General features: G+C 38.1%; 2 protein-coding genes and 1 long non-coding RNA gene across 4 annotated transcripts; 2 read left to right on the plus strand and 1 right to left on the minus strand.

Moving 5' to 3' along the window:
- Positions 1 to 36,948: 36,948 nt before the first annotated feature.
- LOC143575359 (uncharacterized) lies at positions 36,949 to 37,840 on the minus strand. The gene is made up of 2 exons (XR_013142743.1): positions 37,516 to 37,840; positions 36,949 to 37,439 (listed from the first exon to the last, which is right to left on the minus strand). It is a non-coding gene; the product is annotated as an uncharacterized LOC143575359 (long non-coding RNA).
- A 14,094-nt stretch (positions 37,841 to 51,934) lies between these two features.
- Positions 51,935 to 55,026, plus strand: LOC143575360 (F-box protein PP2-B10-like). The gene is made up of 4 exons (XM_077059760.1): positions 51,935 to 52,097; positions 52,207 to 52,332; positions 54,014 to 54,120; positions 54,270 to 55,026. The coding sequence occupies exons 1-4, from the start codon at positions 51,957 to 51,959 to the stop codon at positions 54,589 to 54,591; spliced, it is 696 nt and encodes a 231-aa protein (XP_076915875.1). The 5' UTR covers positions 51,935 to 51,956; the 3' UTR covers positions 54,592 to 55,026.
- A 631-nt stretch (positions 55,027 to 55,657) lies between these two features.
- Positions 55,658 to 57,844, plus strand: LOC143575362 (receptor-like protein kinase FERONIA). Of its 2 annotated transcripts, XM_077059762.1 has the most exons (3): positions 55,658 to 56,642; positions 56,850 to 57,192; positions 57,281 to 57,844. In XM_077059762.1, coding segments are annotated over exons 1-3 (1,254 nt in total). In that variant the 5' UTR covers positions 55,658 to 55,733; the 3' UTR covers positions 57,283 to 57,844. The 2 variants fall into 2 exon arrangements, with proteins under 2 accessions (XP_076915877.1, XP_076915876.1); XM_077059761.1 differs by having other exon boundaries at positions 56,850 to 57,844.
- Positions 57,845 to 68,214: the final 10,370 nt, after the last annotated feature.

Consider the following 68,214-nt stretch of genomic DNA (forward strand, 5'->3'; position numbering starts at 1 on the left):
GATATGGCAGCAGGGAAAAAGAGAAAAAGGCTGACAGGGAACAGTAAAAAGGCATGGGCGGTTCAGATAAAGGTACAGGTCAGGCATGGAAAAAGCAGATCTCAAAAGATAATGTCAGTCACTTTTTCTGTCAACCAATGGGGTTGCTGCGCCGAAAGTAACTTTTCAGACATAAAGCAGATTAGGTCAACAGCACAAAAGATAAGACAACACAAAAGCAAACGGCTAGATTTAAACAGAAGAAAACTCGAAGGGTTTAGCGCGAGAAGGCTGACACAGAAGGTCAAGAGAGCGCGAGCGCGAAGGCAGACAGAACTAACCTTAACGCGTCGCGGAAAGAACTACATTTCTAAGCGCGCCGCGGGAAGAATCACATTTCTTAGCGCGCCGCGGGAGGAACTAAAATTCCTAGCGCGCCGCGGGAAGAACTATAATTCTTCGCGCGTCGAGGGATGAACTACAATTCTTAGCGCGCTGCGAGAAGAACTACAAATCCTTAGCGCGTCGCGGGAAGAACTACCGTTCTTAGCGCGCTGCGAGAAGAATTACAATTCTTAGCGCGCTGCGAGAAGAGTTCGTCTCGCGTATCGCTGAAACAGGTGGTCTTCACGCAGGATTCCTTGTAAGGGGTCTGGCGCGTGGAGCTGCGCAGACAACCTTAGGCGGGAAGGAACAAAGGACAAGCAAAGAGTTAGAAGAAAAGGAGGGAAACAAGGCGTAAGGGCGGGACGGCGACAAGAGGGAAAAGAAGGCGGAAAGAGAGAAGGAGAGGGACGGGACGGCGGAAAGAAAGAGAGAGAAAGAGGCGGGAAGGAAAATATATATTATTATTAAAAGTAAAATATAAGTATAAATATTAAATAATAAAAGAGAGATCGGGTCAGAGAAACGGGTACCTGGGTCGGGTCGGATCAGGGCAGATGTCACAGTCTCCCCTACTTTAAGAAATTTCGTCCCGAAATTTATCTCGAAGTAGGTTGCGCAGAGAACAGGTGCGGGTACTTGATCTTCATTTGATCTTCCCTTTCCCATGTAAACTCGGCTCCGCGCTTGGACTCCCAACGAACTTTCACGATAGGGATACGACTGCGCTTGGTTTGCTTAACCTCGCGATCCATAATCTCAACAGGCTTCTCAACGAAATGCATAGATTCATCAACTTGAACTTCATCGAGTGAAATGTGAAGGTTCTCGTCAGCTAAACACTTCTTGAGATTTGATACATGGAACGTTGGATGCACATTACTGAGCGCGGGCGGCAGGTCAAGTCTGTAGGCAACTTTTCCCACACGCGCGAGAATCTTGAATGGACCAACATAACGAGGAGCAAGCTTACCCTTCTTCCCAAAGCGGACAACACCTTTCCAGGGCGACACTTTGAGGAGAACAAGATCACCAACTTGAAATTCGAGAGGCTTTCGCCTACGATCTGCGTAACTCTTCTGTCGGCTCCTGGCAGTCAGCAGATGATCACGGATCTTGGCGATTTTATCAGTTGTCTCTTGAACAAGTTCGGGTCCTGTGATTTGAGCTTCTCCCACTTCGCTCCAACAAATCGGGGAGCGGCACTTACGACCGTAAAGTGCTTCAAATGGGGCCATACCAATACTGGAATGATAGCTGTTATTATAAGAGAACTCGATCAAAGGCAGGTGCGAATCCCAATTACCTCCAAAATCAAGAACACAAGATCGGAGCATATCCTCAAGAGTTTGAATAGTTCGCTCAGACTGACCGTCAGTCTGAGGATGATATGCCGTACTCATGTCCAAGCGAGTTCCTAGCGCAGATTGGAGAGATTTCCAAAAGCGAGATATAAAACGGCCATCGCGATCGGATATGATGCTCAAAGGAGTACCATGGCGGCAGACAATTTCCTTGACATAAAGCTGCGCGAGTTGCTCAACACGGTAGTTTTCACGAATGGGCAGAAAGTGAGCAGACTTAGTCAAACGATCCACTATTACCCAAATGCTATCATGTTTGCTTGATGTCAAAGGTAACTTGGTAATAAAGTCCATCGCTATACTTTCCCATTTCCACGTAGGAATTTCTGGTTGTTCGAGCAAACCAGATGGGCGTTGGTGTTCAGCTTTCACTTTAGAACAAGTCAGACATTTAGCTACGAACACAGCAATATCCTTTTTCATACCGGGCCACCAATAAGTAATGCGCAAATCCTTGTACATCTTATCAGCGCCAGGATGAATAGAATACCGAGATTTGTGTGCTTCACTCAGGATATCAGCGCGAAGATTCTCATCAAAGGGAATCCAGATGCGATTAAGATAGCAGAGAATTCCACTCAGATTAGGGACAAAGAGTGCTTCCGCGCCACACGCTAACTCGGCGCGAAGGTTACCATTACTGATGGATGCGCGCTGCGCGTCACGAATACGCGATTCAAGGTTGCTTTGAATCGGCGCGAAGTGAAGCTGGGTGCGCGGCAAGATACAGTTAAATTGGCAGGGTTTTCGGCTGAGCACATCGGCTACCACATTAGCCTTACCAGGATGATACCGGATCTCACAATCGTAATCGCTGATGAGTTCGTTCCATCGGCGTTGCCTCATGTTAAGTTCCTTTTGATCAAAGATATGCTGAAGGCTTTTATGGTCAGTGTAGAGGATGCACTTAGTACCATAAAGGTAGTGTCTCCAGGTCTTCAAGGCAAAAACAACTGCACCAAGCTCGAGGTCGTGAGTTGTATAATTCTTTTCATGAACCTTAAGTTGCCTTGATGCGTAAGCGATAACCTTGCCTCGTTGCATAAGAACACAACCGAGACCTTGGTTGGATGCATCGCAATACACGACAAAATCATCATTACCCTCGGGTAGCGCAAGAACAGGAGCTTCACACAACACACGCTTGAGCGTTAGAAAGGCTTCTTCTTGCTTCGAGCCCCAAATATACGGTTTACCTTTGTGCGTCAGAGCTGTTAAAGGCAAAGCGATCTTTGAGAAGTTCGAAATAAATCGCCGGTAGTAACCAGCTAAGCCCAGAAAGGAACGGATCTCAGAAGGAGAGGATGGCGTAATCCAGTTCTTGATTGCTTCAATCTTGGATGGGTCGACATTTATACCCATCTTGTTAACAACATGACCAAGAAACTGTACTTCATCCGACCAAAATTCACACTTGGAGAGCTTGGCAAAGAGCTGCTCAGCTCTAAGCTTTTGCAATACCAATCGGAGATGTTGCTCATGCTCGGCCTTGGTCTTAGAATACACCAGAACATCATCGATAAACACGATCACGAATTTATCCAAGAAAGGCCTACACACCCGATTCATTAGATCCATGAAAACGGCGGGTGCGTTGGTTAGACCGAAGGACATGACCAAGAATTCAAAATGGCCATAACGAGTTCGAAAAGCAGTCTTCGGAACATCTTCATCGCGGATGCGCAACTGGTGATAGCCAGAGCGGAGATCAATCTTCGAGAAACAAGAGGCACCTTGGAGTTGATCAAAGAGGTCGTCAATACGCGGTAAGGGATACCGGTTTTTAATGGTGAGTTTGTTCAACTCGCGGTAATCAATACACATGCGAAACGATCCATCTTTCTTTTTAACGAACAACACCGGAGCACCCCAGGGCGAAGAGCTAGGGCGAATGAATCCTTTAGCAGTCAACTCTTGAAGTTGGCTTGCCAATTCTTGCATCTCAGCGGGTGCAAGACGATAAGGAGATTTAGCTACGGGGGAAGCACCAGGGACAAGATCAATACGGAACTCGACTTCACGAGCGGGAGGGATACCAGGAAGATCATCAGGAAAAACTTCAGGGAAATCACGCACAACAGGGATATCGCGAAGCTTCTTCTCTTCAACAGGTTTAACCACATGGGCTAGAAATGCAATACACTTCTTCCGCATGAGTCTTTGGGCTTCGGCGCAAGACATAAGTTTAAGACCACTGGAGGGTTTTTCGCCGTAGATGTGAAGATCACCATTTTCTCGAGGTATGCGAATCATCTTCTTGGCGCAAATAACTTCGGCGCGATTATGCGTAAGCCAGTCCATACCAATGATAACATCAAAGCTTCCAAGAGGCATAGGGATGAGGTCAATCAGAAAATCGTTTTCGTTAAGGTTAAGCGTACAATCTTTAATCACCGAGTTAATTAAAACAGTTTCACCGTTAGCCAATTCAACTGAAAAATCTTCTTTTAAATCGTTGCGCGGTCGCGCAAGCTTCTGCTCGAAGGCGCGAGAAATAAAACTTCGATCGGCGCCAGTATCAAAAAGTACAGAAGCATAAAATCCGTTAAGCAAAAATGTACCATTAACTACGTCATTATTCGCTTGCGCTTGGTGCGCGGTTATGTTAAAAGCTCGTCCACGCGTTACTTGGTTTGAAATCTGGTTCACCGGATTCGCTTGCGTAATCTGAACTTGTAGTCTTGGGCACGCGTTCCGGAAATGACTGGGATCACCGCAGTTAAAGCACGATCTGGGTCGTGGGTTTTGGTAGATTGATTGTGGGTTCTGCGGGTAGACTGGTGGTGTTGGCGCAATTGGATTGGCGGGAAGGACTCTACAGTTTTCAGCAGTGTGACCAGTACGGCCACATCGGTTACAAAGTCGACACGGGGTTTGGGTTGGGTGGTGAAATCTACAGGTTGGGCAAAAGGGATGGTTTCCTGTGTAAGGTTTCTTAGTTGGCGGGGCAGGGAGTGCTGGATTGGTTAAGGCATAGTTGTGGACTATAGGGGGAGTTGGGTAGGCTGATAGTGGGTTAGGCGTGTAAACTGGAGGTTGGTATGCGGGTTGCTGGACAATGGGCGGGTTGGTAAGCGCATAGGCCTTGCGCCTGCGCTTGAGGTTGTTACGGTTTGAGGGTTCTGGTTTGGTTTCTGCGGGTTCAGGGACAGTTTTGGTGGTTTTGGTCTTCTCAGTTCCCCGCAGGAACAGGGTTCCTGCTCTGACATGGTTGTCGCTAAGCACAGCGGCCAACTCGATGGCGTCAGAGAGGGTAACTGGGTTTCTGGCCCATACAGAATCTTGAATTTCCATGGGGAGACCCCCAAGGAATTTCTCTATGGCTCGGCGGGAAGGGGTAACAAGGTGAGGGACCAGTAAGCTTAGCTCGTGAAAGCGCGTCGCGTACTCGCGCGCTTCACCGCTGTATTGCTTCAAGTTCCAGAATTCTTCCTCCAGGCGCTTAATTTCGTTGGGAGGGCAGAATTCTCGCGTAAGAATCTCCTTGAATTCCTCCCATGTCATGCTAGAAGCAGCCTCTGCGCCACGCGCATGAGCTACTCCATTCCACCATGTAAGCGCTCTGGATTCCAGGACACTGGAAGCATATAGGGTTCGTCTTTCTGAGGGGCATTGGGTATGGAGGAAAGTGTTTTCAATCTTTTCGAGCCATTGGAGCATCACGGTGGCTCCTTCAAGACCTGTGAACTTCGGAGGGTTACCCGTATTAAAGGACTTAATGTTATAACTCGAGGTGTTGGTATTGTTTTGGCTCAAAGCTTGGGCTATTGCGGCGGCCATTTCCTGGGAACGTTGCTGTCTACGCATGCGCGAGGCTTCTCTTCTCTGAAATCGGCGAGATAGCGGAGGCATTCTATAAAAGTTTTAATTTTTGGTTAATGTCTTAGCGCAAAGTATAATCTCATAAAGCTTGGTTTCGCAGGGTTAGATACTATCAAAAGTTAAAGTAAAATAAATGACCCTAAATGCAGACTTAATAAAGGTAACAAATTCGAATCAAGAATCGACAATTCATGTATCACCATGACTTTCCGAATTCCCAATTTAAAATATACGAGCAAACGAGTATTGGAGATTGACGATTCATGTATCACCATGACTTTTCAATCTTCAATATAAAACATACAAGAAAATGAGTATTGGAGGTTGACAATTCATGTATCACCATGACTTTTCAAGTCTCCAACCTCAGAACATAATCGTAAATGGAAATTGAAAATCAACTATTCATGTATCACCATGACTTTTCGGATTTTCAAACCCAACAAACGAATATGTAAGAAAAATCAATAAAAATCGAAATTCGACAAAAATCGAAATATCGCGAAATAAAACATAAAATCATATACCGCGCAAGCGCGAGCATATTCATAAATAACGAGTAATTAACAATAAGCGCGCAAACATGAGATTTCTCTCATGCGCGAGAAGGGACTCTTAGGTATTCTAGGCCGTTACGTCTAACCACCTATCCTAAAGTCAACGAGCTCTGATACCAATCTGTAACACCCCGACCAAAGGCGGATTATACATCGGGGCGCCACATATTGTTTCATTACTCGTGACACTATTGGTGTCAATATTTATTAATACACATTTTATCGCGCACGCGCAGCGAGGAAAATAAAGAACATAAATCAAACATAAATCAATATATTATAAATTATAACATTCAAACAACATTAACTTGTCTTGATACATTTTAATTCTAGGTCCAAAAGTAAAAACGTCCTACGTGTCCACAAGCTCCAAAACAGCTACTGCAAACCTGAACATTTGTTAAAATAAACGTCAAACACTTGCGTGTTGGTGAGAAATCAAGTTTAATACAATACATAGATAACAATAAATCTGCGCGCAACATGTGTATGGTTTTCAACAAGGGTGTAATCTGATCGGGACCAACTCTAAGAGACAAGACTGCCAGTGCTCACAATTGAGCTCACAAACAAGACTAACTGTGCATGTGTAAACAAAAGAGAAAATCATAAACGAATGTTCTCCCGTGTTCATCTAATGGTACCATGAAAACTGCGGAATAGACCGACAAGACGGTTAATGATCCACACATACAAATAAACAGCCAAGTCTACGTCCTCAACACATGGGATACTGCGCGACTAAAGTTCATAAACAGTTTAAGACTCAAGTTTTGTATGAACACATGAACATCCCAAAGCATTTAAAATAAAAAGGGATTAGATACGAGATAACTCACTTGATAAACGATGCGGTGTAAGATAAAGCAAGAACCAACTTTAAACAAGCACAAGTTAACCTATAAATAAGATTATTGTTTTAATGATTTGTTTTAAGTCTTGATTATAAGTTTGCATAAGTAAATTATTATATATATATTACCGAAAATCAGGGCAGAGGAGAGGAGAAAACGGAGGCAAGAGAGGAGGCGGCAGAAGGACAATCGGCAGAGAGCAAATGAAGAGAGATAATAAGTGTTTTGTGTGTGTAGTGTTAGGAAAAATAAGATTATTATTTATAGGGAAACCCTAGGAGACATGAATCCAGAAAAAGGGGGAAAAGATTCCAAGACAAACAGAACAAGACAAAACAAAAGATAACAAAAGATATCAAAAGCAAGTAAAAGATATCAAAAGATATGGCAGCAGGGAAAAAGAGAAAAAGGCTGACAGGGAACAGTAAAAAGGCATGGGCGGTTCAGATAAAGGTACAGGTCAGGCATGGAAAAAGCAGATCTCAAAAGATAATGTCAGTCACTTTTTCTGTCAACCAATGGGGTTGCTGCGCCGAAAGTAACTTTTCAGACATAAAGCAGATTAGGTCAACAGCACAAAAGATAAGACAACACAAAAGCAAACGGCTAGATTTAAACAGAAGAAAACTCGAAGGGTTTAGCGCGAGAAGGCTGACACAGAAGGTCAAGAGAGCGCGAGCGCGAAGGCAGACAGAACTAACCTTAACGCGTCGCGGAAAGAACTACATTTCTAAGCGCGCCGCGGGAAGAATCACATTTCTTAGCGCGCCGCGGGAGGAACTAAAATTCCTAGCGCGCCGCGGGAAGAACTATAATTCTTCGCGCGTCGAGGGATGAACTACAATTCTTAGCGCGCTGCGAGAAGAACTACAAATCCTTAGCGCGTCGCGGGAAGAACTACCGTTCTTAGCGCGCTGCGAGAAGAATTACAATTCTTAGCGCGCTGCGAGAAGAGTTCGTCTCGCGTATCGCTGAAACAGGTGGTCTTCACGCAGGATTCCTTGTAAGGGGTCTGGCGCGTGGAGCTGCGCAGACAACCTTAGGCGGGAAGGAACAAAGGACAAGCAAAGAGTTAGAAGAAAAGGAGGGAAACAAGGCGTAAGGGCGGGACGGCGACAAGAGGGAAAAGAAGGCGGAAAGAGAGAAGGAGAGGGACGGGACGGCGGAAAGAAAGAGAGAGAAAGAGGCGGGAAGGAAAATATATATTATTATTAAAAGTAAAATATAAGTATAAATATTAAATAATAAAAGAGAGATCGGGTCAGAGAAACGGGTACCTGGGTCGGGTCGGATCAGGGCAGATGTCACATGCACGGTCTTGTCCCCAGTTTATTTATGGGCTTGTCCCCAGCTTAATGGGTATAATCCCAGTTAACATTATGAATTATTTGCAACAAATTTTCTAAGTTCATTGTGAAGATCAAAATTCTAAGGATCCAAAATCTTAAAGTTATTCCTTCAAGGATCACTGAAGGTTCAGTACTTATGGTAACTTAGGTCTACCTAGACCTTCTGGTATGATCTCTATTAATAAATTTATATTGTCGCAGTTGCGATAATTTTAAACGTTTTAAGGGATACTCCTTTAAGGATATTCTATTATAAAAACTTTTGTCAGTTTTCAAGGATACTTTATCCTACGAGTTGTTCTTTGTGGATAATTTAAGAATATTCTATCTTAAATATTTTTCATAAGGATCTTATATCCTAAAATCTTTGACTAAAAATTATTTTCCCCAAACTTTCAATAAAGCTAAAGTTATATCAAACAGACTTTGAAATAAATAATAAGCAAATAGTTAAAGGTTTTATATTATTAAGCATAAGTCACCTGGACTTACCAAAATCTTTAACCCGGATTTCACCATGCAAAAAATGGACCATCCACTCGGGTTAAACAGGTGTTACTAATTGTTCTTAAGTGAAGGAAAATAAACATCAGAGGCACCAAAGGTTTCATCCCCACAAACAGAGGATCCATCCACCTTCGGTACCTCTGGAAATTGTCTTGAGGATCAGTGATCCTTAAACTTATTTATTATTGTTCATTACAGACCAAAATATCCTTAAAAAACATCAACACAAATAAAAAGTGGGCTCGGGCCTTGTCTTCATTATCCTTCATCGCCCACCTAAGCTGCATCTTCACCCTCTGCATCACCTTCTCCATCACCCGCTTCAGCCACCTCCTTGACACACTAGTCCCAGCCTCATTCTTTTCAGCCATCTCTTCATCGTCTTCGCCACCAAGAGCATCCAGAGCAGTCTTCCATTTTTTCACATCCCAGGTCGTCTTGTCAAAAGTAGGATCACCGGCCTCATTCGCCATCTTGATTCGTGCTTGAAATACCGACCTTGCCGCCCACATCTTGGCTTCATCCATAGCCTGCTTCACTGCCTCTTGCTGCTGGGCTTCCACTAGAGACAGCTGATCCTCCAACTGTTTTTTGTCTTTGGAGAGTTGAATCATGGCTTTGTCATTGACAACCACGGCTTTCCCTAGCCCTGACAGCTTCTTACTCATTTGGCTGATGATCTTTTCATAGTGTTCTTTGAAAGCATTCATAGCCTGTATAGGACAAAGAAGTCAAGGTTAGAAGAATATTGGTTCCAAAAATTCCAAGTATCAGGATACAGGATACTTACAGAGAGGACTGTGTCATAATGGGTCTCAGGATCGGAGGACCTTTTCCTTTTTGAAACAGCGGACTTAGCCCTGGTTGTTGCAGTCTTGGGCTCAGAACTGGTGGCTGCTTTTGAAGCTTCTTTCTTGATGTCAGGAGAGGTGACCATACAATCAATGTCTTCTAGGGAGAACTTGTTAGCTGATTTCTGGGATTTCTTGGCGCCTACAAAAGAAAAGTTAACAGATAAGTATTCTCTCTAATTTATTTATCATAAAATTATAATAAACTTACTTGACATGCTGGAACCCGAGGAGATTTCACAGAAAGCTTCAACAAAACGAGCTTGAAAGGTTCAAACCTCGGTATCAGTGCTAGGAACCGTTTTGTTTTTTCTTCTGTACCAGGTAACTTGCCCAAAGAAGCGAAATTCTCAACTGCAGACAAAAAGAAAGAATCAGAGTTAAAGTTAAAGCATCAAGGATCCTGCTATTTCTTAAGGATCCAGGATCCTACCCTTTCTAACCCACTTTGAAGGAAGATCAATTCCTCCCGGTATTGAGTCACGTTTTACAAAGAAAAACTGATTCCTCCACAAGGAATCATTTAAAGTGACTTTTAAGATCGGGTGAGGTTGTCGATGCTTGGATTTAAAGTTGAATCGGGCAGGGCCATGTTTAGTAAGGGTGTATAAGTGTGAAAGCTCCGAAAGACCAAAGTCGATCTTTTGCTCCTTGACGATCCTTTCGATGGTGCTGAGGACTCGCCACACCATAGGCATAGCCTGGATGTAGGATATGCCCGTGGAGTCGAAGAAGCTCTGGGTAAAAGCAGGAAAGGGATAATTATAGATGATCAAAAACGGGCAAGCCGGCATACAAACCCAGATCCGTGAATAGACATCGCATCGGATTCCGGGGTCATATTGACATAACTCCGTTCCTAATGGAAATAGCGGATGAAATTCGTCTACCTCAGGATCTGTCAATTTGCAGATTTCGATAGAGGGGTTGGCGATAAGATTTTGCGGTTGCATCTCAAACAGCCCAGACCCATCGGATGCCTGGTCAGAATGTTGTGAAGAGGGAGAAGAAGACGAAACAGTGGACATTGTTAAAGAGAATAATAAAAGAAAGAGAAGGAGACCTGATGCATCGCTTGAGTGTATGATTATAACAAAGATATAGGACGGCATATATAGGCGGTTATCATTAACTCGAGGGCCAAATGGTAAATATTTCTGGCAAAACCGTCCCATCACCAGTTTTCGCAGAAGTTTGAAATTCAAAATGGTAGCTGTTTTACACAATCACCCCGCCATTTTGGGGGCAATTGTTAGGGCATGAATTTAATACTGAGGATCCATTATCCTTAACTATCTTCTGGATAGATTATCCTTAAGATATGTATTAGGTTATGAAGGACCAATGATCCTCGGTATTATTTGTTTACTATTGATTGCATTTTTAGTAGTGATGTGTTAGCCAGGTATAACAACTTTATGATTAATTCTACCGTATATCTCATTACAAGGCATCTATAGCATATGGTCGAGATTGAAGACTAAGCTAAAGAAAGAAGTAACGGAATAATAAGACCAATTACTGAGTACTAAGGACAAGATCTGTTATAATTGAAGAGGTGCTTGGATCAAATATCCTCATGGAGTATTCTCTAGCTGAAGTCTGGATCCAGGATCCTTATTCAACATAGCTATTAATGGACGATTTTCGTATGAAGATTGATGTTTAAATAACAACGGCTCCTAGACTTAGTCTACCACTTATTTCGTCGTTAAACATCTGCTAGCACGTGGTCAAAGAGCTCGATGGAAGAGAGTGGAAGACTAGCGAGTTTATAGGACTTAGTTGTTAGTTAGTTACTTGTTCTTTTTCTTTATATATCGAGTTGTGATCAACATTAGAACACACGCATTCACACACACTCTAGCTGCTTAGTTATTTGTAATCACACACACATAGCATTCATTGTAACTGTTGATCAACAACTCCAACCCTTGTAACCTTTTTTGTGATTAATAAATTGGTGATCGACGAGTTGTCATCACCCAGGGTTTTTTTTCTTTTGATCTGAACAAGATCAAAGGGTTTTTACTCGCAACAAATCTCGGTGTTCACTCCATTCTCATTCATTTAATCGATATTATTAGCATAGTTATCCTTAGCTGATTTTTATCCAAAAGTAATTTGGTGCCCACCGTGGGGTAGTTGGTGCTATAATCCATATTACTCCTTTCATTTTTTGATTTTTTTCATGGCCATATCACTATCAATGGCCTCTCAATCAACCTCTGCTTCATCAACTATGCCGTCATCGGTTCCTCTCTCATCAAGGACTTTGCAACCGATGCCTCCGCCAATCACGGGAGCACAACGGCCTGCTGCTGCTGGAAGTAAGACACAACTACCAGTCTTCCAGAGCTCAAAAACAGCTGCTGCCCGGTGTTTAATACTAACAATGATGTTTCATCTATGTTTTCGCAGGTTAAAGCATATATGGAGCAGCATAACAAGACCAACCAGAGGATCCTTCGTGAGATAGAAGATCTCAAGAAGACTAAGAGGCCAGCGGAGGATCACACTTCTCTGATGCCCAGGATGCTGGATTTCACCAGTCCAGGAACCATGGCTGAGTTCTCGCAAGGATCATCTATCCTTTAACAAGGGTCCATGGGTCAACAGGCTCGAGGATCCTCACTGTTCCAGTCAGGATCATCTATCCTTCAACTGGGGTCCATGGGTCAACAGGCTCAAGGATCCTCACTGTTTCAACCATGATCATCTATCCTTCAACAGGGGTCCATGGGTCAGCGGGCTCAAGGATCCTCATTATTCCAGTAGGGATCACCCATCATTCCACCAGGATCCTCAAAGTTATATCACCAGGGATCTTATAATTCCCAACTTCAAGGACCCTTCCTTCAGAATCAAGGATCCTTGGGAGTCCAACACCAACGATCCTCCAAAGTCCATGAAGGAGACTTCATTCCTATGCAGACTATCGCGTCGAGTGGTCCAACTCCTATTTCTGACTCTTCTTGTCCCAGATACTCATCCGAGATGCCAACCTTCACCCAGCAAAGAGGTAATTTGTATGATCCTTTATACTTACACGCTAACCGTGGTTCCATGCAGGATGCAGGTATCAACCAAGCTATGGCTAAGGAGTTACATAAGCTCAAGGATATGATACCCAGTGTTCCCGGGGTGATACGACCAATCCCCGAGATACCTGAGGGAATTCACAAGTTATCCAGATTTGCTCCACCTATCTGTGATGCCGAAATCCCGAAGCGATTCCAAACCCCCCAACATGAAGACTTACGATGGGACCACTGATCCTGAAGAACATGTGGCACAATACAGAGAAAGGATGTAGATCAACCCCATTCCTAAGAGACTTAAGGAAGCTTGCTTGTGCAAAGGCTTTGGATCCACACTGACAGGATCAACATTAAAATGGTTGCTATGTCTTTTGGGGGAAATTGTTAGGGCATGAATTTTATGCTGAGGATCCATTATCCTTAACTATCTTCTAGATAGATTATCCTTAAGATATGTATTAGGTTATGAAGGATCAATGATCCTCGGTATTATTTGTTTACTAATGATTGCATTTTTAGTAGTGATGTGTTAGCCAGGTATAACAACTTTATGATCAATTCTACCGTATATCTCATTACAAGGCATCTATAGCATATGGTCGAGATTGAAGACTAAGCTAAAGAAAGAAGTAACGGAATAATAAGACCAATTAATGAGTACTAAGGACAAGACATGTTATCATTGATAAGGTGCTTGGATCATTTATCCTCATGGAGTATTCTCTAGCTGAAGTCTGGATCCAGGATCCTTATTCAACATAGCTATTAATAGACGATTTTCGTATGAAGACTGATGTTTAAATAACAACAGTTCCTAGACTTAGTCTACCACTTATTTCGTCGTTAAACGTCTGCTAGCACGTGGTCAAAGAGCACGATGGAAGAGAGTGGAAGACTAGCGAGTTTATAGGACTTAGTTGTTAGTTAGTTACTTGTTCTTTTTCTATATATATCGAGTTGTGATCAACATTAGAACACACGCATTCACACATACTCTAGCTGCTTAGTTATTTGTAATCACACACACATAGCATTCATTGTAACTGTTGATCAACAACTCCAACCCTTGTAACCTTTTTTGTGATTAATAAATTGGTGATCGACGAGTTGTCATCACCCGGGGTTTTTTTCTTTTGATCTGAACAAGATCAAAGGGTTTTTCCTTACAACAAATCTCGGTGTTCACTCCATTCTCATTCATTTAATCGATATTATTAGCATAGCACTATTCCTCACTTTAACAGATTTGGATACATTATCCTTAGCTGATTTTTATCCAAAACAGGTATACAATAAAGTTTGTGGTTTAAGACTCAAGTATAAAACATTTAGTTTGAATATGTATGCAATATCACCCCCAAAATGAAAGATGGTAAAACGGGGGATGAAAAGTACTCATGTTCAAGTAATAAACTTGATAGGTAAAATGACGAGCAACCGGAAGGATGAGGTTTAACGAGCAATGCCTAGATGAAATGAAGTCTTGTATTAGAAAGGTTGTCTAGGAAGTCTTTAAATAAAGTAAATGATAGGAAATGCAAACAATTAAAACTTTAAGGTTTAAATTGTAATTATTATAATCATAATCCTATAAAATAGAGTAAAGTGCCATTTTTATCCCTGTGGTTTGACAAATAATGCGAATTTAGTCTAAAAAGTTTAGTTTTTGCATATGGACTCTCCACATTTCCCAGTTCTTGCCAATTACATCCAAATCACTAACCCCGTTAAATTTAATCGTTAAGTCAGGGGTAGACATGTCTTTTCACTATTTCTTTATTATAATACTTATTTCAGTGAACTGCAGTTTTTATCCTTGTGGTTTGTCCAAATCTACGGTTTTAGTCCAATAGTTTTAAGTTTGCAATTTTCACCATTGTACTTCATTTCACTTGCAATGAAATCCGAATTTAATAACCTCGTTAAGTCTGGTCGTTAACCCATTTGCATGCCTCTCACGTGACGACCAGTTTTGTTGTTTTTCTCCCCAAATAAACCTCAATCCTAATTCGTAAGCCCCATCATGTGAGGGGCTGTGGTGTATTTTGGGAAAAGGAAAAAATAAGGAATAAAACTGCCCCTCACATGAAGGGCATACTGATAGGTTTAACAATCAGACTTAGCGAGATTATGGGATTCGGGTTTAATTACAAGTGAAATGAAACTACAAGGACGAAAATTGCAAACTTGAAACTATTGGACTAAAACCGCAGATTTGGACAAACCAGAGGGACGAAAACCGCAGTTCACTGAAATAAGTATTTATAAAGAAATAGTGAAAAGACATGTCTACCCCTAACGTAACGACTAACGGGGTTAGCGATTTGGATGTAGCTGGCAAAAGCTGGGAAACGTGGAGAGTCCATACGCAAAAACTAAACTTTTTGGACTAAATTCGCATTATTTGTCAAACCACAAGGACGAAAATGGCACTTTACTCTTTAAAATATAAGTTTGCTCGAAACCGGGTTAAAGTATCTAGCCCTTAATTTTTACTCAACCTATGTTAAGTAATAAAGTGGGTAAAAATGCAAGAATGCAAGTCCCTTTATAATATAGATACTAAAACGGGTTTACTACAAAAGTTGACTATAAAAATGCAAGAATGCAAGTCCCATCACAACACTATTTCATCAAAACTTATTTCTGTAGAATTTACTACTACTCTTACAAAAGTTTTGGTTTTTCTTAAATGTGGGCATACTCCGATTTCTTACTGAAATAATCCTCACAAGAGAAACTACGACGACTTACATCATTAACTCGTTTTTCTATTAGAATCTATTGGTCTTTATATATTGACTCTAAGCATGCAAATTTTTCTAAAGGCTTCTAAGGTTAGTGGGAGCAGTAAAAGTCTTATAATGAGTTGTAAGAAGTACAAGAGGGGGGGGGGGAAGAGAGTCATTAAATTTACTCTATATTTAAACTCCAATTGCACCTCTTGTACACCATACTGCACAAATTCTTACATACTTAGAATCCTAACAATCTGGTTCACCGGATTCGCTTGCGTAATCTGAACTTGTAGCCTTGGGCACGCGTTCCGGAAATGACTGGGATCACCGCAGTTAAAGCACGACCTGGGTCGTGGGTTTTGGTAGGTTGGTTGTGGGTTCTGCGGGTAGACTGGTGGTGTTGGCGCAATTGGATTGGCGGGAAGGACTCTACAGAACTCAGCAGAGTGACCAACGCGGCCACATCGGTTACATTGTCGACACGGGGTTTGGGTTGGGTGGTGAAGTCTACAGGTTGGGCAAAAGGGTTGGGTTCCTGTGTAAGGTTTCTTAGGTGGCGGGGCAGGGAGTGCGGGATTGGTTAAGGCATAGTTGTGGACTACAGGAGGTGTTGGGTAGGCTGTCAGTGGGTTAGGCGCGTAAACTGGAGGTTGGTAGATGGGTTGCTGGACAATGGGCGGGTTGGTAAGCGCATAGGCTTTGCGCCTGCGCTTGAGGTTGTTACGGTTTGAGGGTTCTGGTTTGGTTTCTGTTGGTTCAGGAACAGTCTTGGTGAGTTTGGTCTTCTCAGATCCCCGCAGGAACAGGGTTCCTGCTCTGACATGGTTGTCGCTGAGCACAGCGGCCAACTCGATGGCGTCAGAGAGGGTAACTGGGTTTCTGGCCCATACAGAATCTTGAATTTCCATGGGGAGACCCCCAAGGAATTTCTCGATGGCTCGGCGGAAAGGGGTAACAAGGTGAGGGACAAGCAGGCTTAGTTCATGGAAACGCGTCGCGTACTCGCGCGCTTCGCCACTGTATTGCTTAAGATTCCAAAATTCTTCCTCCAGGCACTTAACTTCGTTGGGAGGGCAGAATTCTCGCGTCAGAATTTCCTTAAATTCCTCCCATGTCATGCTAGAAGCAGCTTCTGCGCCACGCGCATGAGCTACTCCATTCCACCAAGTAGGCGCCCTTGATTCCAGGACACTAGAGGCATATAGGGTTCGTCGGTCTGGAGGGCATTGGGTATGGAGGAAAGTGTTTTCTACTTTCTCAAGCCACTGGAGCATCACGGTGGCTCCTTCAAGACCTGTGAACTTTGGAGGGTTACCCGCGTAAAGGACTTAATGTTGTAACCAGAGGTGTTAGCATTGTTTTGGTTTAAGGCTTGAGCTATTGCGGCGGCCATTTCCTGGGAACGTTGCTGCGAACGTCTGCGCGAGGCTTCTCTCCTCAGATGGCGGCGAGATAGCGGAGGCATTCTATAAAAGTTTTAATTTTAGTTAATATCTTGGTTTTAGCGCAAAGTATGTCATCGTAAAGCATGGTTTCACGGAGTCAGTTACTGTCAAAAGTTAAAGTAAAATAAATGACCCAAAATGCAGACTTAATAAAGGTAACAAATTCGAATCAAGAATCGACAATTCATGTATCACCAGGACTTTCCGAATTCCCAATTTAAAATATACGAGCAAACGAGTATTGGAGATTGACGATTCATGTATCACCATGACTTTTCAATCCTCAATATAAAATATACAAGAAAATGAGTATTGGAGATTGACAATTCATGTATCACCATGACTTTTCAAGTCTCCAACCTCAGAACATAATCGTAAATGGAAATTGAAAATCAACTATTCATGTATCACCATGACTTTTCGGATTTTCAAATCCAACAAACGAGTATGTAAGTAAAATCAATAAAAATCGAAATTCAATAAAAATCGAAATATCGCGGAATAAAACATAAAATCATATACTGCGCAAGCGCGAGCATATTTGTAAACAACGAGTAATTAACAATAAGCGCGCAAACATGAGATTTCTCTCATGCGCGAGAAGGGACTCTTAGGTATTCTAGGCCGTTACGTCTAACCACCTATCCTAAAGTCAACGAGCTCTGATACCAATCTGTAACACCCCGACCAAAGGCGGATTATACATCGGGGCGCCACATACTGTTTCATTACTCGTGACACTATTGGGTGTCAATATTTAATAAATACATTCATTCGCGCACGCGCAAAGTAGACATAAGATAACATAAATCATCATAAATCAATATATTATAAATCATAATAATCGAACAGCAATAACTTGTCTTGATACATTTTAATCTAGGTCCAAAATAAAGAAAACTTCCTACGTGTCCACAAGCTCCAAAACAGCTACTGCAAACCTGAACATGTGTTAAAATAAACGTCAAACACTTGCGTGTTGGTGAGAAATCAAGTTTAATAGATAATAGATAACAATAAATCTGCGCGCAACACGTGTATGTCTGGTGTTTAACAAGGGTGCAATCAGATTGTGATCAAGCCTAAATAGATCATAGCTCATAGTTCATAGTTCAATCCGTGCTCCCAAATGAGCACAAAAACAAGAAAACATCTGTGCAGGTGTAAAGAAAGAAAACCGTAAACGATAGGTCTCCCGTGTTCATCTAATGGATCCATGAAAACTTCGGAATAGGCCGAACAAAGCGGTTAATGATACACACATACAAATAAACAGCCAAGTAAACGTCCTCAACACATGGGATACTGCGCGACTAAAGTTCATAAACAAGTTTAAGACTCTAAGTTTGTACGAACACATGAACATCCCAAAACATTAAAAATAAAAAAAGGGATTAGGTACGAGATTACTCACATGATAAACGATGCGGTGTAAGATAAAGCAAGAACCAACTTTAAACAAGCACAAGTTAACCTATAAACAAGATTATTGTTTTAATGATTTGTTTTAAGTCTTGATTACAAGTTAGCATAATTAATAAGTAAATTATTATATATAATATGTTACCGGAAAAGCAGGACAGAACAGGGAGGAAGACGGAGGCAAAGAGAGAGGAGACGGCAGAGGATCAACGGCAGAGAGCAAGAGAGGACAGGAGAGATTAAGTGTTTTGTGTGTGTAGTGTTAGGAAAAATACATTATTATTTATAGAGAAACCCTAGGGAACACAATCCCTAGAAAAAGGGGAAAAGATCTCAAAAAGCAAAAGATTCCAAAAGCAAAAGATATCAAAAGATATGGCAGCTGCAGGGGGCAAGATAAAGCTGACAGGGAACAGTAACCAGGCATGGGAGGGTCAGATAAAGGTACTGGTCAGGCATGGAAAAAGCAGATCTCAAAAGATAATGTCAGTCACTTTTTCTGCCAACCAATGGGGTTGGTGCGCATGCTGCGCCAAAAGTGGCTTTTCAGACATAAGATAGGTCAGGTTAGGTCAACAGCACAAAGATATGATATCAAAAGCAAACAAGCAAGTTAAAACAGAAGAAAAGATAAGTCTAGCGCGAGAAAGCTGCGAGCGCGAAGGCAGACACAGAAGGTCAAGAGCGCGCGAGCGCGAAGGCAGACAGAACCAACCTTTGCGCGCCGCGGAAAGAACTACATTTCTAAGCGCGTCGCGGGAAGAACTTCAATTCTAAGCGCGTCGCGAGAAGAACTATATTCCTTAGCGCGTCGCGGGAAGAACGGTATCCATAGCGCGCCGCGGGAAGAACTAAAATCCTTAGCGCGCTGCGGGGACAGTTCGTCTCGCGTATCGCAGTAACAGGTGGTCTTCACGCAGGCTTCCTTGCAAGGAGTCTGGCGCGTGGGGCTGCGCAGACAACCTTAGGCGGGAAGGAACAAAGGACAAGCAAAGAGTTAGAGGGAAACAAGGCTTAAGGGCGGGACGGCGACAAGAGGGAACAGAAGGCGGAAAGAGAGAAGAAGAGGGACGGGACGGCAGAAAGAAAGAGAGAGAAAGAGGCGGGAAGGAAAATATATATTATTATTACTAAAAGTAAAATATAAGTATAAATAAATATTAAATCATAAAAGAAAGAGATCGGGTCAGAGAAACGGGTACCTGGGTCGGGTCGGATCGGGGCAGATGTCACAGTCTCCCCTACTTTAAGAAATTTCGTCCCGAAATTTATCTCGAAGTAGGTTGCGCAGAGAACAGGTGCGGGTACTTGATCTTCATTTGATCTTCCCTTTCCCATGTAAACTCGGCTCCGCGCTTGGTCTCCCAGCGAACTTTCACGATAGGGATGCGACTGCGCTTGGTTTGCTTTACCTCGCGATCCATAATCTCAACAGGCTTCTCAACGAAATGCATAGTTTCATCAACTTGAACTTCATCAAGTGGAATGTGAAGGTTCTCGTCAGCTAAACACTTCTTGAGATTGGATACATGGAACGTTGGATGCACATTACTGAGCGCGGGCGGCAGGTCTAGTCTGTAGGCAACTTTTCCTACACGCGCGAGAATCTTAAATGGTCCAACATATCGAGGAGCAAGCTTACCTTTCTTCCCAAAGCGGACAACACCCTTCCAGGGCGACACTTTGAGGAGAACAAGATCACCAACTTGAAATTCGAGAGGCTTCCGCCTACGATCTGCGTAACTCTTCTGTCGGCTTCTGGCAGTCAGCAGATGATCACGGATCTTGGCGATTTTATCGGTTGTCTCTTGAACAAGTTCGGGTCCTGTGATTTGAGCTTCTCCCACTTCGCTCCAACAAATCGGGGAGCGGCACTTACGACCGTAAAGTGCTTCAAATGGGGCCATACCGATACTGGAATGATAGCTGTTATTATAAGAGAACTCAATCAAAGGCAGGTGCGAATCCCAATTACCTCCAAAATCAAGAACACAAGATCGGAGCATATCCTCAAGAGTTTGAATAGTTCGCTCAGACTGACCGTCAGTCTGAGGATGATATGCCGTACTCATGTCCAAGCGAGTTCCTAACGCAGATTGGAGAGATTTCCAAAAGCGGGATATAAAACGGCCATCGCGATCGGATATGATGCTCAAAGGGGTACCATGGCGGCAGACAATTTCCTTGACATAAAGCTGCGCGAGTTGCTCAACACGGTAGTTTTCACGAATGGGCAGAAAGTGAGCAGACTTAGTCAAACGATCCACTATTACCCAAATGCTATCATGTTTGCTTGCTGTCAAAGGTAACTTGGTAATAAAGTCCATCGCTACACATTCCCATTTCCACGTAGGAATTTCTGGTTGTTTGAGCAAACCAGATGGGCGTTGGTGTTCAGCTTTTACTTTAGAACAAGTCAGGCATCTAGCTACGAACACAGCAATATCCTTCTTCATACCGGGCCACCAATAAGTAATGCGCAAATCCTTGTACATCTTATCAGTGCCGGGATGAATGGAATATCGAGATTTGTGCGCTTCACTCAGGATATCAGCGCGAAGATTCTCATCAAAGGGAATCCAGATGCGATTAAGATAGCAGAGAATTCCACTCAGATTGGGCACAAAATGCGCTTCCGCGCCACACGCTAACTCGGCGCGAAGGTTACCATTACTGATGGATGCGCGCTGCGCGTCACGAATGCGCGATTCAAGGTTGCTTTGGATCGGCGCGAAGTGAAGCTGCTGTGCGCGGCAAGATACAGTTAAGCTGGCTGGGTTTTCGGCTGAGCGCATCGGCTACCACATTAGCCTTACCAGGATGATACCGGATCTCACAATCGTAGTCGCTGATGAGTTCGTTCCATCGGCGTTGCCTCATGTTAAGTTCCTTTTGATCAAAGATATGCTGAAGGCTTTTATGGTCAGTGTAGAGGATACACTTAGTACCATAAAGGTAGTGTCTCCAGATCTTCAAGGCAAAAACAACTGCACCAAGTTCGAGGTCGTGAGTTGTATAATTCTTCTCGTGAACCTTGAGTTGCCTTGATGCGTAAGCGATAACCTTGCCTCGTTGCATAAGAACACAACCGAGACCTTGGTTGGAGGCATCGCAGTACACGACAAAATCTTCATTACCCTCAGGTAGCGCAAGGACAGGAGCTTCACACAACAAACGCTTGAGCGTTAGAAAGGCTTCTTCTTGCTTCGAGCCCCAAATATATGGTTTACCCTTGTGCGTTAGAGCTGTTAAAGGCAAAGCGATCTTTGAGAAGTTCGAAATGAAGCGCCGGTAATAACCAGCTAAGCCCAGAAAGAAACGGATCTCGGAAGGAGTGGATGGCGTAATCCAGTTCTTGATTGCTTCAATCTTGGATGGGTCGACATGAATACCCATCTTATTTACAACATGGCCAAGAAACTGTACTTCATCAGACCAGAATTCACACTTGGAGAGCTTGGCAAAGAGCTGCTCGGTTCTAAGCTTTTGCAACACCAACCGAAGATGTTGCTCATGCTCGGCCTTGGTCTTAGAATAAATCAGAACGTCATCGATAAACACAATCACGAATTTATCCAAGAAAGGCCTACACACCCGATTCATTAGATCCATGAAAACGGCGGGTGCGTTGGTTAAACCGAAGGACATGACAAAGAATTCAAAATGGCCATAGCGAGTTCGAAAAGCAGTCTTCGGAACATCTTCATCGCGGATGCGCAACTGGTGATAGCCAGAGCGGAGATCAATCTTCGAGAAACAAGAGGCACCTTGGAGTTGATCAAAGAGGTCGTCAATACGCGGTAAGGGATACCGGTTTTTAATGGTGAGTTTGTTCAACTCGCGGTAATCAATACACATGCGAAACGATCCATCTTTCTTCTTAACGAACAACACCGGAGCACCCCAGGGCGAAGAGCTAGGGCGGATGAATCCTTTAGCAGTCAACTCTTGAAGTTGGCTTGCCAATTCTTGCATCTCAGCGGGCGCAAGACGGTAAGGAGATTTAGCTACGGGGGAAGCACCAGGGACAAGATCAATACGCAACTCGACTTCACGAGCGGGAGGGATACCAGGAAGATCATCAGGAAAAACTTCAGGGAAATCACGCACAACAGGGATATCGCGAAGCTTCTTTCCTTCATCGGGTTTGACCACATGGGCTAAAAATGCAATACACTTCTTCCGCATGAGTCTTTGGGCTTCGGCGCAAGACATAAGTTTAAGACCACTGGAGGGTTTTTCGCCGTAGATATGAAGATCACCATTTTCTCGAGGTATGCGAATCATCTTCTTGGCGCAAATAACTTCGGCGCGATTCTTCGAGAGCCAGTCCATACCAATGATAACATCAAAGCTTCCAAGAGGCATGGGGATGAGGTCGATCAGAAAATCGTTTTCGTTAAGGTTAAGCGTGCAATCTTTTATCACTGAGTTAATTAAAACAGTTTCGCCATTAGCCAATTCAACTGAAAAATTTTCTTTTAAGTCGTTGCGCGGTCGCGCAAGCTTCTGCTCAAACGCGCGAGAAATAAAACTTCGATCGGCGCCAGTATCAAAAAGTACAGAAGCATAAAATCCGTTAAGCAAAAATGTACCATTAACTACGTCATTATTCGCTTGCGCTTGGTGCGCGGTTATGTTAAAAGCTCGTCCGCGCGTTACTTGGTTCGAAATCTGGTTCACCGGATTCGCTTGCGTAATCTGAACTTGTAGCCTTGGGCACACGTTCCGGAAATGACTGGGATCACCGCAGTTAAAGCACGACCTGGGTCGTGGGTTTTGGTAGGTTGGTTGTGGGTTCTGCGGGTAGACTGGTGGTGTTGGCGCAATTGGATTGGCGGGAAGGACTCTACAGAACTCAGCAGAGTGACCAACGCGGCCACATCGGTTACATTGTCGACACGGGGTTTGGGTTGGGTGGTGAAGTCTACAGGTTGGGCAAAAGGGTTGGGTTCCTGTGTAAGGTTTCTTAGGTGGCGGGGCAGGGAGTGCGGGATTGGTTAAGGCATAGTTGTGGACTACAGGAGGTGTTGGGTAGGCTGTCAGTGGGTTAGGCGCGTAAACTGGAGGTTGGTAGATGGGTTGCTGGACAATGGGCGGGTTGGTAAGCGCATAGGCTTTGCGCCTGCGCTTGAGGTTGTTACGGTTTGAGGGTTCTGGTTTGGTTTCTGTTGGTTCAGGAACAGTCTTGGTGAGTTTGGTCTTCTCAGATCCCCGCAGGAACAGGGTTCCTGCTCTGACATGGTTGTCGCTGAGCACAGCGGCCAACTCGATGGCGTCAGAGAGGGTAACTGGGTTTCTGGCCCATACAGAATCTTGAATTTCCATGGGGAGACCCCCAAGGAATTTCTCGATGGCTCGGCGGAAAGGGGTAACAAGGTGAGGGACAAGCAGGCTTAGTTCATGGAAACGCGTCGCGTACTCGCGCGCTTCGCCACTGTATTGCTTAAGATTCCAAAATTCTTCCTCCAGGCGCTTAACTTCGTTGGGAGGGCAGAATTCTCGCGTCAGAATTTCCTTAAATTCCTCCCATGTCATGCTAGAAGCAGCTTCTGCGCCACGCGCATGAGCTACTCCATTCCACCAAGTAAGCGCCCTTGATTCCAGGACACTAGAGGCATATAGGGTTCGTCGGTCTGGAGGGCATTGGGTATGGAGGAAAGTGTTTTCTACTTTCTCAAGCCACTGGAGCATCACGGTGGCTCCTTCAAGACCTGTGAACTTTGGAGGGTTACCCGCGTAAAGGACTTAATGTTGTAACCAGAGGTGTTAGCATTGTTTTGGTTTAAGGCTTGAGCTATTGCGGCGGCCATTTCCTGGGAACGTTGCTGCGAACGTCTGCGCGAGGCTTCTCTCCTCAGATGGCGGCGAGATAGCGGAGGCATTCTATAAAAGTTTTAATTTTAGTTAATATCTTGGTTTTAGCGCAAAGTATGTCATCGTAAAGCTTGGTTTCACGGAGTCAGTTACTGTCAAAAGTTAAAGTAAAATAAATGACCCAAAATGCAGACTTAATAAAGGTAACAAATTCGAATCAAGAATCGACAATTCATGTATCACCAGGACTTTCCGAATTCCCAATTTAAAATATACGAGCAAACGAGTATTGGTGATTGACGATTCATGTATCACCATGACTTTTCAATCCTCAATATAAAATATACAAGAAAATGAGTATTGGAGATTGACAATTCATGTATCACCATGACTTTTCAAGTCTCCAACCTCAGAACATAATCGTAAATGGAAATTGAAAATCAACTATTCATGTATCACCATGACTTTTCGGATTTTCAAATCCAACAAACGAGTATGTAAGTAAAATCAATAAAAATCGAAATTCAACAAAAATCGAAATATCGCGGAATAAAACATAAAATCATATACTGCGCAAGCGCGAGCATATTTGTAAACAACGAGTAATTAACAATAAGCGCGCAAACATGAGATTTCTCTCATGCGCGAGAAGGGACTCTTAGGTATTCTAGGCCGTTACGTCTAACCACCTATCCTAAAGTCAACGAGCTCTGATACCAATCTGTAACACCCCGACCAAAGGCGGATTATACATCGGGGCGCCACATACTGTTTCATTACTCGTGACACTATTGGGTGTCAATATTTAATAAATACATTCATTCGCGCACGCGCAAAGTAGACATAAGATAACATAAATCATCATAAATCAATATATTATAAATCATAATAATCGAACAGCAATAACTTGTCTTGATACATTTTAATCTAGGTCCAAAATAAAGAAAACTTCCTACGTGTCCACAAGCTCCAAAACAGCTACTGCAAACCTGAACATGTGTTAAAATAAACGTCAAACACTTGCGTGTTGGTGAGAAATCAAGTTTAATAGATAATAGATAACAATAAATCTGCGCGCAACACGTATATGTCTGGTGTTTAACAAGGGTGCAATCAGATTGTGATCAAGCCTAAATAGATCATAGCTCATAGTTCATAGTTCAATCCGTGCTCCCAAATGAGCACAAAAACAAGAAAACATCTGTGCAAGTGTAAAGAAAGAAAACCGTAAACGATAGGTCTCCCGTGTTCATCTAATGGATCCATGAAAACTTCGGAATAGGCCGAACAAAGCGGTTAATGATACACACATACAAATAAACAGCCAAGTAAACGTCCTCAACACATGGGATACTGCGCGACTAAAGTTCATAAACAAGTTTAAGACTCTAAGTTTGTACGAACACATGAACATCCCAAAACATTAAAAATAAAAAAAGGGATTAGGTACGAGATTACTCACATGATAAACGATGCGGTGTAAGATAAAGCAAGAACCAACTTTAAACAAGCACAAGTTAACCTATAAACAAGATTATTGTTTTAATGATTTGTTTTAAGTCTTGATTACAAGTTAGCATAATTAATAAGTAAATTATTATATATAATATGTTACCGGAAAAGCAGGACAGAACAGGGAGGAAGACGGAGGCAAAGAGAGAGGAGACGGCAGAGGATCAACGGCAGAGAGCAAGAGAGGACAGGAGAGATTAAGTGTTTTGTGTGTGTAGTGTTAGGAAAAATACATTATTATTTATAGAGAAACCCTAGGGAACACAATCCCTAGAAAAAGGGGAAAAGATCTCAAAAAGCAAAAGATTCCAAAAGCAAAAGATATCAAAAGATATGGCAGCTGCAGGGGGCAAGATAAAGCTGACAGGGAACAGTAACCAGGCATGGGAGGGTCAGATAAAGGTACTGGTCAGGCATGGAAAAAGCAGATCTCAAAAGATAATGTCAGTCACTTTTTCTGCCAACCAATGGGGTTGGTGCGCATGCTGCGCCAAAAGTGGCTTTTCAGACATAAGATAGGTCAGGTTAGGTCAACAGCACAAAGATATGATATCAAAAGCAAACAAGCAAGTTAAAACAGAAGAAAAGATAAGTCTAGCGCGAGAAAGCTGCGAGCGCGAAGGCAGACACAGAAGGTCAAGAGCGCGCGAGCGCGAAGGCAGACAGAACCAACCTTTGCGCGCCGCGGAAAGAACTACATTTCTAAGCGCGTCGCGGGAAGAACTTCAATTCTAAGCGCGTCGCGAGAAGAACTATATTCCTTAGCGCGTCGCGGGAAGAACGGTATCCATAGCGCGCCGCGGGAAGAACTAAAATCCTTAGCGCGCTGCGGGGACAGTTCGTCTCGCGTATCGCAGTAACAGATGGTCTTCACGCAGGCTTCCTTGCAAGGAGTCTGGCGCGTGGGGCTGCGCAGACAACCTTAGGCGGGAAGGAACAAAGGACAAGCAAAGAGTTAGAGGGAAACAAGGCTTAAGGGCGGGACGGCGACAAGAGGGAACAGAAGGCGGAAAGAGAGAAGAAGAGGGACGGGACGGCGGAAAGAAAGAGAGAGAAAGAGGCGGGAAGGAAAATATATATTATTATTACTAAAAGTAAAATATAAGTATAAATAAATATTAAATCATAAAAGAAAGAGATCGGGTCAGAGAAACGGGTACCTGGGTCGGGTCGGATCGGGGCAGATGTCACATTCAAGTCTATACTCGTTTAGATATTACTCAAATTGTAACACACTAGACATGTCTAGATTAATGTGAAGCATTTAAAAGAGTATTAAAATATCTTTAAGAGAAACGAAAGACTATAATTTAGAAAAAGAAGTGAGAATTCAAACCGGTTGATTACTCTACAACTTTGTTATATTCAAATATAACATATGTAATTTTCGGGATATATTATTATGTCAGCAGGTAAAACTATCTCATGGAAGAGATATAATGAAGTGATAACAACAATCTAAATTCTAATGGCATAATATGCTGGTTAAATCACAACGCAATTGTCATTAAATTTTGTTGAAAAATTATCATTGGACTCACAAGTTATTAACTCCATATAAATTATATATAGAAGACTTATTGTGATAAAGTCAGCTACACTGTTTTCTCAAACAGTAACAGTTCGAGAGGTGTTGCATTAAATTTCGTTTTGAAATACATTAATCATTTATAAACGAATTGAGGAAACTACATTTTCATATCGAATACATTCATGATATGCTTAAGGATCCTATAACCAAAGGTCTATCACCCATAAGTCTTATGAAAGCGCTTATAATAAAGACAGGATTATTAATGACCATGTAACTGTATATCGTTAAATGAATGACTAATTATTAACTTTTCTCATCAATTTTGATTTTGTATGTCTCTTAATATGTTATATATGTAATGACATATAGACAAATTAGTATACAAATCAAATATTTGAAGGGCTTACTTATAAAAATTGATAATAATTACTTAGGCTTTAAATAAGGACTGCACTATGATTAGTGGAGGTCTTGAGCTGATGTTTAATTCAATGACTGTATTTCTCTACTCCAGTTTGAGTTTAAAGCTAAAATGAGTGTTAAAATCTGCAGACTAATCTAATGCTCATAATAAATGATTATTTGACCAAGCGGGAGAATGTAAGAATAAATATATTGATATATATATATATATATATATATGTATGACACTCATGATCATTTATATAATAATAGGTTAAAGTTAATTAATTATACATTATTATTACTAGCTAGGTAATTGTTGATGGACCAAGTTACCCTTTTTTGCTAATCAAGTGTTTCTCCTTGGGTGTATATAAATATATGGAGAGACTAATTAACATCGTTGAACATAACCCTAAACCTCACCTAATATTTTTGTGACCCTCTCTCTCCATATATTATTCGGTTTCTCAAGAACCCTAATCCCCATCACTAATATACATCCTAAAGGGAAACTCGACCAAGCTAACTATCATGTCGTCTGGATCTTTCTCATCAGCCGTGGCTTCTCTCTCTGTTGTGACAGGTATGTTTTACTTGTAAGTTTATCATAATATTCGTGTTTTCTATTACATACATGAAGAACTGATCAACATGTCAATGTTCCACTCAGTTATGCATATACATATTGTAATCATCAATATTCTTTCTTAGTTTCAACCTGCGCAAGCGTGATGGGGCACTTTATGGTCCAGTCCAGGTCGAGCTAGGTCAACTACCACACACCACGCCCCATAATGTATTAACTCAATCCAGCTGAACCACAAAGTTGTTAAAAGAACAAAGTAACTATTACTAATTTTGTGATACACTATGTGATAACTTGGTAACAAACCAAACAGTGTTTAAAACTACATTAAAATGGATAAGATATCAATAATAAAAGTTAAGTGGTTGAAATCGACGACTAAAGAGAGTATATTATTATCTTTCAAACAAATGACCAATTTTCATGGCGTGTGGTGTCGTGTCGTGTCATGTGATTGCTTATGCTACTCAATGGTTATTTGAAGGAGCGAGTCTTAAAAGAAACGGTAAGGTTGCTGCAATGTGACACACAGGTCGCGGGGTCGAGCATGGAAACAATCTCTTGGAGAATGCAAGAGTAAGGATGCGTACATCAGGTCAAGTGGCTTAGGGGAGCTTTGCGCATGACCGTGTTTTCCTTACCACTAGTTGTTTTAAGTGCCGATTATAATGAATTCATTTTCGTCCATAATTATCACTAGCTTTTCAAATTTATGAAAGTTCTAGATGTAAGTACCAATCGAACTTTGATTGACAATGCGGTTTAACAATCTATACAACCCTACAAACTTGTAACATTTGCAATTGAAACCATAAAAAATCTACAAAATGAAAGTGATTATAAAATAGTAGTGTCAGCCATGTTTTTTCCTGTTAACAAGTGTGGAATTAAAGATCAATGATACAAGTATGAATGCTTGAGGCCCCATTGCTTATAAGTAATAATCATAGGAATATTTGGTATGTCATGATGAGAAAGGGTGACATGCATTTCCATTAGAACAGTGAATTAGTTGGTACTAAATAACTTTCCTCCACAAATTCTGCAACAACATCATAAGATATACTATTTTAGGTACCAGGAGAGTTGGCCATCAAACGTGGGATGGGATGTTGAGTGTTGACGGTGCATGATTCACTACATTATAAGAACAAGTTTAAGGTTAGAGTAAATTAACCTAAACCTAAACATATGCCTCATTCATTCAATTTTAACATATGATTCATAAATTCTCTCCTTTATCTGGTCCCTTGAATTTACATGTCCATCTATCATCTTTCTAGCCAAATCTCTATGTTAAATTATTATGCATTAGTCAAAATTTAAATGCTTAACTCTATACATCATTGGTTTGCAATATCTTTTGATGTTTTGTTTTTAACAAAAACTAAAATTTCATTGGTTTGCAATATCTTTTGATGTTTTGTTTTTAACAAAAACTAAAATTTCATACATAAAACGTACACCAAATGCAACTAGCAAGAAGTGAGAAACAAATGGGATAACGTGATATATACAAAGGAAAATTGGAGAAGTTTAATCTTTGTGATTGATTAAGAACTCTTATACGTTCCTATCATGTCGACTTTTAAATTTTATCTTATTTAGACTATTTCTAATGTGCGTATTTTTTGCTCACATAGATTGAATTAGGGATGTGCGTGATGCGTTTTGGTGCGGTTTTCAATTAAAACAAAAACTTCGGTATTTTGAGTTTTTGAAACCGCTCGGTTTCGGTTTTTTCAGTGTCGGTTTCCTGGTTTTCGTTTTGGTTTCGGACTTCAGTTTGTTCGTTTTTTGTCATTTGAGCTTGAAAATTATAGGCCGGAAAAAAAAGTTAGCACAGGAATATTGAAAACGTTTAATATTATACATTTGCCAAGTGATTCATATATTAATTTGGATAGGCGCCGGCGCATACAAAATTATATATACGTAGATAAAGGATAGAATACGAAAATCCTTTATCGTATAATAGGTACGCGACATTCTGGAACGTCCATCTTCAATAACCATCCTAACCCTAAAATCACAATTACGCGAGCTGGCCTCCGTCAACCTCTTCTCCCGTCGATTCCCTCCACCTTCACCATTGCCGTTCAACGATTGCGTCCACCATCCACCTTCACGACCACCATCTTCTTCCAACACAACTATCAATCATTGCTCACATGTCAGTTGATAAAATTGCCCAATTGAAATTGAAATTGTTGAACTAATTGATCAATTAAACTTTGAAATTGGTCCAATTAATCATCAATTTGAAGTTTTAATTAATCAATTTTGAGTTTTGAGTAAACCCAGTTGCAGACGTTCAATTTTTTGTTCATATGATCGAATCAATGATCAAATTAACGGTCGATTGACGATTGTTTGATGATTATGAGATTATATGAAGTGATTTCAATGTTTAATTTCATGTTTACAGGTGTTTAATTTTTTTTTTGTTAGTTTTAGAAGTTCTGAACACCCAGAACTTCTTAGAACTTCTAAACTTTATCAGTTTTGAACACCCAGGACATCTTAGAACTTCTAAATTTTACCAGTTTGAACACACAAAACTTCTTAGAACTTCTAAACTTTATCAGAACTTCAATACTTTTTTGAACACCCAAATCTTCTTTGAATGTATTGGAACGTTTAAAGATGTTTCTTTTTTGGTCAGAACGTTTAAAGGTATTCCGTTTTGTTTCAGAACGTTTAAACATAATGTTTGTACAGAACTTATAAACAACATTATTTAAAAACGTATAAACAGAACGTATAAACTTTTTGTACTGAACTTTTAAAGTTTAATTGATTATGTTCTGAACGTTTAAACAGAACGTATAATATGTTTAAACAGAACGTATAAACAGATCGTATAAACTTAATGTTAATACGTTCAATGTCAAAACCCATAACTCAAAACTCAAAATTGATCGACGAAAGCTTCAAATTGATGATTAATTGGATCAATTTCAAGGTTAATTGATTAATTAAGCTCATCAACAATTTCAATTTCAATTGGAAATTGCTTAACTGACCTGTGACCAACGATCGATGGTGGTGACGGACGATGGTGGTGCTCATTACAGTAGACGATGGTCGCGATGGTGGACTTTGATGGGTATGCGTTAAGTATTTTTAGGTTAATTACAATTATGCCACTAAGCAGTTTTAATTCCAATTAGAATCGGTGGTGTAGGAAGTCGCGTACCTAATGTACGACAACTGATTATTGTACAGTAACCCACCCCTATATATGTATATACATATACTTATATAAAATGCATGTGTATATACATGCATGCATACATGCATGCATGCATGCATGTATGATGTACATACATACACAGGTATAGATATCTAGATATGCATATGTGCATATACATGTAGAGAGACTGTCAATATGCATTAAAAAGATCTTAAATGAACATTAGAGACGGCATGAAGCATGGAGGTTTACTTTATAGCTGGCTTTCTTCATCGGAAGTGTGCATCATTTTAATGGCTTTCTCTCTCGATGCAACCACTATTTATAAAAATGTAATGATTCCCTATCCCTAGTCTCCAATGATGTCCGTTCCTTTCAACTTCTTCACTTTCACTTTTTTTATATTATGTACAAACGAAGTGGATCGATTGATCACATGTACATGTTACTTTAACCTAATATATATTCTGCATAATAATAGGTGCTCGTGATTTTATTTGTTGAATTATTAATAAAACAAACATTATTTCTTTAATTTAATAAAATCCCATGAATTACAACCTATATCGGGAATGATTCGAGATGGTTGATAAATTGGAGAAGAACGAGACGGATTTTAGTACCTTTCATGGTAATTGGCTTTATCGTTCGATGACCATGTTTATATAGTCAACTACTAATTAAGACCACTAATCTAAATATGTAAACAACTACTCACTATACCTAGAACTATTAGGTCCATAGGTATATCTCAATGTCCAGGGCGTTAAAGATGAGTTGGCTAGGGTTAACGAGGCACATACCACTCCCTTCATGGCCGGGTTGAGGGACACTAAATTCAAGTTGAGTTAAAATGTTAACGAGCTTTAAAATCATCTACACATAGTTATTTAATAAAAAATTTAACATTAAATAAAGTGAAATAAAAGGGGGTTAAACAATCTCCTTAAGGTGAAGTGAACTGAAATGAGGTAAAGAAGGTGATTTGACGCCAACGTGGAATTAAGGAGTGTGTGAATGTATGCCCCGTGACCTTAGGAAATTAAAGGTTATAAAGAAATGCATGGGACAACGTAGTTCGAAGCTTTGCGTGGGAGAGCATGAGGCATGGGTGGATGGCTCGTATCAATTACATTGTCGTCCCGAGAATCATTAAAATTTTTGGACCGAATGCGAGGAAAATCATATGGGCCTTAAATAAAAATGTTTTTTTTATCAGATTTAAACAATTAAATTTTTAAAGGAACATATTGGGTTATGGTTTAAGTTGTACACCGTTTTCTTTTAATAAAAATTGGTTTAAATGATTGGGATACTTGGGTTTAACTATTGAGAATACACTTATATATACATACATATATTTTTAAAATTTTTGGACCTATCGAACCGTAGCGGTAGTGATGACTTAACCACAAGCATGTGGACACACACATAACATGAGAACACAATGAGGGAACGACATATTTGACAATGGCCGGGTTCAGGTCGGGTATTACTAACTCAGTCTCATATCCAATCGTAAGATCATGTCCCATACCCGACCCAACACTTGTTATATATGAGAAAATTCCTAAAATAACCTTTTTGATCAACCATTTTCCAAGAGTAACTACGTTTCTCAAATTCTCAAAATAGCCACTCATAAATTTTATAAAAACACAGGCTATTATATACACACCTTTAAACCACTAGCATACAAGCTCTTTGATAACTTAGTTTATCAACTTTTAGTTTCTTACATAGAAGGTGGGTCCATTTTATTGACTTGCTTTTAAAATAAAACCAACTTTTTTTAAAATAAAAACTTTCTCTCACTACGAAAATTAAATATTGAGCCAATGTAATTGGATATTCGTATTAGAAAAATCAAGCCAAACAAGCAAGCATGCATTTGCTCATGCTTAGCTCACCTAAAACCGAGCCAAAATCAAACAAAGCATTTTCTAAGTATTTTTCAATCGAGAGTCAAGCGAGTTTCAAGTATCGAGCAGGTTGGACAAGCCCAATGGGCCAATCAAAAGAAGCCCAACCCAATACGAAATGGGCCTATAGTTTAGCCCATTACCAATTAATCCAGTTACCCCTGACAGCCATCGTGGCTATATTTTGCTCCAAGCAAAGCTAATACTATTAGCTGCAAATCGAAGGAACAAGTAGAACCCAGAAACTGCAAAGGTTCGATATATTATACCCTTGTTTCATTTTGATTTAGCGTAAGATTAACCTCAATCTCAGCTTTATTCTAATAGTTGGTTCTTGTATTTGACTCTGATATGTAGTAATTGAATTAGTGATGCAATATTATTAGTTAGGTAAAAAGTCTAGAAATTTAGGGTTAAATAGGAAGAAGATAATTGTTTTTGTGGCTAATTGTGTGAATGGAGATTTGCTGCAATTACTTGTTGAAATTAATCCAGATTGTTTACATAGTGGAATGATAGTGTTTATACTTTATAATATATAGAAGAAATCAACAACATTTTTGGGGTAAAAGGTAGACAAATCGGCAAAGAATCGAACTCTTCTGTAAAATTTGTGGGTGACCCCAACCCCGAAACCCATTTGGGCTGGCTTTTAAAAATACTGCCCATTTACCCATTTTGATTTGTACCCGTTTTTTGTTTAGGCTGTATTGACCAAGTTATATTGTAGTCTAGCTTAGGGGCGTACATGGGTCGGTTTTGTGCTCAAATTGTACAAAAAAACGGAGATTTGGTTTCTGGGATTTTGATAATTGTTAGGTTTTGGTTTCGCCATTTGGGCTTGAGCTTTTTGAGCCGAAAAATTTTGAACTGTGCACCTAATTTGTTTTATAGTTGATGTTTATTTATTACACTTTTTGAGACGAAAAAACCCAAAATAATGAATTTTTTGCTTAATTTGTTTCATAGTTAATGTTTTAACATTAAAAATTTTTGGGTTACATTTTTCAAAAAGAAGTTACTTAACATTAAAAATAAAAAGTTATAATCCATAAGTTCAATAACAAACATTCAAATTAATCGATTTAATATATCAAACAAACAAAAGTTAATCCATTAGCGTTAAAAAAACAAATACATTCGAACAAACATTAACGATTTTACAGGTTTACTTCGGTTTTTATGGGTTCGGTGTTCAGGGATGAGTACATGCAATACCGAAACTGAACTTGAAATTTGGTTTTTGAGACAACATAAATGATAAAACCAAACAGACAGTTTTGGGTTGGGTTCCGTTAGTTTGGTCGGTTTTTTTGGTTTCATACACACCCTATACTCTATAGCTTATAGACCCATGCAACAAAAGTATATCAATATTGATCTTTTATATAAATTCATTAGATGCCATCATAATGAAATCCTACTATTTTACTGTTATGCAGGTAGAGTAATCAGAGAAATAAAACGGTATACTTGAATCTGAAACCGAAGGCAAATATATCTTAAAGTAACATGCGATGGGAGCACCGCGGGCACGCAAGCTATCCGGTATTCAAAAGCAAGTTCTTTCATTATACAGAGGATTTCTTAGAACCGCACGCTCTAAAACTCCTGAAAACCGGGCCCACATTGAATCACTCGTGTCAGCTGAGTTTCGAAAAAATTCCCAGTTGATTGATCGCAAGAATTTTTTACATATAGAGTATTTGCTTCGTCGTGGTAAGAAACAACTTGATCAACTCAAAACCGTTGATTCTGTTAGGTTATCTTCATCAAATGTAGAATTGTCTGATACTAAAAATTAATAATCTGGCTGGTTATTTAATTTTAACTGTTTGGTCATCAGCTGTTGTTTAATGGAGAGGTTGATTTTCTGCTAAAATAAGTTTAGAGAAAGCATATACTTGTGATTATTGAGATGTTAGATTCTATTTCTGGGTTAAAGTTGTCACATTTATTTATTTAAACCATGAAGTTATTTATGTTTTTTTTTGATGATTTTAATACGTGTTACAAAATAATTTCTGCTTTTTTGTTATGGTTTCCTGGTGTGCACACAATGATAAAAATATGACTCTTTTAGGCTGTTGTATGGCCTAGTTTGTTGATAATGCGTTTAAATGGATGCAAGTCGCTCTGTTTAAGATTTATGTGGTTTCAGTTTTTGGCGGTTTACTGGTTTATCTATCTGGCCAAGGGTTTGGAACTGGCCATGTAAACCGAATTTATATATTCGTTGGACTGTAATCCAACGTGTTTAAGAAAAAAGAACCGGTTTTGGGAACTGGAATTGAGGTAGAACCGGTAGAGAAATTGGTTTGGCAAGAACTGGTTCAGATGCGACCAGACGTTAGGCTGAAATCGGGTTGTAACCCCGTATATTTAAACCGGTTTGTACCCAACCCTAACCGATTAAAGCATGGCTTCAAACTGGTAAACCGCCATCCTATCACCCTCAAAACTGGTTCTAACCCGATCCGGTTTGACTAGAACACGGGTTTGACTTATGTTAACCCAATCGAACTGGTTGGTAACCCGGACCGGTTTGGGCCCAGAACCCGATTGGTGCACACCTCTACGTCAGTTTGCTAAACTGCTAAAACCGGCCAGCATGGCTGGCCTGTTTAACCTGTCTGGTTTGGTTTGTCGTTTAAGCGGTTTGACTTAAAGTGCGTAAAAACCTGTGGAACTGAGAGTTATGGGCTTGGCCCGTGTAGAATATTGTTAAGTGGTAACCCTTTTTCCGGCCCGGAAAGAAACGGATAATTACGGGCTTGGCCCGTGCATATATTTTAACCCATACATTTATCTATAAAAACAACCCGTATTTGAAAGTAACTCATGAAAAGTCAATTAGTCAAAAAAAACTAGCTGATCCAGTTGATTCACTTAATTCAACTGGTTTAGTGTGTCGTTTCCATAAATCATGATTAGCCGTTTTCTCTAAATTCTCATTAAAATCACCTGAACGAGACTGTAAACACCCATACTCTGTCTTATTTCCAGACAATCGTCTTTGGTTACGTACAACCTGTGCTCTTTTTCAAAGTTCTATAAAATTCGGTATCTAGTTCGGGATATTTCAGAAACATGGTTATTGTTTGCACGCCATCTAGAGATCAAGAAACGACAGTAGCATCAACATCTAGTAAAAGAGTAACCAATTAGCCAACCACAACTCTTTGGTGGACCATGATTGGCTGCTCAATCTTCTTTCTTGTACTAGTACTTCCAACAAGTTAAACAAGTTTGTACTACAAATTATTCTTAATACTTTCCTTCACCAACCAAAAGATATTTTTGGGAAAAAAAATCTTATTGACTAATAACAATTATTGATTGTTTATGCAAATAATTGAATAGAAGCTAACATTGATGTTACTGTTACTTGAAAATGTATTCATAGAAGGTTAGACTCTTTGTTCGGTTAAGGTTAGAATCGTGTACTTTTCGCGTCTCATGTGCCATAAAGTGATAGGGTTATAGTGACTCGAAAGGTATCCAACAAACTTATGCGAATCGTAAACATATTTTGACATTTTGGCATATGTAAACACCTCATTAAATATGTATACATTACACGCGTCACAAATCACAACGTGTGATCTATTGAGTTCATCACATTACATCAAACCCTTTTTGAGTTTTTAATCAAGAAAGAATAAAAAAGGTTCAATTTTGCCACTAAGAATGTTTCGAACAATATTCCAATCTAAAGTATTTGATATAATGATGTATCTTTGTATGCTATTTACATCCATAAGTATATATAAATATCTAACTTTTTTAAGTGATCAAGGATCTACAAAGAGAAACAATCACCACCCGCGATGGGGATAGTGGTGGTGGAAGATTTAGGTGGTGGGGCACCTCTTGAACGATCACCGACCGCCTCCCAACGTCGCTTGGACGACGGTCTTGGGAGGTCTTCGGGCACAATTGTCTCCAATGAATTTAATTGCCACGCTGGACATATTCTTTTATTACTCCACCTCCTTGCCTTTACCTTTGCCTTTGACTCTATAGTGGTCTTAGGCTCGATGGCGATCGCGAGGTCATGGTTATTTCCTACTATGCCATCCATTTGTAGACCAATTATCACACATGCCACCCCAACTACACATTGCTTCCTCCAAGAAATATCCCTCTTTGGGCTACATAACACAATTAAAACATGTTAAATACTGTTTGATTAGATCAAAGGCATATATGGTGGTTAACTCGGCGTACCTAGCGGACGGTGGTGGCTGCGTGGCGGTAGGTGGCCGAGGGTGGAGACATGAGGTGGTTGTTATTGTTAACACCATCTTTCTTTCTTTGTTTTTCCGTGTGGACAATTTATTAATCTTGCGGCTTATTCTAACACTTTTTATAAGGAAACGTTGGTTGGTCATCTACTCAACTATGGTTCGCCCACGTGGGTTGGACCCACAAGCCTAATTCTCACATGTCACTATGCCATTTCTCTAATTGTGATGATAATAATAATATTATCAAAACCACTGATTTTACAAACTAAACTTAAAAATAGAAAATGAAATACAAACAAAGATTGTAAACTCAAAATCTTTGAATACTTGCCATGTCGTGGGACCCATATTTTCCAATTAGGCGTGATGAGCGAGGGCTCTATTCAGTTGACCCGTTTTTGAATATACGTTACCTTATTGAAGGGACCAATATAATTTTGGAGCTAGCTTGTTTGGTTAATTGATTTGTAATTAACAATTTTAACTGATGATTAAAAATACATAATGTTAACATATTCAAATGCAGGCTTTAAGTTCTTATATTAACAAATAAAAAAATGTCACCCCTTGTTGGAATTGAACCCAAAAGTCCAAAATTTTTGGTTCCATTACGTCAGAAAGAGTCATTTTACACATACTGTTGTTCAAAAATAAAAATTATAACACCCCCCCCCCCCCTCCCCCGGGCGAGAGTGGGCCTTGGGCGTCATCTTGCTACTTGATTCAATTCATGTAATTCATACATCCATACAAAATGTCTTTCACTTTTTTTTGTTTTATCTTTTGTGGTAATGGTTCATAAATCATAATGTCCACTTTGTGTAGAAATCGACACACTTTATGTATTGATGTCCATACCTTTAGGTTATTTTTGTTAATATTTAGCGTTAATGGTTCATAATGCGTGCTTTGAGTAGATATCGACACACAATTTACGTATTTGATGTCCAAATGACCATATGTTTGATTTCATAGTAACTTTTATAAAAGCATCGGCGAAGCTTCATTGAGGCCCGTGGTGGCCCCGGCCCCCTTGTTTTTTTGCGCAGTAGTGTAAATTTACCCGTTTTCGGCCGAAATTTTTTATACGTAGTGTAAGTTTAGCCTTTTCCGGCCGCAAATTTGAGCCTGCCCACCCCCCCCCCCCCTCGTTTGTGAAATTTTGTATGCATTTTGAGCTCGGCCCCCGGTCCCTCAGTTCAAGCTTCGATAAAAGAATATAAAATAATTAGCATTAACATGAATTATTTTTTTTGCTTTTACCAAAAGGTATTTGGTTCAATGGTATCAAGTAGTGTAATGAATGCTTCCTCTTTTTGGAGGTTGAAGGTTAAAATCTCACAATAGGAAGGTTTGATGGATTTAGGATTTTATGAGTAGAATATTAGTTTAAAAAAATATGAAAGTATTTAGAAAATAAGATATAAATTTAGATAATAACAATATAATCACTAGTTAAAAAAACACTAAATAGCGCGGCTTGTGGAAACTATTTAAGACGGTTTTGATGAGAACCGTCATCTTTTAAATTTAAACCGATTATTTAAATTAAATAATTTATCAAAACCGCCTTATTTGATGGAATCGTATTATTTGATAATTTGATATAAGCGTCTCATTTGATTGTTGAATTTGAACCGTCATATTTAATATTTAAACAATTTTTTAAATTAAATGATTTTATAGAAATCGAAATCGCCTTATTTGACAATTTGATCCAACCATTGTTTAAATTAAAAGTCATATTAAGGTTGTCATGTATATTTTCCCTCCTTGGTTTTTAACAAAATGACGTCATATTACCTGTCATATTAAGATTCAAGTAGGAAATTAAATAAGCTTATATAATTGGAGAATGTTGTTTGTATACCGCCTTCGACCGACTTGATATGTCAAATTTTTTTAATGAATCATGATAGTTTGAAATATATATATATATATATAGAAAATGGTTCAAATAAGAATATTGAGTTTTATAGGAACGGTAAGAATCAAGAATTTTTTGATATTTGGCATCACAAATGATGGTGAAAGAACAATTCTAGAAAACTATGGCGGTTATAATGATGAAAGAGTAATTTTATGAAACTATGTCGGTCATTGGTAATTTTAAATCTTAACCATTGATTAACATGATCCAATGACTATGATTTATTTTAGTCTTCCTAGGAAACTACTTATTTTTAGGATAACCCTCATATATATATATAAACGAAAGCCTTAAAATCTTATGTGTCGCGTCTGGTTGCTCCCTACATTCTCTCAACAAACCATATTGCATTATTTGTAAATGGAGGATTCTCATGAATTTGACCCGAATTCACGGGTATGGGTCTCACCAAACCCATAGATTCTTAAACGGGTTATAACATCTCATAAAATTAAAAATTAATATCACCAAATATTTAATATTAAAATCCTATAAAATATGGCTATACAAAAAATTAATATATGATTTCTTTAAAAAAGATATATATTACTTATAATTAAAAAACAATTTTATAGTAAAAAAATAAGTGGGTCATGGGTATTATCAAACCCAAATAGCTTTTAAACTGGGTTATAACATCTCATTTATTTGTGAAACATTTTCATCATCGAATACTAAGTATTCTATTAACTTCTGTACAATAAATAAAATTAAAATCCAAAAAATATATAAATATTATAAACGAGTAATGTAAAACCCCCGTAATACGTACTCGTGTCAATTGGAACTTAGTTTTGAAAACCATCTATCTATAATAATCTATATATAATAATATATATAAAAGAAACATTTAAAATTCTATGTGTCACGCTTTGGTCGCTCCCTCCTCTTTAGGAGTCACCAGATTTGTTTGATTTCTAAATGGTGAGCTCTTAATGATTTAACCCGGTTTGACCAGAATAGCTCTCACGGGTCATAACATCTTAATTACATCTATATTTGTGAAACCCACAATTGTATGTCGTCTTTTATTCAAAGCATCACCAGGAAACCTTCATCTCCGATCATCTTTATTTGTAAAACCTTACAATCAAACGGTCTCACTGCATCCTCCGGCTCCCTCACAGCCCCGCTCCAAAAACATTTTCCGTTGTCTATCACCACCGCCCTTCTTCTTCTTCTTCTCCGGATCTATGGATACTATCTCTGTGAGACAAATCTTCTTCAATTTTGACACGATTGTCACAGGATCTATATTAATGTTATTGTCAATTTCTTGTCTTTCATGTCCATTGATATTCATTCCAACCCCGCTTTGATAAAATTACTTAATTTACTTGTCGCGATGTGGTCGCTCCCCCCTTTTTTGGAAGCCAGGGGATTGTTTGATTTTTAAATGGAGACTTCTCATGCATTTGACCCGAATTCACGGGTATGAGTCTTACCAAACCCAAATAGTCTTTAAACGGGTTAACATCTCACTAAATTAAAAATTAATCTCACCAAATATTTGATATAAAAATCCTACAAAATAGGGATATACTAAAAAATTAATATATTTTTCAAAAAAGATATGATTTATAATTACAAAACAATTTTATATTAAAAAAAGAAGCGGGTCATGGGTCTTACCAAACTCAGATAACTTTTAAACCAGGTGATAACATCTTAGTTATTTGTGAAACTCTTTTATCATCAAACTCTAAGTATATTATTAATTTTCTCACAATAAATAAAATTAAACTCCAAAACATATTCACGGGTATGGGTCTTACAAAACCTAGATATTTCTTAAACAGGTTATAACATCTCAATAAATTAAAAATTAATCTCACCAAATATTTGATATGAAAATCCTATAAAATAGGGATATTCTAAAAATTAATATCTGATTTCTTTAAAAAAAAGATATATATTATATAATTATAAAACAATTTTTAAGCAGGTCATGAGTCTCATCAAACTCAATAACTTTTAAACCGGGTTATAACATGTCATTTATATGTGAAACCATTTCATCATCAAATACTAAGTATATTATTAACTTCTGCACAATTAGTAAAATTAGATTTCAAAAAATATACAAATATTATAAACGAATAATGTAAAACCACCCCCGTAATACAGCGGATAAAAACTAGTATACATCAGGAGATAAACAATTTACAAATCCATAAAAGAAGTTATATCCAATCTGCATAAAAGAAATTATTTGACCCTGAAACCCAAAGTTTACTGGAATACCCCACTGAAGTACTTAAGTAAATTAAAACCAATCAGCATGAAATTAAATTTTAAAAATAACTGTCAGATTATTAAAGTAAAACTCCACCAGAATACCCTACTGAGATATTTTATATATGGGTGAGATCAAGAGAGAACTCGCACTAATGAGAGAACTTAAGAAAAAACCATTGATTTTACTTAATCGATGATTAAGGGCTAAAAAAAGGAGAAACAAAAAATAGAGTGAGTTTTTTAATGAGGAAGGATAAAGTTCGAATTGAACAATGGTTCTCTTCTCCATCGTTATCCATATCTCCCACCGTTGCTCCGCCACCACGTCACAACCGTCGGTCCACTCTCACCTCCAATTTGACACAGGTAATTTTGTGTATATTAATTGGTTGCTTCATAATTATGTTATAAATTGTTTTGATCCATGCCTTCACTCTTTGCATTTGCGCTCATAACTAGGGTTCTTTAATAATCGTTATTTCGATTATCTAGTTCGTCCAAATCTGCTTGGAAATTGATTACAAATCAGAACAACAATAACAGACAAACGATTGTGATATTCAGTTTCTCACATTATCTCATCGATTAGGCGTATTATACACCTAATTAAGCAAAACAGAGGCTATCATGTTCGATAGGCTATGTTTTTTTTTTCTTTTAAATGAGTAACAATTTAGTTCAGAAGACAATAATTAGTACACTAATTGCATATGAAAAGCCATGAATGATGCATGTGTTGATTAGTTCATGTATTTTACATGATTTTCCAAGTATTACATATATGTATTGCTATGCACTACATGCATATGCAACTTTAATGTATTACATATATGTATTGTCATGTACTACATGTATATAAGTATTACATATATGCATTACATATATACAGTGATGTTATAATACATGTATATACAGCTTTGTTGTATTACATTTATGCAATACTAATGTACTACATTTATGTAGTTTATAAATGATGTATTTTACTGTATAAATGAGTTGTATTGCATATATGTAGTTTTGAAAATAATTGTGAACACAAGTTTATATGTTTAGGTATATTACATATGTGTAATATGTTTGAACTTAATAATGTTAAGTGTACCATTTATTATAACTGATTATGTGTATTACTTTTGTATCACATATAAATATTAATGGTTTGCTTTAATATATTAATGGTTCGAGACACTGTCGAGCTGTAGACTTTAAATTCAGCGCTTACGGGAGGCAACCCGGGGTTTGTAAGTGTCTGTCCAGTTTGTTTTTATTTTGTTGAGTCTTGTATTAATTGTCGTCTCGAGTTTTAAGCAGCAAACATCAAGTGTGAGGAAGCTAGTTTGGAGAGTTGGAAGTTCGGTAAGAGTTTGGTCAATTACACGTCTTTCCAGGTACGAAAAGTATGTTTTGAGTTCGGAAACGTGTTCAGAGTGATGTCGGGATGCCGAAAAGTGGTCGGGTCGGAAAATTTTCGGACCCTTATTCATTAAAAACTTTCTGTTAACACAGTATCGCGATGGGCTTATTAACAACTCCATCGCGTATCGCGATGGAGGAACAACATCAGGCATAAGTGACGTCATCGCGATATGCGATGACGCCACTCATCACCCCATCGCGTATCACGAACCCTTCCAAACCCTAATTGATTATATTTGGGTGGCGATACGCGACAGATGTGTATTTGACCCATCGCGTGTCGCGATGGGTCATAAAAACTCGGAAAATTTTTTATTTTATAAACCCTTCTTCTTCTTCTCCACTCTTCTTCTTCTCTTTTCTTCTTTCTTCTTCTTTGTCCCTCCGACCACCGTAGTCCACCACCTTCTCCGTCCATCCACCACTTTATACCACCACCACATCATCACCGTCATACCACCATCCACCACCTTATACCACCACACATCATCACCGTTACACCACCATCCTCTCACCACTACCGTACCTTGTCACCATCACCACCGTCGTACTCCATCCACCCTCACCACTGCTGTTCAAAATCACCACTGTACCTGTCACCATCACCACCGTCGTACACCGACGCACCACCACTGTTATTGTTATTGTTTTCATTACACCCGACTACGAGGTGCGTTTTTATATATTATTTTATTGAGCAGGTAAATTTTATCGGGTTGCGGGTTCGGGTGACCGGGGTTTAGATAGAAGGGTTTGTTTATCAGTTTAGTTTGAACTGAGTTGGTTAACGGGTTATCGCAAGAGGCAGAGACCAGAGGGTTCGGACCAATGTGGCCCAGTTGCAGCTCCTAGGGGTGAGTCCGAGCCGCCCCACCCATTCAGCAGCACGTCTCGCGCGCCATACAGTACGATGGTCAGGAGTTACCGATTACTCCTGAAATCGACCGAGAGGATATCATGGGTGATGGGCGCCGGATACCACATCAGGTGCTCAGATTCAGCATCATGTCTGAGGAATATACCAGGTTCACACGTATTCGAGGTATGCAGCTCCTTGGACTTAGGAAATTCGATTGGGTTTTGTTGGGTACTTTGGGGGCGGAGGCCAGGTTACGGGGGATGATTTAGGATCGGTGGCTATGAGAGCTCGAGTGTGACTCGACTTCGTATGTCGAGCTTACACGCGAGTTCTACTCGACGTTCCGATTTATGGCCACTGATTTCGACGAGCCGCATGCCGTGTCATTCTCACTCGGACGACATGTGTATGAGATGTCGGTCCCAGATTTTGCTGTGGCTACTGGCTTTTATACGTGGGAGTATGTTCAAACTCCCACATTTTTGCAGAGCTTCCGTGGTTATACTATGCACTCACAGCGGGACCAATAGTTTTGGCTGACTGAGGCTCAGTTAGCTCAGTTCTGGGGACAGATTACGAACGGGGCCCACTCGAGCTCTGTAGTAGCATCTTTTATTCGGGACCCCTTCCATCGGTATTTACATCGTATAGTTGCTTACATTGTCGCAGGCGGTCATTCGGGCCGTGATAAGTGTAACAACTTTGATCTGTTGTGCCTCCTATCTATCATCACTGGCAGGGAGGCCAACATTGCGATGCTGCTCCTCACGTCGTTTGGTAGAGGTCGGAGTTTGCAGGGGGGCGACGTCCCAATTATCATTGGGGCCGTATATCACACGGATTGCACAGAGTTTGGGGGTCTTCGACAGATATCAAGTCGGGTTCTTCCCTCCTGGACCAGCTACAGTGACATTTGGGCTGGAGGATGCTCAGAGGTCCGGGATTTGTGAGCTACATGATCTACCAAGGCTCATCCCAGTAAGAGAGGGACCACAGGTACCTCCACCAGAGGGGAGTGCAGCTGACGTGGCTATGCAAAGGGGGATTCTTACTCATGGCATCTCCAATGGTAAGTTTTTGTTTGTTTTGAATCCTAGGTGGCTTCTAGGTGGAAGAGAGAGAGAAGAGAGAGAGGAGAGAGAGTAAAATGGGTTTGGATTTTCAACACACTTGTTAGAGTGTGTGTGAGAGGTGAATGAGAGAGAATGGGAGGAGAGAGAATAAGAGTAGCTGATTTGATGTGGTTTGTATTTCAAAGCTCTCCAAACATTGCAGATGCTCTCATCGTCAGCACATTCTGATCCCTAGCATGATGCGACCACAGCAGTAGTACGAGCTTTGTCAGCCGCCACCTCAGCATCAGCAGCCGCATCAGCCAGTCACACTCGATATGATTTTTCTGCAGCAGCGGTAGATACTGGAGGAGGTTCGGGCCGAGAGGGAGGAGGCTCGAGCTCATCGACAGGAGACGCGGGCCCTCCTGGCTCGCCATGATGACTATTTTCGATTATTATTTGCTGATTCGCAGGTACCGCTCCCATCTTCATTGACTATCACAGTGGAGCAGCCGGTGGACCCGCAAGATGATACTCCGCCAGCACAATAGATTTTGGTTACCCTTTTTTCTTTATTTTTTTATTCTCATGGTCTGTATAATATTTATATTATATTGGGAATATTGTTTGGGTAACTGGTTGGGCTTATATGTATTTATATCTGTTGATATCTGTTGTGTTTTATTTATTTATATATTATGTTGTAACCGAACTTTGTGGGTGTTGTTCACTATAAACCCTCACGAGACCCCACTCGTCCTCCCGGGCTACCGAGAGGTTTAAAGAGGTTGTTGCATACGCTAAATGCAATCGTGATTCCTACGAAAGTGAGTTAGGTCTTTTAACATTTTTAACTTGTTTATCAAAAATTATTATGAAACGACTTAATTCGGCTCGGTAATTGTTTTAATAAAATTAACAGAAAATCATTTTCATAACTCTTAAAAGACCTATGGCTTACACTTGTTAGAAGCTTGCTTCTACACGTCTCGAGATTTTGCAGGCTCGGTTGTCAGTTTTGGTAATTGGTTGAGACGAGAGTGTACGAGTGTTTACGAGAGTTCGCGAGCCGACTGGTCCATTCCAGTGTCGTTGCTATCAGATGATTTCGGTTTCATAATCTATTTTGTTTTTATTAGTTTAAATGTTAAAAGTGTAATTGTATAATTGCTAGTAAAACCATCACATTTTAGCCCCGAGTTTTAAATTGTTTAATCGTAAATTTCAATTTCAACCCCGTCTCTAAAATGTTAATTAATTGTTTACATACTATAACATTGAGGAAAATGTAAATATCAAGTGTGGGGATGGGGGAAATTTGAAAATTTTATCCAGATAGTACCTTGAAGAGTGTTCGGAAACCAAAGTTATTAACTGTTAATTATTGTCATTAATGCCAAGTTATAGGTTTTTGGTCATGGTTGGTTTTTCAGCTTCTTGATAGTCTTACTCACAAATGTTTTCATAACGAGAAGTTGAAAATGAGGTCGTTTAACGAGTCATGAGAACAGGTACACATTTTTATGTCGGTAACCTAATTCCTCCGGTACGTGTGTAAGATTGGCCTTATATATATAATACACATATAATATATAGTATACACACATGTCATTTGAGTGCTTTTATCGAGAGTAACTTGGTTGTCTCATGGATTTCGAGATTGTAGCTTGGCATGAATGCAAAAGCGATAGAGGCAATTAGGTTAAGCCTCGTCTAGATGAGTGAGAGTGTGGGTATTAGGGGTTGGGCCTCATATGTTATATATATAAGCGTGGATAATGTGAGGGGTGGGGGGTTTGTTCCCTTAGAAAACATTTTTGGACCTGTTCTTTCATTCGATTAACCCCAATGTTACTTTACGAGACGATCTGGCTTAATAGGTTTCTTTGTATTTGTATTTGTTCTAGTATTAAGCATCATGTTTATTATGCTTAGGGGAAAAAAAATAGCAAAAATCCAAAAAGATGTCTGTTTATATTCAATGATGTAATTAGCAGTCTGTTTCAGTTTGATAAGTTGTTTAGTAAAAAAAATGAAAAAAGATGAAATCAGTGTTTATGTATGTCATTGTTTATTTAGTTGTTTTGTAATAAGCCGGATTGGATCGTTTGAGCTACTTGAAAAATTCCCTTCCATACCCTTACACCTAGCCCCGTTACAACCCGTTTTTAAGCCCTCTTGATTTGCATTTGTGTCAAGTCATTTATATGGGTGGACAGTTGTTCATACTTGGTATAGAGAGCTGAGTGATACGAGCACATCTTTTGCTAGTCCAGATATTAAACCAAGAGGAGAGATAATATACTATGAGGGGTATGAGCATGTGTGCCTTAACTGGAAACAAAGTACACTTGTCTGGGCGGCTCTATTGTTTTTATATCATTTAACCTTATTTGTGGAATGTCAATCTAGAAAGTGTCAGTCTGGGAAACTGGGCATGACCTTAAACCTTACTAGTATTAATGATGATAATTTACATACCTATGATGGAGGTTGATGTTTGCTTTAGAATTTTCTTGAGGGCAAGCAAAAGATAAGTGTGGGGATGTGATTGTTGGTTAATTTGTATGCATTTTAGTTCGTTTATTTATTAATGTTAATAGTTTATTGTATGGACTTCGATACTTCATACGTGTATTATTGTATTTCAGGACACAGACATTAAAGTACTTAATTTGGACCTGCTGATGCACGTGATGAATACCAGGGATGTCCAGCACGCAAAACGAGAAAGATTAAATAAGTTTGCTGGTGACAAGGCCAATCGCGATAAGCGATGGGCATGTTTGATGACCCATCGCGTATCGCGATGCGTGGTTTAATTAAGTTTGACTTCTAGTCCACCGCGATACGCGATGGACTAGTAAAGACCCCATCGCATATCGCGATGGGGTGTGCAGACGGGAGACTAGGGTTTTAAAGTTATTTTCATCAAACTCGACCCTAACTTCGTTTTTATCAAAGAAGGCGATTTCCAGAGCTGTGTGAAGGCTATTCCATCATTCTCAATCAATCAGAGAGTCCCTATATGATTCATATAATCCAGATTGAAGATCTTACGATGCCGAGACGCGGCTAAATTCTTAGAATCACACCCGGGAATGTAAAGTTTGTAACAATTCAGTTTTTCATGTAACTAAGAACGTTTATGTATAATTGTTTATGGTTAATCTATGATTATTGATGTTTAGTATTTATGTGTGTTCAATCGGTTTAGGTTTACGTTGATCTGAATGATTAGTTACCAGTTGCTATAATAATTGATCATAGGACTATTGATTAGGTTGAATACGACAAACCATATGATTGCCCTTAACTGAGTCACACTGGTAGGGACTGTTTGATAACCAGTGCCGTGTGTAAAGTGATTATTGATGTCTAAGGTTTTGTCTAGTTGACCAGTCTGTAGTTAACTGTTAATGATTAATCTGTTAGGTTGCATGAGATTACTGTAAGTTACTTACGTGAAGTCCCGGGTGTGATTTGATTTTATTAATTGATTGAAACTTGTTTTCTTGCCATTTGCTTAATTCTAAACTAAAACTAATTGCTTGTGTGATCTGAACTAAAATATGTTACTTCATAATATTAATTTTGTTGCACGATTTGCATTGACCACATACTCCTGGTGGATATGATACCTTACTTTATCTATATAGTTTAATTAAGTTTTTGAATGACTCAAACGACGGTCATCAATACATCCCGAAAATCTTAATTTAAATAGCGGAAAACTTTGACCAAGTCTTTCGGGTGGTGACAGACGCCGTTTCAGCCAATCACATTTATGTATACACTTATAATGAAAGTTGAACTTTATTTATCCATCAGAGTCATTACACTTGTCATATTACACGATTATTATTCAAACTACAAGTTCAACATAAAGTCGACATTTTTCATTCAAACACACGTCCCTATCTTCCCGCGCCCTTCGCGAGGCTTAAATATTTCATTTATTTACCAAAAAATCATATTAACATCGTTTGTCAACACATTGTGTTGGTGAGTTTCCTTTTTTAATCAAAATAGTCCTTATATATATATATATATTTATATCTAAATCAAAATCCATATAATGATCTATCGTCATTATATGATAGCATCAATCCCGTATGTAATGATCTATCATTATTACATCACACCAAAATCATATAAAAACCCGTGTATAATGATCTATTGCAATTATATCACTAACTCGTGTATAATGATCCATCGCCGTCATATCACAAAACAATAGCATTTTATCTTTTAAACATTCGTGATGTTGTAGACGAGCAAAGAATACAACATGCGTATGACTATCATACTTGATAACTCGATACGTACCAGACTCAAAATATACCCACTTTTAACCCAACGCGATTGGAAGTGGGGGGCGTCACCCCGATAGATCTACCAATATTTATGTGCCTCTTTCTAGAGTTAACAGTTATTTTGCCAACCAGACTCATCCCGTATTTGACACGGTTTGTAAAATAAAATGTTTTTAAAAGGAAAATCTTGATAATATCAATGTATAACAAAGAATATGTTTTTCCCCCAAAAACATAAGGAAAAACAATTAAATAATTCCATCTAAAAACGAGGTGGGGTTCTTAAAGAAACTCACATATGGTAGGTACAACGTCATATATATCCGAACACTTCGTGTCCTATTATTATAGTACGCGTATTTAATAATATATATATATATATATATATATATATATATATATATATATATACACATTTCAAGTTGTTTGCTCAACTTAAAACATTTCACACAAATTTTTTAGTTTTCTTTTAACGCTTATTTGTAACTTTTTATTAGTTCAAGTTCGAATGATCCGTTGGCGACTTTTAGTTTGTTTAAGTCAAATCTTCGTTTGCACACAAGCACGCAAGACCCTAACTTATATATACTTATCTTAATTAGCAACTAGCAAATATACATGTATACAAGTAACCACCAAATATTAACAAATATTATACTTTTTACTAGTCTAACAAATTATTATATTTTTTCAATAATATATATAAATATGTATTAGTCGTTGGAATATTTTAAAATTATAAGTTTTATTCTTATTGTGATTATGGTGTTGTTTTGGCGGTTTTGGTTGGTTTTGTCGGTTTCGCGTTTTAACGGCTAACCGGTTAACTTTTTGTGAAACTTGAGTTTTAAATTGTTAAAAATACTTTTATATGGCTTTAATCAAGTTTTATTAGTTTTTCAATAAAAATGATACGGTTTTTATTTTTGTTTCCATTTTCTTAAAAACGTTAATTTTAACGTTTTCGTGTCGATTTTCGCAACACGAATCGTGTAGGTTCAAGCTTTGCTATCTTGACCATTTTCTTATACTTTAACTTATGTTAAATATAATAATTTTATGACTTCAGGATCTTATTTAAAACAGTTCCGAAAACTCATGTTGATTCACGTTAAAGTCGAACTTTCTGACCGTGAATGTTACCGACAAGCTATTTAAGTCATAATATCAAAACTAAATCATTTTATATAGCAAATACACATATAATAACAAGTAATTTACCATCACATTCAGGTTTGATCATATAGCACCAAGTATGCACATTAAACCAATTTCTCAACTAACATGTTCTAGCCTTAACTTCAAATTTCTATCAACACATGAGCATGTTATTTCTACAATGTTAATATGATGTTTATGCATTAAATTTTCCATATAATAACAATTTATAACATGGTCCTATTTTATCATATCATCATCATCATCTAAACAATAGTATTTTTAATACTTCAAACAACAAAGTTTCCATAATTAGCAACTTGGTTATATTTATAACTTTCATTCAACTCAACAATTTTCATGATAATGTTTACTAATACAATTCTAATTATAAGCCCTTAATCATTCATATATCCGTGTGTTCAATAATCAAATCGAATTATTAAACAATATGCACCAATTTAAAAAATTTCCTTTATTAGTAATCAACAATTCATCATAATGTAACTTTGGATATTTGTCTTGGAACAAGCATGTCATAAGATTTCTTGCATGCAACCTATTACGTCGTGCCTTCATATCTTGTCATAAGCATTATAAAATAATGTTTAATTTTTTTAAATAATTAATAACAAAAAAATAAACAATCCAACAATGATAATAGAGCACATTATTTTATTTTAAGGGAAAGTTCTAAGGACTAAGATTAATAAACCATACATGGGTACGCAAACCTAGTTACCATTTACCAACTTGCCACGAAGTGGCATGATTGAAGAACAAAAAAGTAATTTTTTTTTGATATTAACAATAATATTCTCACCAACTACTAAATGGAAAGGAATAAAGCGAATATCATGACAATGCCTGAAAACGAATACCGTCAAACAATAGGTATGAGTGTTACCCATGTTGAGGTATTGCGTATCGTCGCAAACCACCCAAAATATGTATCTTTTTTAATTTTACGATCTACCGAATATATGGGTTGTTTCCTTTAGCCTTTAGAATAGTTTTACTAAAAATAAAATAATGTACTTCATTATCATTGTTGGATTGTTTATTTTTAAGTATTAATTATTTAATAAATTTAAACATGTATAATGCTTAAGAAAAGATATGAAGGCCCGATGGATTAAATATGAACGATCGAGATAATTGAGATATGAAGGCCCGACGGATTGACGAAATAGATCCATCGGCCTACCATTTATTACAACTTAAAATCGACTTTAACTTTTAATTGAGTATAGCCAGGGTTTCAACTTTATACTTTATGGTTTGAATACCTAAAAAATTTAAAATCAACTCTAATAGAGAAATCTAATTTGCTGGTGAAATCCTAATTTAAAATCGACTTTAATAGACAAACCTTACTTGCTGGTGTTAAGTGTTGTATTATATTGTTTTTATACAATGTTTTTTGCAACATAGAGAAAAGACAAGTGGATGATGATTGAATTGTACGGATTCCTTAATCATAAGGACGATAGCGATTTTGAGGTTTTACTGGAGAGTTTTTCACGACGTTATTGCAGAAGTGGTGTCATATATGTTGAAGGCATTGAGTTTCGAGCCAATATTGACAATGTATGATTAGAAATATCATTTGGTTCTTATATTAGTTGAATAGTTTGTTTATAACTGAAACAGAGGGCAATCTATGTTTATAACATGGTCTTGCAATATTATGCAGGAGACACATGAAGGAAACGAAAAATCAAAGGATGTCCAACAAATCACAAGATCAAACTCGAACACGGGGATGCTGCCATTTTCAGCTGAGAATGATGAAATATTTGACGTCACCAAAAACTCTGATGTGGTTTTAAAAGTCCATTTTCTTTAAACTTCTAAGAGCATTCTCATCCTATCCCCTGTAATTTTGTGAGTGGATTTTACAAATTATAGGGTGAAGTTGCGAGTGTAAATTATAAGGTGGAGAGAGATAATAAGTGATTTTTTTTGTAAATTTTGGGGGAAAAAGTTTGCCCAAATTTAATTTTAGAGAAAATTACAGTTTGTGTCCTTGTAGTTTTGGGGTGGAGGCGCAATGAGTTCGCAAAAGAAATTTTGAACTAGTTGAGTCCATGTGGTTTCAAAAATGAACTATTTGAGTCCCTACTCTTAGTTAACTATGTTAGCTTCAAGTGTAGATTCGACATTTCACTTCTATATATATATATACTTTGTCACTCTGAGTCCTTGAACTTTCATAATTGTTCACCTTGAGTTCCTTTCACCTTTTAACAAAAATAAATAAACTTGACCAATTTTTTTTAACAAAAACTAACAAACCGAACCTCCTTTTCAATAAAAAATAACGAACCGAACTACTTTTTAATAAAAATAAACAAACCAAACTAATTTTTTAAGCAAACTAAACAAACCGAACCACTTTTTTAACAAGTAGTTCATTTCGTTTAACAAAAATAAACTAATCAAACTCCTTTTTTGACAAAAATAAGCGACCCAAACTTGTTTTTTAACAAAAATAAACGAATCAAACTATCTTTTTAACAAAAATAAATGAACCAAACTTGTTTTTTTTAACAAAAATAAACAAACCAAACTTATCTTTTAACCAAACTTTTTTTAACAAATATAAACGGACCAAACTTATCTTTTAACAAAAATATCGTCGTAGCTTGTGCTAAGGTGGAGTGCGATTTGATTGCTTATTTTAGAAGTAGTTACGTTCGTTTAGTTTAGTAAAAGAATAGTTTGTTTATTTTCGCTAAAAAGGTAGTTCGAGTTTATTTTTGTTATAAAAGTAGTCTGGTTCGTTTATTTTTATTAAAAAGTAGTTCGATTCGTTTATTTTTTTTAAAATAGTTCGGTTTGTATTTTTGTTAAAAAAATTCCGGTTTGTCTATTTTTGTTAAAAAAAATTAGTTCAGTTCGTTTATTTTTGTTAAAAAAAAGTTCCGTTTTCTTATTTTTGTTAAAAAAAGTTCGGTTCATTTATTTTTGGTTGTTTATGGGTTGGTTAGTTGATTATGGCTTGATTGGTTATAGTTTGGAGGTTGATTATGTAATTTGGAGGTAATTTTTAAAGATGGACTAAAAGTGAGCAATCACTTAATCACAGGGACTCACATGGATCATAAAAAAGGGTAAACTAGTAATTTCACATTTGGTTGGGACTCAAATGGTTCATTTTTGAAACCATAGGGACCCAAGCGGTTCAAATGTTCTTTTGGGGACTCATTGTGCCTCCACCCTGAAACCACGGGGACACAAACAATAATTTTCTTTATTTTTTAATATTTGTTTAATTGGTTATGAGAAGAGGAAAGAAAAAAACTATAATGATAAATGTATAAAAAATAATATTTAATTGAAAATGAGAGAGAAATGTAGTATTTTTTAGTGTAATTATAAATTTATAGATGCGGGATATGTTGTGAATGCTCTAAAATAGTTTAATCTCATTTGCGAAATAAAATATTTCTTGTGGTTTTGGTTATAAGTTCATTAGATCCTTCTATGGAAAATTGTTCCAGCTAAGTGAAATGAATGGAAAGAAACATCATATGGTTTCAGTAAAGGAGGCTTTGTATGACTCTTCTAATGTGAAGCTTTTTAAATTGAGACCCTCACATCAGTCCAGGTTTGTGTTTTGAACCATACTTCTTTTTGTTACTTCACATTCATACATGCTTTAGACTACATGATTAGCTACAATTACTTAAATAGTTTCACCTCTTGAATGCAATATATGAAGTATGCAACTGATCACATGATACTTTGTACCTTCAGATTTGGAGTGGTGATAGAGGTTCAATCACAACAAGTATTTTGTATCAACTGCAAGATCGAAAGTCAATTATTGTCACCAGATACAGATTATAGGTGTTACCTAGTATTCAAGGTTTCAGAAAAATGTTGTGGCTTGCATTGTCCTGTGAAAGTACAAGGTGTGCATCATCCTGTTAAAGTAGAAAGTCACAAAGAGACTAAAGCTCTTTATCTTAGATCCCCAATAAATGCATGGAATATACATGACATCGACCAGGTCCCGAAACAAAGAAAAGATGGATCGATGGAGGTTAATGTGTGGAAATTTCACTCAATGAATTAGTTTAAATATGATGGTATTCATGCGAATTTGAAACTGCTAAGTTATGAGGGAACAATGTCTGGCCTCATTGTTTGCGGACTGGGTTTCAGCCAATGTAAGCATTAGAATAGCAAAAAATTACACCATATTATGTTCTTAATATTAATATTTTGTAACTTTCATTTTCGTTTGATGGTGTTGTATGCGTCCTGAAGAAAAACGCTATAGAACAGTTGCTTTATCAAAGTTTATGTACTGTTGTGTAATGTGTAGATTGAGGAATGTGCAAAACTAAACTATATGGTTAATCTATTGGAGACTATCGACCAGTTAGTCTTAATGGTCACTTAAAAGTTACTGTCAACATCTTTGCAAATAGGCTAATGAAGGATATCTCTTGAGTAGCTAGTGTGTGCATTAATACGAACTCTTATTTACTCTCCGTACCGCCCAAAATTTGGCGTAATTGCCTGCGTCCGGAAGGTATAATTACCATCTGTTGGGCAGCTGGTAGGTGGATTGTTTGTTTTGGGCCTAAGCTGGAACAACTTAACAAGGTTGAAGTCTGTTATCGGGTTAAATATGGCAATCTCTTTATTTTTTGTGGTTATGACAAAAATGTGAATGTGTTTTAATTCTAACAAGGAATATCATTGTAGCATCTCACGTACACCGCATCCATCTTTCCAGAAACTTTAATCTTGTTTTCGCATTCCAGCATTTCCAAATCAGAAAGGGGATTTCGTTTGTGCTTTTGGATTAGAACCACAAGGCTCACGGCCTAAAATATTGTTTTTTTTCATACATCTCTTTGGATTTCACGTTTTAGAAATAGAGAATACTACTTTTTCAAAAATAATTGCGGTCAAAAGATATGCGCACTAAGCTCATGAATTATTGAAGTCAGTGTACAGTTTGATCCAATAAAATTGAATTATTAAATTAATGTGCTTCCCATTTCTTCTCACTTTCTTTTCTTTCTTTCATTGTGCTTTCGTCTTTCCTACTATGTTGTTTCATCCTATCTTCTTTTCATACTGATTTAAGCTGCTTGCTAGCTTAGTTGAAATGGAAGCAAATATTCATTTGTGGCTCCAATTGTATCTACTCTTAGAACTGATTTTGATTCTGTTTATTCCTTTCGTTACTACCAAAATCTTAACATGCCTTCCATACAAGAGTTCGACCACCTTAGAGTTCCCCTTGATGATATAAAGTTGGCCACCAACAACTTCAGTGCAAAAAACTACATCAACAAAGGTGGATTCGGAAAGGTTTACAAAGGAGAACTTATGCATCATGGAAAATTGGTTATGGTTGCTATCAAGCGCTTGGATCGGACTTATGGACAAGGTTCACGCGAGTTTTGGAAAGAGATCATGATGCTTTCCCATTACAAACACAAAAATCTTGTCTCTCTCTTAGGCTTTTGCGAGACGAGAGGAGAGAAAATACTTGTGTACGAGTATCTATCCAATAAAAGCCTTGACATGTATCTGAGTGACACTAATCTCTCGTGGATTCAGCGCCTGAAAATATGCATTGGCGCAGCACGTGGTCTAGAATATCTTCACAATCCTAGTGGGACCATGCAAAGAGTGTTACACCGTGACATTAAAAGTTCCAACATATTGTTGGATGAGAAATGGAGCCCCAAGATTTCAGATTTTGGGTTATCCAAATTTGGTCCCGCTAACCAAGAGCACACGTTTCTTGTTTCTGATGTGGTAGGCACGATTGGATATTGCGATCCACTTTACATTGATACGGGGTACTTGACAAAAGAATCTGATATCTACTCTTTTGGGGTAGTGTTATTCGAGGTCTTGTGTGGAAGGCCCTGCTTTATGAATTATGATGATAGCCGGAGGTTTCTTTCTAAGTTGGCTCAAAACCGCTACGAACAAAAGAAAATACGTACAATTGTACCTGATTTTCTAAGGGAACAAATAGAACCAAATTGTCTAAAAAAATTTACAAATATTGCATATCAATGTCTGCGAAAAAATCGAAATGAACGTCCATCAGGAGCCCACGTCTTAAAACAACTTGAAATTGCACTTCAGTATCAAGTAAGTTTCATGTCAGGCTTAAATTATTTTACCTTTATTCAGTATCATATATGAACTTTATTCCCCCACATGTCCAAAGTATGTTTCAGTATACAACATAATGTTTGTATATTAAAAATCACTTTATAATTAATGGAATTATGTACATAAGGAATATACGAAATTAATACTTTAATACATGTACTGAGAAACCTTTTCTATTGATAGTGCATTCCCTCATCAAGATTAGAGTATCCTTCACTCCATGGGGATGAGTACAATCTGATAAGCGCCCCTGCAACTGTCCGGACAACTGCTCACGCTCGTTCTCGCACACAGGCTGCAATTGGAGCCCACTCGTTTAGACCTCAAACAAAAGAAGCTTTAGAGTTCTACGATACTGATGAGAAACAACACTATGTCATAGAGGTTATGAAGATTCAGCGTGCATATCGATGCTACCGAAAGCGAAAACAAATGGCAGCTGCTGCACTCATACAATATGTTTTTCGTAAATGGAAAACAGGAAATGTTTATAAGAAAACAAAGTTATTAAGTAATCAGCATTCATGTAAGATCTCCCATAATATATATACTTGCACCTCCATTTAGTTAATGCATATGGGGCCCTTACATATTTTTGTATTAATTCAACGCAGGACGTCATCATGCCCGGACATAATACGCTAAGATAGTATGATTCATGGAAGTAAAAGAATTGAAGCTAAAAGCTGCCAATGTTAAGAGACCTGCTGCAAATCCTGCAAACAATGAACTTAGAAAAAGACATAGATAACCCACAGTTGCAAACATAGTGACAAATCTTCAGCCTCAACATTATCATGCATTGTTTAGCTCCATGTGAAGAAAACTTGATGTGGGCCGCCCAAGTGTAGAAGAGCGGGACATGGTGTTTCTTGAGGCCCAAGATCGTGTTTCCAGAGGGGCTGCACGAAAAACGGGCATTACTTGGGTTACGGGTCTCCGTTGCCAATGTTAAGTAGACTTGAACTTTGGCGTTAGTTGGGCTAGAAAAGTGTCTAAACTTATAATGGGCATAACTTTCGTGACATCTGAAGTTAGCCATAGGTAATGGGCAAAAACATCTCAATGGGTCGGATTATCTGAGCTAAGATTTCGAAGTACACAAGTTTCCCAATTTAGCAACTTAGATTTATTTCTTTTTCAGTGTAAACGTGTAAAAATATTTGATTTGAGTATTCTACTTGTTTGCATAAACAATTAGTTTGATTACAATCAATTTTATTATTTTAAAATCTGGTTATACCTATTAAATTTCGATTTACCATGATCCCCTCTATATGAATGTGTCCACTCTCCATAACGTAGTTGGAGCCCTTTATATTTGTGCTTCCGCTTTCCATCTATCGTTATACGCAACGTGTCTTGATCATTACGTATAACCTAGATGTTTTCAATATACAATATGTATGCAGACAACAATTATAGAAGAGTTACAAGAGAGAATTAGAGAGTTACTTTGGCTATAAAGAGGTCGGGAAGGGAGGCTTCATAAAAGTGATATTATTCTTTTATTGGTTGCAAGTCAAAAGAAAGAGAAAAGAACTTGAAAAGAAAGATAACATCAAGAAAGAAGATAATTCACAAGTATTTTATCCCCGTCTAACGGATTGTTTTACATTATTTGCTTATAATATGTATATATTTTTTTAAATTTTAGTTTTATTTATTATAAAAAACTTAATAATATATTTAAGATTTGATAAAAGAGTTTCACATATAAATGAGATGTTATAACCCGGTTTATAATTTATTTGGGTTTGGTGAGACCCATGACCTACTAACTTTTTTTACTATAAAATTGTTTCTTAATTATAAATAATATTTTTAAAAAAATAAAAAATTGGATACTAATTTCTAATATATACTTATTTTATATGATTTTCATATCAAATATTTGTTGAGATTAATTTTTAATTTAGTAAGATGTTATAACCTGTTTAAGGGTAATCTGGGTTTGGTGAGACTCATACCCGTGACTTCGGGTCAAATGCATGAGAAACCTTCATTTACAAATAAAACAATTTGGTAGTTTGAGAAAATGTAGGGAGGTTTCGTTTAATATATATATATATATGATCAGGATCATGAGAGAACTTTTTTGAAATTGAGAACCATTTTGGATCACAAAAAACCAAAAAATAAAAAAAATCATAAAATAAAAAAAACACAGAAATGAAAAAAGTAAAAAAACCAAAATTCTTATTTTATCATCCTGGTTTCATAAAAAAACTTGGTTTAGCTAAATTATATACACATATGTATAATGTATACATATATGTATATTTATATGTTCTTATACACATATGTATAATTTAAGATAAATGATAATATACATATGTGTATATTACATAACTAAAGATTAAATAAAATTATACATATGTGTATAATACGACGTTTTTTAATGAAACCAGAATGAAATATAAGAATTTTGGTTTTTTTACTTTTTCAAAGTTTTTGTTATTTTTCGTTTTATGATTTTTTGTAAATATTTTTTAAATGTGTTTTTAGTGGTTTAAAATGATTCTTAAAGTTCTCAATTTGCAAAGGTTCTCTTAGGATCTTTACCCTATATATATATATATATATATATATATATATATGATTAAGTTCATTTCAGATGTTATTTTTATAGCGATAAGTGATCTCAACAATTAGATTATTAATCAATGGTTGAAACATTATTGAATTTATTTAATTAATAAAATTTGAAAGACATAAAAATAAATAAGAAAAAGGTAGTTTAGGTAGAATAAAATAATTAGTTATTTAATTTATTTCATTTATCCCTAAATAAAAGCCCAAAGCATAAAAATTCAAAATTTATGATTTGTAAATTACAATTTATTTATTTCATTATATGTTAGTGTATGATTTAATTTTGTTTTTATTTCACCAATAAAATGTTTTAATTTATAATATTTAAGCAAAATAGTATCTTCATCATCAATTGCTCTTTTGAAAAATAATAATTAATTTGAAGATGTGTAAGACGGAAAAAAAATGTGTTTAAGGAAATTGAAAATGTGCAGGAAAAAATGATTTGTATGAGAAAATTAAAGATGTTTAGGGAAAAAAATTAAGACGTGTATGAGAAAATTAAAGATGTGTACGTAAAAAAATAAGATGTTTATGAAAAAATTAAAGACGTGTAGGAAAATTTTGAAGATGTGTAGGAAGAAATTAAATATGTGTACGAAAAAATTGAAGATGTGTAGGACGAAAAAAAAAAGTGTAAGGCGAAATTGTAGATGTGTAGGAAAAAAATATATTGTGTATAAGAAAATAAAATATGTGTAGGAAAATAAATTAAGATGCGTATGAAAAGACTAAAGTTGTGTAGGAAGAAATTGAATATGCGTAGGAAACATTTGAAGATGTGTATAACAAAAAACATGCGCATGAAGAAATTGAAAATGTATAGAAAAAAATTAAGACATGGAAAAATTAAACATATGTTGAAAATTTTAAGAGGCGTAAGAAAAAATTATAGTTGTGTAGGGTAAACTCAAGATATATGATAAAGAAATATAAAGATAAATTTATTATTTTATAGATTTATTGATTTTTTAAATCTTTTAGTTATTGTGATTAGATTAATTATATTAGTAATTAAATATATATTAATTGGAGAGAGAATATGATTATATTATATTACTTTAATACTTTTTTCAAATATTTTTAATGATATTAGATTAAAAATAAAATGAGTGGTCCAGATTTACTTCTCGCATTTTTCGCTGTAGCCTGACTTCTTGTATGAATCATTCCCATATATATTCCCATATATACATATCAAGGTTAAAATAAAAAGTTAAGATTTCCTAAGAAGTGTAAGAAATAATCCTGACCATTAGATGAATATAACACATAGGGTAAGATTGTCTATACGTGCGTTATTATTTTTGGAATGAATTTAAAAGTTATTATCATTTGTGTTGAGTTCTCTCTTTCTCTATCAACATAACAACCATCTTTCCCATCTGCTCATAACCCGTTCACCCATCTGACCACCTCCGTTCAATTTCTTGTGACCACCACCACCACCACCACGCCGCGATACTTTGTTTCTGCAATCACTACAGTAATATCGTTAACCCGGTAGACGTTTTTGGTGGTCACAACAATTTTGACATTGACAAATCAAGCTGATTGGCAATCGATGGTGGCGCTATGATTGACATTAGTAGTTGTGTAGTGTTCGTTAGAGATCCGCAACCGATGGAGTTTTGATACGGTAGAAGTTTCCATGATCCGCAATCGACGGAGACACTACCGAATTTGTTCAATCTCCAATGATTAATCGATTTGCGAAATTGGAATTGCGAATCTGTTTGCCAACTTGGAATTTCACAATGATCAATTTGGTTTGTTTATTAACTTAATTATTTTCATGTTTCATGTAAAATTATGGATGTGATGTATGAACGACGAAGAGGCTGCCATGTAAAGAGTAAATTGGATGAATAAAAATAATATAATATAGATTTGAGGTTCTCTGTTCCCTGTTGTATAAAGTCAAAAACAAATGTGGTAGGTAAATCATTATTTATTGTTTCTAATTTGAATTTCCAAATTAATAATTGTTATTTTAGTAAATTAACATTATATTGTTTTTTTTTCATGTCATCTTTTTCAAAAGATATTTTATTTCACTAGTATGTTGTTAAAAAAAACATTCAATAGTGCGTTTTATTTATTTGTCGTGTCGACTTGTTCATGATCCGACTTTTATAATGTGTTCGTGGAAGGTGTTAGTTGATGAGGATGGTGTCATGAGGATGAGGATGAAGAATGGATATTGTATGGATCTTAGACGCATTGGTCTTTTTAGTCAACGATTCACTATGTTTTAGTTCATGCTTGAAGATGAGTCAAGGTCGAACACAACAATTCATTGTGTTTTAGTTCATGTTTGAAGATGTTTTTTTTAATATTGTTCATACTCATGTATGATTTTGGTTTTTGAAGATATATTGTATAAGACAGTGTGTTTTAGTTTTTGCTGTTCCTGGTGTAGTGTTTTAAATTTGGATTAAAACTTGTGTTGATTTTAAATTTTGATTAAAATTTTGATCTAAAACACATTTTAATATAAATAATGATTTTTTGATAATGTTTTAAATTTGGATTAAAATGAATATTATAGATTAATAGTGTTTTCATATTTAATATAACACACCGGACGATTAGGCCTCTAGAGTGTTATTAAACAAGTATTAAAATAAAACACACAACCTACAAAACACACTTTTCATCTAGACCATCTGATCACCAAATCTAACGCACCAGATTACTTCTTACACTTCTTAGACACACTTCACTTCTTAGACAAATATATATATATATATATATATATATATATATATATATATATATATATATATATGTATATATATATGTGTGTGTGTGTGTTTAAGTTCCTGAGAGAAGTCAAGTTATTACGAGAAGGGTGAGAAGTCAATCCAGGCAATCAAAATTTTTCTTTTTCCTCTTTATTAAAATATTGGGGTATGATAGTAAATCTCATAACAGGTTTATATAGAAACTGTAAAACTAGTTTTGGAAATTTTATATATGGAAACTATTAGAGTTTTAGAGTTTCACTATAATTCTTTTATTAATTAATATATGTGTATGTATTATAAAAGTATATTATCGTTTCCATGTGCACTACGCAGATCAATTCTAAGGTCACCTTGTATTTTATTTTTTTCTAGTTTATTTTGTTTAAATTAAATTAAAAAAATAAAGTTATTTGGTATCTCATCATCCTATATTCATTCGGATCAAGCAGTGTTATGTGTAACCAAACAAATACAAAGTTGTTTGAGTAGTAGAGTTTAAAATTCAAAAACGTTATTAATAAAAAAATAAAGGTTTCCCGAATCTTCATTCATTGTTTTATTCATCTTCAAAGTTTAGACCCATTCTTGATCATCTTCATGATCTTCGTCACCATCAATGGTAGATTCTTTTGGTGTTTTGTTTCTGGTCATAACGTCTTAAAAAAACACGTAGAAAACATAGGTTCGATTAATCGGTTCGGTTCGTTTTTTTTAAAATGGATAACCTAACCTAAACCTAAAAATCGGTTTTTCGAAAAACTAAAAAATTAACCGTCGGCTAATGCTTCGGTTCAGTTTTTCGGTTCGGCTTTAACGGTTATTGTTATCTATATCGTATCGGTATATGGAAATCATGCTTTTCATTTTATTATAGTAGTTTTTCAATGTTATCTATATCGTATCGGTATATATGGAAATCATGGTAGATTCTTTTGGTGTTTCGTTTCAAGGTGGGGAGGATGTAACATCACGTAAAATTTGGGTCAAAAATGTCAATTTCCAAAGTCAAGGGACCAATTCTGTCATTTTCCAAACCCCAGGGACTAGAAGTGAAAAATCTGTTTCCTTGACCTATCGCGCTACGCAACAGGGTCAAGACAGACACCCATCGCGTACCGCGATGGGGTGTCTGACAGATTGTGCCACGTGGCACACGGTGGCTGCGTCTGCCGCCACGTGTCACCATGTGGCAGCACGATCGCCACGTGTAAACGGTGCCTGCCACGTGTCGACACGTGGCGGGTCTAAGGGGTGACTGCGCAGGCCTACGTCGCAGTACGCGACGGGCCAGCCCAGGGACCCATCGCGTACCGCGATGGGAACCATTTTTAGCCCTATAAATAGGGGTCACGAGTTCAGCCATTCTCACACAAAATCTCACACACATACTCTCTCACTACTCTCTCTCTCAGTACCTCGTAAAGCATGCCAACGATCCGTCTCGATAAACGTGCCCAGAACCTCGTTTTCTGTGCCCGTTACCTCGATTTCCGTGCCATCCCGAAGTGTTGCCCGACGACCCAGTGATTTCCTCGAAGTGCGTGCCAAGTGTGTCGGTGTCTCGAAAAGCGTGCCAAGGATTAATAAAGCGAGTGTTGATAAGAAGGATAGAGTCGAAGTGCTGCCCGAGTGTAAAGGGTATTTCTAAGCCAAACAAGGTATGCATAATGCCCGACCAAAATAATAATAAAATATTAAAACGGCTTAATACCCAAGTCGAAGTTATGCTCGATGATAAACAAAGAAAGATATAACAAAGAAAATAAAGAAAAGAAAGATAATATATATATATAAATATTCTTTGTTATAAATATATTATTTAAGTATAATGAGTATACTTAAATAATAAAGAAAGAATACGTTTCTTAATAAAGAAGAAACGTCGGGTTTTATAAACTAAAGGTTTATCAATCTTACTTTTCAACTAAAGGTTTTAAAGTAAAATAATGAACAAAAGGTTCATCGAGAAAAATAAGACTAAAGGTCTTAAGCAGGATCGTGTATCCGAATAATGAATGTTATACTTGTGACATCTGCCCCGATCCGACCCGACCCAGGTACCCGTTTCCCTTATCCGAGCTCCTTCTTTTATGATTTAATATTTATTTATACTTATACTTTATTTTTAATAATAATGTTTTCCTTCCCGCCTCTTCCTCTCTTTTCCTTTCCGCCGTCCCGTCCCTCTTCTTCTCTCCGCCTTCTTTTCTCTCTTGTCGCCGTCCCGCCCTTAAGCCTTGAACCCCCCCTTCTCTTATTTTTGTGTCCTTTGTTTCTTCCCGCCTAAGGTTGTCTGCGCAGCTCCACGCGCCAGACTCCTTACAAGGAAGCCTGCGCGAAGACCTGTTGTTCCTGCGTTACGCGAGGCGAACGGTTCTCGCAGCGCGCTAAGAATTGTAGTCCTTCTCGCAGCGCGCTAAGAACGGTAGTTCTTCCCGCGACGCGCTAAGAATTGTAGTTCTTCCCGCGGCGCGCTAAGAATTGTAGTTCTTCCCGCGGCGCGCTAAGGATATTAGTTCTTCCCGCGGCGCGCTAAGGTTTGCTCTGTCAGCCTTCGCCCTCGCGCGTAGCGCTCGAGCCTTCTCGCGCTAAACCCTTTGAGTTTCCTTCTGTTTAATCTAGCCGTTTGCTTTTGTGTTGTCTATTCTTCTGTGCTGTTGACCTGACCTGCCTTATGTCTGAAAAGTTACTTTCGGCGCAGCATGCGCACCAACCCCATTGGTTGACAGAAAAAGTGACTGACATTATCTTTTGAGATCTGCTTTTCCATGCTTGACCAGTACCTTTATCTGACCCGCCCATGCCTGTTTACTGTTACCTGTCAGCTTTTCCTTTTTTCCTGCAGCTGCCATATCTTTTGCTTTTGGAATCTTTTGCTTTTTGAGATCTTTTTCCCTTTTCTAGGGATTGTGTTCCCTAGGGTTTCCCTATAAATAATAATGTTATTTTCCTAACACTACACACACAAACACTTATTTTAACCTCCTCCTTGATCTCTCTGCCGCCTCCCTCTCTGCCTCCGTCTTCCTCCCTGTTCTGCCCTGCTTTTCCGGTAATATATATTATATATAATAATTTACTTATTAATTATGCTAACTTATAATCAAGACTTAAATCAAATCATTAAAACAATAATCTTTAATTATAGGTTAACTTGTGCTTGTTTAAAGTTGGTTCTTGCTTTATCTTACACCGCACCGTTTATCAAGTGAGTAATCTCGTACCTAATCCCTTTTTGCTTTTAATGTTTTGGGATGTTCATGTGTTCATACAAACTTAGAGTCTTAAACTTGTTTATGAACTTTAGTCGCGTAGTATCCCATGTGTTGAGGACGTTTACTTGGCTGTTTATTTGTATGTGTGCATCATTAACCGCTTTGTTCGGCCTATTCCGAAGTTTTCATGGATCCATTAGATGAACACGGGAGACCTATCGTTTACGGTTTTCTTTGTTTACACTTGCACAGATGTTTTCTCGTTTTTGTGCTCATTTGGGAGCACGGATTGAACTATGAACTATGAGCTATGATCTATTTAGGCTTGATCACAATCTGATTGCACCCTTGTTAAACACCAGACATACACGTGTTGCGCGCAGATTTATTGTTATCTATGTATTGTATTAAACTTGATTTCTCACCAACACGCAAGTGTTTGACGTTTTATTTTAACACATGTTCAGGTTTGCTGTAGCTACATTTGGAGCTTGTGGACACGTAGGACGTTTTTACTCTTGGACCTAGATTAAAATGTATCAAGACAAGTTATTGTTGTTCGAATATTTTGCCTTATAATATATTGAATTATGTTGCTTTATGTTATCTTGTGTTTACTTTGCGCGTGCGCGAATGAATGTATTTATTAAATATTGACACCCAAATAGTGTCACGAGTAATGAAACAATATGTGGCGCCCCGATGTATAATCCGCCTTTGGTCGGGGTGTTACAGATTGGTATCAGAGCTCGTTGACTTTAGGATAGGTGGTTAGCACGTAACGGCCTAGAATACCTAAGAGTCCCTTCTCGCGCATGAGAGAAATCTCATGTTTGCGCGCTTATTGTTAATTACTCGTTATTTATGAATATGCTCGCGCTTGCGCAGTATATGATTTATGTTTTATTTCGCGATATTTCGATTTTTGTTGAATTTCGATTTTTATTGATTTTACTTACATGTTCGTTTGTTGGATTTGAAAATCCGAAAATTCATGGTGATACATGAATAGTTGATTTTCAATTTCCATTTACGATTATGTTCTGAGGTTGGAGACTTGAAAGTCATGGTGATACATGAATTGTCAACCTCCAATACTCATTTTCTTGTATGTTTTATATTGAAGATTGAAAAGTCATGGTGATACATGAATCGTCAATCTCCAATACTCGTTTGCTCGTATATTTTAAATTGGGAATTCGGAAAGTCATGGTGATACATGAATTGTCGATTCTTGATTCGAATTTGTTACCTTTATTAAGTCTGCATTTAGGGTCATTTATTTTACTTTAACTTTTGACAGTAACTGACTCCGTGTGAAACCAAGCTTTTCGAGGTTATACTTTGCGTTAAAACCAAGATATTAACAAAAATTAAAACTTTTATAGAATGCCTCCGCTATCTCGCCGCCATCAGAGGAGAGAAGCCTCGCGCAGACGATCGCAGCAACGTTCCCAGGAAATGGCCGCCGCAATAGCCCAAGCCTTAAACCAAAACAATGCTAATACCTCCAGTTATAACATTAAGTCCTTTAACGCAGGTAACCCTCCAAAGTTCACAGGTCTTGAAGGAGCCACCGTGATGCTCCAATGGCTCGAGAAGATTGAAAACACTTTCCTCCACACCCAATGCCCCTCAGACAGACGAACCCTATATGCTTCCAGTGTCCTGGAATCTAGAGCGCTTACATGGTGGAATGGAGTAGCTCATGCGCGTGGCGCAGAAGCTGCTTCTAGCATGCCCTGGGAGGAATTCAAGAAATTCTGACGCGAGAATTCTGCCCTCCCAACGAAGTTAAGCGCCTGGAAGAAGAATTTTGGAATCTTAAGCAGTACAGTGGCGAAAGCGCGCGAGTACGCGACGCGTTCTCATGAACTAAGCCTGCTTGTCCCTCACCTTGTTACCCCTTCCCGCCGAGCCATCGAGAAATTCCTTGGGGGTCTCCCCATGGAAATTCAAGATTCTGTATGGGCCAGAAACCCAGCAACCCTCTCTGACGCCATTGAGTTGGCCGCTGTGCTCAGTGACAACCATGTCAGAGTCCTGCGGGGAGCTGAGAAGACTAAACCCACCAAGACTGCCCCTGAACCAACAGAAACCAAACCCGAACCCTCAACCGTAACAACCTCAAGCGCAGGCGCAAAGCCTATGCGCTTATCAACCCGCCCATAGTCCAGCAACCCACCTATCAACCTCCAGTTTACACGCCTAACCCCCTATCAGCCTACCCAACTCCCCCTATAGTCCACAACTATGCCTTAACCAATCCCGCACTCCCTGCCCCGCCTCCTAAGAAACCTTACACAGGAACCCAACCCTTTTGCCCAACCTGTAGACTTCACCACCCAACTCAAACCCCGTGTCGACAATGTAACCGATGTGGCCGCGTTGGTCACTCAGCCGAATACTGTAGAGTCCCCTCCCGCCAATCCAATTGCGCCAATACCACCAGTCTACCCGCAGAACCCACAACCAACCTACCAAAACCCACGACCCAGATCGTGCTTTAACTGCGGTGATCCCAGTCATTTCCGGAACGCGTGCCCGAGACTACAAGTTCAGATTACGCAAGCGAATCCGGTGAACTAGATTTCGAACCAAGTGACGGCGCGGACGAGCTTTTAACATAACCGCGCACCAAGCGCAAGCGAATAATGACGTAGTTAATGGTACATTTTTGCTTAACGGATTTTATGCTTCTGTACTTTTTGATACTGGCGCCGATCGAAGTTTTATTTCTCGCGCGTGTTGAGCGAGAAGCTTGCGCGATCCGCGCAGCGATTTAAAAGAAAATTTTTCAGTTGAATTGGCTAATGGCGAAACTGTTTTAATTAACTCAGTGATTAAAGATTGCACGCTTAACCCTTAACGAAAACGATTTCCTGATCGACCTCATCCCCATGCCTCTTGGAAGCTTTGATGTTATCATTGGTATGGACTGGCTCTCGAATAATCGCGCCGAAGTTATTTGCGCCAAGAAGTTGATTC

Source organism: Bidens hawaiensis, unplaced genomic scaffold (assembly GCF_021521415.1).
Source record: "Bidens hawaiensis isolate Kalapana, Puna unplaced genomic scaffold, B.hawaiensis_p1.1 tig00027341_1, whole genome shotgun sequence".
NCBI lineage: Eukaryota > Viridiplantae > Streptophyta > Magnoliopsida > Asterales > Asteraceae > Bidens > Bidens hawaiensis.

What these genes read in the sequence shown, in the direction of transcription:
- LOC143575360 (XM_077059760.1), top strand. Translation starts at nt 51,957, where the DNA reads ATGATGATTGAATTGTACGGATTCCTTAATCATAAGGACGATAGCGAT. An exon ending in TTCGAGCCAATATTGACAAT is followed by an intron (nt 52,098 to 52,206) that starts GTATGATTAGAA and finishes ATTATGCAGGAG; the next exon opens with ACACATGAAGGAAACGAAAA. An exon ending in TCACCAAAAACTCTGATGTG is followed by an intron (nt 52,333 to 54,013) that starts GTTTTAAAAGTC and finishes AAATTGTTCCAG; the next exon opens with CTAAGTGAAATGAATGGAAA.
- LOC143575362 (XM_077059761.1), top strand. Translation starts at nt 55,734, where the DNA reads ATGCCTTCCATACAAGAGTTCGACCACCTTAGAGTTCCCCTTGATGAT. An exon ending in AAATTGCACTTCAGTATCAA is followed by an intron (nt 56,643 to 56,849) that starts GTAAGTTTCATG and finishes TTCTATTGATAG; the next exon opens with TGCATTCCCTCATCAAGATT.